Consider the following 70,994-nt stretch of genomic DNA (forward strand, 5'->3'; position numbering starts at 1 on the left):
GAAGCAGTTCTTCATCTTACGCCAAAAAAGAAAGGATGCCCAGTGAGCCTTGGTCCCTGGTCAGAACGCTCGCTATTGCTCCTGGCTCCGATGAATGGGAGACGCTTTATGTGCATGTGCTGTGAGGTGGCTCAGAGGACAGGTGCATTCATTTTTTTGTGTTACAACAATCTGAGCAAGAATTGACCTGAAGCTTTTTTTTCAGCCTACACTGTAGTGAAAAATGCAATTAATTAATAACAAAAGCAATAACTAGGGGAGAGGGAGAGTTACCCTTTTTGCAATACCCTTCATAGTACAACCAGTTAGGCAACTGTGCACCAGCTGGTAAAGAGACAGAGGACCACGCCTCTGTTAGCTCCGAACTCGGGTGGGATAAGAGAAGCTCACAGTGTGAACCTGTTGGAAACCAGTTCATTCTCCTTACTGGTACCACCTGGCTTTTCCTGTCAGGGAATCGGGATGATAAGAAGGTTTGGGTGGTGGCTAGTTCTCAGTGCCAAATTTTTTATGTACAAAATGATAATGAAATTGAAAAAAAAAGCTACTTTGGTCATTCCCCCCTTTTATTTTGTGTGAAAGCCCAAAGCTGCTCCTGATTAAGAGAGCCTATTTTGGCTGAACCTCTGGGACTTCCTTGGGAGGATGCTGGATTTATGCAGTTGGAACTTTGAGGCAGGAGCTGGCCCCAGATATCTCTGTAAGGCATTTTTGAAACTTACAGATTTGTAGGTAGCGACAAAGAGCTTTGGTCCTTGCTCTGAGCGCAAAACTCAACTCAGTTTTAGGTACAGCACCATACTGGTTACTTTCTTTAGATATGCGTACATTTATATATCTCTTATAATACAGCACTGCAGTATTCTGGAGCAATAGCCTTACACACTGATGTGAGTAACTCCAGTTACGGTAGAACAGCACGGTGTTGAAAGAAAATCCAGGTTGAGGTGTGTTTCTGAATGGAGATGTGTGTGTTATCAAACGAAGGAGCAATTTTGTACAATAATGGGGAGGGGCAGGTGAACGGTATAGAAAGAGACCCTGCGTCATCCTGTGTTTTTGCCCATGCAGGTTTTTCAAATGCTTTGCAATTAACGATACATTCACTAAAATCTGGAGGGAGGTGGTGATGGCTGGGGGGGGAACACGTTGCAGCCAGCCAGGAGAGCACGTTGAGCTGGCAAATCTGGGATGAAAAGAGCAGAGGAGGAGAAGGAAGGCAGACAGGGAGGCAGAGTGACAGAGGGGTGGGCGGAGGTGCACAGCAAATTTTAAAATAAAGTAGGTAGCTCTGGGATTCTTTGGAGTCAGAAGAGAGCTATTGGGGGAGGGGGATAATTTTGCCCATACCATCACAGGCTGGGCATTAAAGCTCCTGAATAATATTCAGATGTATCTGTTCTTTACATCTCTGTGGGTTTACTCCTGTGGTTTTGTATTCTGACATATTTAGAAATGCATGGCATGCAGGTATCTTGATCGCATATAGTCCTCTCTTCCCACTCTGTACGTTAATCCACTGCATGGTACACACCCCTTTGCGCGTGCATGTGCAGCACACGTCTCTGCTCTCCGGTCGCTCGCATCTGTACTACACATATATGCACAAGCACACATGCACTCGTTCGCACATGCTTTCTGATCCTTACGCAGCCATACAACCTGAATGTGCCTGCCCGTGCATATTCGGTGGATGTTCTTGGGCTCAGAGCCCAACTCCTGCTCCTATACTGAATACACACCACAACTGCCAAACTGGCAATATAGCAGTGCGCTCAGCAAAGCTGGTGATACACCAGAGGAAGCTTTAATTTGGAGAAGAAAAAGACCTCATTTTTTCAGCTTGTGCTCTTCCTCTGTCCCCACCCAGACCCTTCACAGAGAGAAAAAGATGGAATGGGTTCTTCAGCACAGGCAGGAGTTTCCTTCCTAAAATAAAGACAGCTCTCCTCAAATTATTTTTCAGGGGAAGCCCCTGGTGTCCCGCCTTTCTGGCAGCTAAAGAGCGAAATGTTGAAATTACAGGCTTGGGTGTGGAAGAAATCTCTTCACATTTGTGTCTAGGTGTGCCTGTATGTGTCTGCCCTCCCACCCCTCAAAGACAAATATGTTCACACACTCGTACCTTGCAGATTATTCTTTCTTGTGGGTGCGACGCCAATGTGAAGAGTGAAGTATCTGAGTGACTGTGCCCGCCCATGAGAGATGTAGATAGCTTGGTGTTGTCATTTCAGCCCACAGCTGATTGCATCTCTGAATCTGTGCCCACGAAATATTCAGCTAAAAGGTGGCATAACCGAAAAGCTGGGTCAAGCCATTTCTAAAAAACTGAACTTAACCTTTACTGCCAGAAAGAGATGCAGTCAGTAATGCGCAGAGCTGGATAGTTAGATAGGTGGCTAGAAATGCAAGTGTTGCATGCACCACATACTAGAACAGATGGACGTTATGGGGGTATGTGCTCAGTATTGGATTGCATGAGTGATTAAACAATAACCCGCAAGCAGGTTTCCCACTTGTGGGTGAGATGAGTCTCATTCATCACCAGCCGTATCCGATGGCTTCCCTCCCATTCTGTCCTCTCCTCCTCGCCCCAGTGCTGGAGAGCCAGCGGCTGCAAAGGTTTAAACCTGCCACACCCATCAAATCAAAGGAGGGAGGGGGGAAGAGGCAGTCTGCATTTCTTTCCCCTTCCACACGAGCAGCATGAATAAACAGGGCTGTACCTCTAAGGATGCAGTTTAATACAATTGGAGAAGGCGAAAGCATTAGGGAACTGTTCTAGCAATTACAGGCAGCCGGTGAGGTGTCTTGTCATTCCAGGAACTGCAGATGTGTGCAGGAAGGAGGAAATGGAGAAAAGAGAGAGAGGAAGATGCACCCAGAGTTACAGTTTTCTTGCCTCAGGATATTAAAACGTCTCGGACCTCATATAGAATAACTTAATTACGCCACACAATCCAGATGCTTCAAAACTCGCAAGGCATGGTCTTCCCTTTAAACACCAACGTGGAGAGAGGAAAAGGGGTATTTTAAAGGAAAGGTGTCCATCCACACCCCTCCTCCCTCCACTTGCCAGCGTGGTGTAAATCACCACAGACCATTGACTTCAGGGCAGAGGCACTTCATCTGCACCTGGGGAGAGTCTAGCCACTGCCTCTGCCTTTCTGAGAGACACCGAGCGGTTTCTGTGCTTCTTCCAGTAAACAATTGCTTCATGGAAGTTTAATTACTCCAGATCCTTGCTATTTCTCTTCCCGGGGCGATACCCCTGGGATTTCTCCTGAGAAGGGTGTCTCCAGAGAAACACCCTTCCCATCACCCTGTCCTCCTCCGCTGCCTTTGCTGACTATTAGAGACATTGATTTCTCCTAGATCACGTAATGTAACTGTTCTTAATGGCACAGACAAGTCCCCTCCCAGGGAACTAATTGCAGGCAGAGTTTCCAGGGGGAGAAGGACAGCGTTAAAGATTAGTGGGAAAGAAACCAGTCTGTTGATCCAAATTGCCTATTGCCACTTGCTCCTGAATGAGAGTCCCAGCAAAAAAACCAGTCAGGAGTCAGGCAGTACCCACCGGTACGTAGAGGCATCCCTGCAGAGAGGGGCGCATTGAATCTTCTATCTGCCTGTGCCAGGCTGGGTACACATGAGCAGCCCGAGGAACCAACAGCTATTGTCTGAGGGCTTGTCCTGGCCCAGTGCTGAGGGTGTCTGAATGATCTCAGAGCTGCTCCTGCCTCAGGATGGGAAAATGGGCTGTAGCTCCTGTCTCTGGCCATGCCATGCTGAGAGGGTAGGCATTGCTCGGGGATGAGGGGTGAGAGGGACCCCTCAACCAGTCTTGTGGCTTTGACTGATTAGAAGGAGAAAGTGCAAAGAGGTTTCACCTCAAGTCTGCTCTCATTTCAGGCCAGCTGTCACGGATTCTGTGATGCCATCCCAGGATCTAGTAGTCACCTTGCACAGCCATTATATTTCCCTCTCCCCATTTCCCCGAGAACAGGAATTCCCCACTGCTGGCAGCTGCCAAGTTGCAAGGCCTTCTTGTGCTAGTGGGAAGGTGAACTGGGGCCTTTGCCCATTGCAGGATGAAAGCAGGCTGATAGTCTTGCATCATGTCAATCAAGGATGTGTGTACCTGCTTGGGTTTGCTGGCCTCATGCTGGGAGGCATGTGCTCCCTCAATGACTCTTGTCTGCGCCACGTGCAGAGGACATGGGGCATAAGTGGGCTCTGCCTAGTCTGTACCGAGCAGGCATGTCTACGCTGAGTGATCGGTGTATTAACAGGTAAAACAGCAGGCATAGCCTGAAGATTGCCTCTGCTTTTGGCTGAGATAGTCCGAAGCGAAAGCACCAAGTACATATAACCTGAGACCTCTGCATGTTCCCAGTGGGCTGGTGGTGCATTACTGACTACCGTTTGCTCAGCCCATGCGTTGCTGGCTCGTGCATCCTTCCCTCTGTACACCTCTGCTGTTGTCCCCTCCTCCTGGACATAAATGACTTGCATCTCTTCTGTTGCTTTGGGCTTCCTCCCTACACAGGGAGGGCTTTATTTGGATTTGAGAATGAACGATAGCTCTGATGACAGTTCCAGGCTAAAGACACCTGAGGATAGGAAACCTTTTGATGGCAGCTCTCTGTGTTGATGCCCTTTGGAAGTAACTATGCCATTCCCCTGTTTGCTGTGAGTCTGACAAGCCTCAGGGATAGATTTGGCAGCAGTCCGTACCTGGCTGCATCTGAGTTTTGAAGGCCCAGTGTCCAGCTGTAAGGCAACAACCATAGCTCAATAGCTCTACTCAGGGGAATGCCGGGCTGGTAAGAGGAGGTCGGTCAACTGGAAATGCCCAGTGGAAGGTGCACATGCCTTACTGGTGGCAATACCAGAATACCTTGCTGTGGGAATGCCAGAGCAGGTATCCGAGTGAAACACTTTTCAACATCTGAAGTCCAAAGTCGAAGTCTGGAATCCATCTGCTTTCATTTAATCTATAATTCCAAGAGCCTCTTGAGCACACCGGGAGGTGACATGTAACCTCAGAGCTCTGATGGCCTCATGTGGAGAAGGTGTTTATATTTCCTTAGGGCTCTCTCTATCACCTGCTGAGTGTGTGTGTAAAACTCCATGGCTTTTCATGGTTGCAGGCACCACAGGCCAGTAGTTAGTATATAGGAATTGGTTTTGGGAGAGCTGGTTTCTCTTCCTAGCAGTGCTATTAACCTGCTTTCTGACTTGATCTAAGCACAGTTTCTCTGTCTGTCATGGCCGTCTCTGCAAGATGCTTCTTTAATTTGGAAACTAATTAGTTTGTGAAAAAAAAAAAAGGATTCACATGCCCTCAGGTGAGAGGTGCTTTAGACAGGCAAAGCATTGTTTTATCCATCCTCAGTCATTCCTGCAATGCTGAGATGTTTATTAGCCACTTGAGTTCCTTTAACACAAACCATTGATTTTCTTCCCAGACCCAGGCTTTATTACTATGGGCCAGAACCTGATAGTAGGGCTACAACTTAGTTTTCTCCCTGCTATTCACCAGTGTGCTAGCTCCTCCCCTGCCATCATAATGGTCCACCCTGTAGCAACCTACTATTTGTGTATGGGGTGGAGAAATAGTGTAATGAAAACAGTGATTTGTTTTTAATATAACAAAAGGAATTTGTGCTTTTGGAGCTACACTGATCCTGCTGTCTCTGCCTGTTATTCATTTTGTCTCCTCTCCCCATCTGTTCTGCTCCTCGCCTTCTTCCTGCTCCCTTGACCATGCAGTCCTGCTGCTGCTGCTTCTCTCCTCCAGCTGGGTACCAGTCCTCCATTAGGCTGTCCTTCTTGGGGACTCCTCCTGCAGTATCAGCCACTACCACCAGGGTCTTATTCCCTTCACCCTTCCTGGCACTGCTATCAGAAGGGACGCTGGTAGGAGAGAAAACTACATGGGTTCTTCCTTGGTGCTTCCAGTTGCTTTTGCAGCTTCCCCAGTTCTCCTCCGCTTGGGCAGCTGTCACAGCTGGTGCAAATGAGCACCTATAGACGGAGCCAGCCAAGTGGTGCATCTTCACCTATCACATTGCTGTTAGCATAGGTACAAAGTTGCCCACCCCACCGGCAGGCATCTGGGAAGGGGTATGGCTCCCATAGGAGCAATGCATGCAGGACAAACTAGTATCACCATTCCTGCTTTCTTGAGGGTTCATACTTCTTCTGGGCTTGTCCCTTGGCTACTAATGCCACTGTTGGGTGGCAGGCTGTGCTCCAGCCGTCTTGTTGGCCCAAGAGAGGATGTCCTGAGCCTGCCTTCCTCCCACCAGGGTTGGTTGGCTTTGATGCCTTGAAGGGGAAGCCAGGATGTACTTATCTTCTTTTAAATTATAACCAATAAATGTCAGCCCCGTTCATTACTCATCTTATTTCTGAAGTTTCTTGAATTAATTCCAGCCATAATCACAGTATATCTCTATTTATGGAAAGCTGGGACATCTCACAATATTTAAACATTCTCTCTGTAGGAGACACCTTTCTGTAAAGGCTGGTAATTAGGAAAGCTAATAGGCTCTAAAAGAATCCTTGTCACTTGGTTTGAATGCCCCTAAAATTTAGGGGTTCAGGGGAATGTGTTTGGATCTGAACCTAGCTCTGAAGCTAGTTTTATTCCACTCCTCTCATAATTGCCTAGGAGTGAATCTGTGGTCTCGGGAACTTCAGGTTTTTTATGAATTGTGATGATCTCTAATAATTGGTGATGTCCAGAATAATTTACGGTTTTGATTACTGTAATTGTTAAGACTATTATCAATTGGCATCCAGTTCATGAGGCTATTGAATGGAGTCTAATCCATTTGTTTTATTAACAGTATCCAATGACTTTATAAATCTGCAATGTTAAGTACTCAGGGGTGGGCATGTTGGGGCAGCATGGTACCTTGCTTTGCTCTTTTGCACAAGATGCCAGTCATTTCTATTAGTTCAAATTGAAACCAGCGGGATGTAAACCACAATGGTTTTGAACTGACCATTGTTCTGCTTGTATCATTCCTTCTTCTGTCTGCCCACAGCTTTAGGAGTAAGGTATTCAGTGGTGGATTTATAAAAGATTTAACAAAAATCATCTAGGTTTGGAAGGGTAGACATAAAGAAACAAGTATCGCTTGCTGATTTGCTGACAGTAAAATTTGCAGCCATTTAGTTTCATGTAAGAGTGAAGTCCACTGCTGGACATCACCTGCTGAGAAAATGCGAGGAGGGCATCACCTGCTTGACTATGCCTGAGAAGCGTGGTGCAGCTGGGAGGCGGTACTGGAACAACAGGGAACTGGAACGATGGGGAACTGAGGCAAAGGGGCTTTTAGAAGCGGGACCAAAAGTTTATCCTCAGCAGGGTCACTTCACTGTAGAGTGGAGAGCTGCACTGAAGTGGTGCTTGTGTTCCTCAGAACTGGGGCACCTTTCCTAGGGTCAAGATTTTAATTCTTGGCTTGTTAAGTTGGAGTAGTCAGGCTGGTAGCTTGCAAACACATGGATTGCACAGGCTGAGTTGGAATCTTTCAGAATGGAGACTTTGCCTGATCAAAGATGAAAAACAGTGGTTTTAACCCTTCCTGCTGTTTGCATTTCCAGTGGAAGACCCAGGGGAACTTCAAGGCCTACACAGAGTTTTGAGGACAGACACCCGCAACAGAAAATTGATGTTTAATCTTGACCATTAAAGTTGCAGTCAAAAGCATGATAAAGATGCAACCAGTCCCGCCTAAAGCCCAGGATCTGGCAAATGGCCTTTCCCTTGTCCCCTTAGGACTGGAATCCTAAATTCCAGTGAGAATACCAGCTAGAAGAGATTAAATCCTAAGGAAAGGACGAGTGGAGCGAGGAAAAAAGATGTCCCCCCAAAACAACTGAAGAACCGAAGCTAACTGAAACCTCCATGAAGTAAAGAGAAGTTAGATAACTTCCAGAGGATAGTTAGCAAAGTTAATATGTGAATCAATACCTGAAGCTCCCTTTTATATGGTAAAATTAGATATGCAGCGAAAAGAACCCTCCATTATGATGCCAGTGTACGAGACTCAGTGGAAGACAAAAGAATTGACAAATTAGTGAAAAATGAGCCCTAATGGCTTATAGGAACTTTTAGCAAATCTTGCTTTAAAGTTCAGTTTATTCTTTCTTATGTTCTCTGTTTTCTTCCTTTGAGTTATATGATTCCACAATTCAGGAAGAGACACCATAAGACAATGCCTTATCTTGTAGAATTTCATTACTTTTTAATTAGGGTGTGGCTGACAAGAGGAGTCTGAAATATATCACAGTATTTTACCATTGTTCTGAACTGAGAAATAAGGGATCATTGTAAGTTGGAACTACCTTCTTAGAGGTGTCTGTCATAGGCTGTAGAACTTTAGAGCTTCTTTGCTTTCTGACTGTGGAGGTCCCTAAAGTCCTAAGATAATTACATTTACACCTGTGAAGTCCCCTAAACATTTAAAGGCTGCTTACTGGCATGCCTGGATGATCCTTAGTTTTATAAGCAATTGTCAGCTCAATACTACTTAACAGCTAAGCTACCGTGGGATCTACAAAACAAGTATTCTTCCAGTTGCTTTCCCTGCACAGCCAAAACAGGTAAGTTTGTCAGAGCACACAGGTCAAGTGTCCGGACAGAATGCATCCAAGAGGAAGGGAATGTACTACCTTCCTTTTATCCAGAAACACTTTGATTAAGTATTTACCCAGAGATGTGGTTAATATACCATTTCTGCCTGAGTAGATTTGTATCCCCACCTCCCAGGAGAATGTGCTATTAGGCTATAGAATATATTTGGACCAGTGTTTCCTGGAGAAGCTGATCTATTTTTCACAGACAAATAAAATATTAATTGGCCCAGAGCAAGAGCGTGAAAGAATATCATCCTGACTCTCTGCCTTAGTGTTTGTGATACTCGTGGAGGGGAAGGAAGGGCTTTGGTTAACACTTTATGTCATACATTGTCAATAAGGCCAAAGCATTTTATGCCCATTTTGCATGCCTCCAGTAACATGGTCAACTGCAAGTTGATGGATAAAACAATTAATAGCAGCCACAAAGGAGGAAGATCAGGATCTAGGAAAAGGGCAGAACAAGTCAGGATGTACTGATGTAAGATGGTTGTTTCAAGTCATCCTAGCTTATTTACAAAGCTGATGGAAGTAATCTCTGAACCATGAGCTTTGAATGCTTTGAAGACTCATGAGGGCTGGATGAGGTGTCAGAAGGCTGAAAGAGAATGAGGAGAAGATAAGAAATTACAGACCACTCAGTTTAACTTCATTCCTGAAAAAAAAAAAAATATGGTGGAAATAATAAAATAAAGGAGATTATTAGAAGCCAGCACAGATCTGTCAAGAATAGATCATGTCAAACTAATTTAGCTTTCTGCTATAACAAGCCTTGTGGATACAGGGGAAGTAGTTGTCATGCCTTGTCGTTTGTAAGGATTTTGACATTATCTGACAGGCTTTTATCATAAGTGAAGCAAAGAAACATGGTCCAAAGGAAAATACTACAGCAGGGATGCAGAACTGGTGTAGCTAATCCTGCTCGATGAGCAATTGTCACTGATTTCCTGTCGAAACAGAAGACTATTGAGCGGGTTGCCACAAGCTTGAGCTGTGGCCTGTTAATGCTTCATGTTTTCATTAAATACATTGTACTTTATATTTTAATTTCAACCTGGATGAATGTCTAGAGGAAGTGTTTTTTAAAATCTGCAGATGCCACGAACCAGGTGTAGGCTGGTGGAAATTACAGGAATCCAAGACAAGCTTGTCAAACCACCGGCCTGGTTTGAACAGCATCGGAGCGAATGTAAAGTGCTTTCCCTGGGAACAATTAATAAATTGCAGCCAGCTGTCCACAGGAGCCAAGAGGCCAGCTAGCTATCCTTCAGGAGGGGAGACAGGGTCTCTAGAGGACCACAAGTTCAGTGTTAGTCTAGAACAGCATTCTGTTGTCATAAAGGAACACATTGTCTTACCAGGTTGTGCAAATGTGAGTATAGGCTGTAAGACACATCTAATAAGCCTTCAGCTCTGATGATCACATGTATATCTCAGCTGAAATGTCATGTCTTAGTCTTGTACTGCACTCTAAGAAAGCGTGGTCCAGTGAGAGAGAGTGCAGACTGGGATAGTGAGAGTTGCTGGAGGTCAAGGGAAATATAATTTGTGAGGAAAGACTGAAATAATTAGGGTTGCTTAACCTAAAAGGAATAAGGCTGAGAGGGGTTGGGATGCTAGTCTGGTGAGTGCGAGAAAATGGGAATAATCTCTTTTTCCTGTCCAGGGTGGATAAAACAAGGAGTAATGGTCTTTAATGGGCCATCAGAGTGATTCAGACTAGTCCTTAGGAAGAGTCCAAAAGGATTGTGATGCACTGGAATAGATTGTCTGAGAAAACTCTGGCAGCTCCAATCACTGAAGGGCTGTAGGAGTTACTTCTGGACCAGAGGATAGACTAAATGGTCTCTTGTGCTCTCTCAACACTATTTTGTATGATTAGTATCAAATATTCCCTGAAGCACGAACTGGACCCAGTCTGTCCTCTTGCAGAAGAGTGCTTAAGCAGTAGGCTATAAAGCTGTATTTACTTCTGTGCTCTCTCTGTCTCTGGCCTCATGCTTGTTTAATTCTTCCATAAAAAAAAGCCTGAGAGCTTAAGCAGGAAAAGCTAGGAGCAGCTTACTCTAAACAGTCTTCTGTAGGAGGAAGGCAAGACTTGAGATCTTTTCAGGTACAGTAGAGAGTTGAATCAACATCTCCCATAATTTAGGGAAGCTAGTCTCTCCATTGAGATACTAGATAAATACCTATCTACTGCACGCTGTCAGAGAGGAACTATAGTTGTTGTCTCTTTCTGGGCAGGGGTTCAGGGCTTGGAATCCAAAACAGAAGATGCCTCCCTGATATCCAGAGCAAGATGCCTAAACCCAGACAGTTTACATGTCGCTCTGTCTTCAGCATTTGCTGTCGGCAGGCTCAGAAGGCATTTATTTGGTCTATTGTGATACTGAGGTGCCTATTTCTCCCCATATTTTCTAGTGGACTTAAGACTATGGGTTCTGCAAGGCATCTCACCGTCTTCCTAGACTTAGCTTCAACATCTGTCTTCTGAACACTGGCATCTGCTGGAACTCCACACTGAGGTTCCTTTTTCATCATCCTCAGGAGACAATTATTACAAGGGATTTATCAGTTGGTGGCTTCTTCTACCTGCCTGACATGAATTGTCTCAAAGCATTTATATGGCAGTCACTCAGTAATTCCCAACTGGAGGGCTGTAGCCCTACTAGCACTCACCTTCAGTGCTTAATCCGTCTGCGCCCATTATTATGTGTCCCAGCGGTTGCTGGGAATACTGAATAAAACATGCTGAGATGTAATATTCACCTTCACTGGATATATTTTCATGCAGCAGAAGAGCTACTGCTGCATGAGAATATAGAACTAAAGATGACCTGTGGTATCTGCCATTATCACGTGCTGAGTCCATACACCCCTCAGGAGGATATCCTTTCTTCAGTTATCCCAGAGCCTTTACACAACACAAGACAGGGAACAAGACACCCTGCCTATAGTCAGGATTAGCCAACTTTTGGGGGATGAGATAAATTGTAGTAGTCAAAGACAATCTTTTCAACTACATCACATTTTGCTGAGCTTTCCCTGTTTGGATGAGAATTTTCTTGGTAGGGGTCTTCTTCAAATAGGCACTGTGGTTTTTTAATTTGTTATTTAGCTGTATCTGTTGAGATTAGAGGAATAAACCTTTGAAAGTGTAAAGAGTTTTGCAACCATTTAATAAGCAACAGTTGCACCTTTATAATATAAGGAAAGAGAATGCCATTATGATTTCAAATGATGAAATTTCCTATTTTCTTCCTTTTTAGTTTACGTTTTTAAAATAAGAGATTAAACACTTTTGTTAAGCATACATGGAGTTTTCAAAGTCAAACACTTATAATATAGAGAATTAATTAAAAGGGTTGCCTATCTATCTTTAATATGTCTTCTCTCACGTGTAGGCATAATGATGTGGCCCTTAATTATAAGATCAAATACTGGTATATATTTTTTCCAATAGGATCCCTGTCTCATTCAGTGCACAGAATATACTTAGGGACTGAATGAGTTTTGCCATAAATGAAGGTGTTTTCTATAGGTCTCCCATTTCATTTACTGCCAGTGATGAAGGTTATGTATTGAATTGGGCAGGGGGCTGTTCAAAAACAGAATAGTCTCATGTTTTGGCAATTGAATACTGCCCTGAAGAATTAGGCTTTTTCCTGCCTTTTGCCACGAGTTCCTATGTGATATGAAAAAGCCATATAAATGAGGTTTTCCATGGGTGGCCACTAATTGGTGTGTTCTCATTTTCTGGGTTCTCAGTCTGAGACACCTGGGGTCTGCTTTGCAGAAGTGCAGCGCCGGTATTGTACCGAGTTCTGCTCTCAACACGCACAGAGCTGGGGAAATGCTAATCCAAGGCATGGCAAATTAGAGACCCAAAATTAGTGGGTGCTCTGGCCATTTTGACCTTAGCCTCTTTGTGTCTGATTTCACTGTCTGTAAAATAGAGATAACAACCCCACCTACCTCCCTGGGAGAACATCCATTAAGGCTCGTGAAGCACTGAGATATTATGGCAAAATAGCACCACAGAAAAAGACCATGAGGAAATTAGTATTCTGCATTCAGTGATGGGTTTGAATGATGTGTGGCAAATAACACACTTTGCCATGCCTGAAATTAGGATATCAAGAAAATACTGAATCTCTACCGACTCCGTGAGCTCTGTCTATCCTTTGTAGTAGCTGGGGTGGGGGAGACTTGCAAGAAAAAAAAAGATATCATAAAGACTATTATAAAGCATATGCACAAGGGAGTCAAAGTGAGGTTTCAGAGGTAGTCTCCATTTTACATTTTCTGCTTCAGCCTTTACCATGTGCCCAAATAGATGCTTGTAAGACAGGCTTTTTATGTAATATATGAGTCACGCTGCTTTGTACTTGTGCCTGTGAATGATGGGTTGCAAAATAATTGGGCAAAAATGGGCCAAATGCGTTATCACTGGAACTAGTACTACGCTTTTCACTGGTGTCGGAAGATGTCAGCTTAGATCCTTAAGAAATCAAGCCTGGAACACTGTTGTTATAACTCCCTTCGTATGTGAGGAAACTGAGGCATCTAAGAAAGTGGAATTATCTGCTGAAGTCATTCTGCCTGTTTTCTCTATATACAACCAATAGCTTTTAAACTAGTATTCACATGCCGTGCATGAATTAATCTAGAAATTACAGAAAAAGTATGTGTTCCTCTCTTCTTCCCTGCCCTTCTCCTTACCTGGAAGAAAGAGCTTGAGTAATGCAAATCATTTGTTTACTTTATTTGCCAGTTGCTTTGTATTTGTGTCTGTGGGAGTGGGGCATGTATGTACCTACAGGACCCCATGGGAGGGTTACCTGAGGAAGGGCTGAGCTGGAGAGTTGAGGAAGCAAGCAGGTCCAGGGTATCACGGGTCCTGTGTCCCAACCTTGGTGCTGTTCTCACGAAGTTCAGGCTCTCAGTTGCTGCCCTGGAGGGTCTCCAGGTGGGGAGGTTGTGCTGGCACCAGGAGAGGCAGTCTGTCTGGAATGTAAGCTCCAGACCAGGATGGGCTTAAGAAGGAGGTCAGAGCCTTCAGAGTGGGCTTGACAGGGAGCCCGAGAAGAGGCAAGAACCTTGGTGATACACGGTCATACACGCTTCTTAATGAGAGCCTGCCTGGGGTTTCTCCCTAGTCTGAATACACTACTGTTGTTGTTGTGGAGTCTATGAATGTCTGTATTACCTTCCTCAAATCTCTGGTGCATAAGATGGGACACAATTTTCTGGCCAGGCACAGGTGGGGATTTTTCACACCATTGCTACATATGCTGGCTGCTGATGAACGGATACGTTGCCTCCTAGGCCTCTGTGTTTGTGAATTACCTCCAGAAGAAAGTTTACTTCTCCCAGGGGGGCACAAAGCAGCCTAACATGCTCAAGGGAGAGTTTTTCTTAGCAAAGACTGAAATGGAAATATAGAAATCCCAGTACAGAAATTCAGAAGTCTTGGAAAAAAAGCAAATCAGAAGAGTTGTGCCTATGTCTGTTGTCCTGAGACGTGCCAGCATGGCACGACACTGTAAACCCACCAAACCTAATCACTGGTTATGGCTTGAAGCCTATGCCTTATGAGGATACCCTGTCTCCTATTTTGAGGACCTTCTGCTGAGATTGCCCTCCATGGCAGCTTAAGAGTCCCTCCTCCTGCTCCTCTGGAGTTAAACCTCTGGCTGGCAGGACTGATGCAGAGTTGATGGTCAAGGCGGAGTGATCCAGAGACATACTTCATGGAAGCAGTGTAGGTGGCCAAAAGAGTCCTCTTGGCAGGTCTGGAGGAAGGACACTGTCCCTCTGCCAGTTACGAATGGAAGTGGAGAGGCTGTCAGTGTAGGGAAGAAAGAGACCTTGTGGCAAAATGAATGTGAATGTGTGGTTGTCTCTCCGGGCCAAACCTGATGCATGTTTGCCCAGAAGGTAGTGGAAATGTAAGTCTTGTGTTAGCATTTGTGAGGTGATGGGGATTTTGTAGTCCCTACCGCTCCCAAATCAGATGGGGTTGCAGCCTACCCCTGGGGCAACCCCTGCTTCTGGCTTTGTCACAGAAGAAGTGTACGCTGCCACAGCACAGAAATTAGGGGGGAGGCAGAAAAGGCACTGGACCAGGTCAGGAGATAATTTTGCTGGAAGCATCTACAATCATGTGGCTCGACTGGCTTCTTCTCCCCACAGAAGGAGAAGCGCTGACCAAAGCAGATAATACTGCCACTTGTAAGCACCCACTGCAGAACTGAAGGGGCCTTACCAAGCTGAGGTCAGCCTTCCCGCCTCGCAAAGTGCCGTAAGTGGCCCCACTGGCAGGGCTTGCTTTCTTCTCTTTCTCTTCTGTGGTTCTGACCTGTCCCTGCAGAGAGCAAAATGTGCTCCTCGTTGCTCTAACTCCTTATATCAAGCCCCATTCAGTTCCATTTTTCACATATGATTCATTGCATCTCAGCTTCATGCAGTATGGTATCATCGATGCTGATATCCCCAACCTGTAATTTTTCAACTTCTCTCTTGGGTACTTGCTTCTAAGCTTTTCCTGCTGTCAGGCGCAGCAGACAACAGAGCATGCCGAGTACCTCTGAGGGGTACCATACAGAGTGATTCTGCTGTTTGGAAGTGTGTTTGTGAAAACTCTGAGCAGCACAGAAATGCCTGGAGAAGCTAATCAGAATTGGAGATGGGCACAGTTTTTAAAAAAACCACAAGTTTCAAGTACTGTGGTGTAAACAGGGGGTCACTTTGCTGCCAGTGGCAGTGAAATAGCACTCAGTTATACAGAACACGGGAAAATGCTGAACAGGATTTCTGTCATTCCTTTGCTCCACTTTTATCAACGCCTTGTGCTTCTGCCCTGCAGCACCCCTGCTATTCCAGCTCTGATGTTGCAGGGTAGCCGATGAGTTGCTGAAAACTAGGCAAGGATGTAAGTGATCCTTTGAACAAAGTAATTTTCTGTTCAGTAGCTTTATATACATATTAAATGATTAAATCTTTAGGGGGGTTTTCCCTGATGCAGTAATTGTGCACTCATTAAATTGCCAGAGAAGACTTACTTTCTATTAATTTCTTTTTTGCTAAGAAAAATGTTTCGTTTTCCACTGATAAACCTGCCTCACCTAATTCAAGGATGGCCAGCTTGTGGCTTTTAAGCCACAGGCAGATACTGAGCGATTGAAGTATGACTCCCACAATGGAGATACGTCATGTTACTGACAGCACGCTACTGCTGATGTTGGGACTACTTTTTTATCAGTATCTCCATGTGGGAGGAGGCTTTCAGAGGCTTCTGAGGCCAACAGCTCCCTACAAGCTCTGGGACTCAGCCGGGCACCCAGCCTCACCCCATCCCACACTGGGTGCTGGGACCCTGGGGAGCCATCGCTGTTTTCTGCCTGGGAGCTACTTGTTGAAAAATCCCTCACCTTGCCTAAGGTATTGGGTAGGGGTTTCACACCTCTTGGACATTGGAAGTGTTGGGTTTTTTTAAGATGATCATGAGACCAAGAGGTTTGGATACCTATGATTTAGTTAATTGCATTTTACAAAGTGAAATCTGGGTAAAAGTTGAATTATCCTGCATTACTAGGCGTGAAAATAGATTTAGGCTTCAGCTGCAACATGAACTAGGATATGTGTGAAAAAGACCACAGAGAAACTATGTTGGAAGAGAGTTATTAAGGCTGCTAAGTCAGGCATTAAAAAGTTAGCCAATATTGGAAATGCAGTTGCCTGTGCAACCTCAGCACGGTCTCCTCTTGTGAATGTATCTCAGTACACTTCTAATAACAGGAACACATCTTATTTTTCTTTCCAGGGATTCTTACCGCATTCAGGTCACTGAATGGACAGTGCTCACTTAATGAGCAGTTATTCAATATTTTGTTCTCTCATAATAAGTCAGCGTGTGACCCCACAGCTTTGCTCAATAAATACTATTCAAACTCTGCTCTGAAGTCAGAAATACTAATTTTCTCCTGGGCTGTCTTGTGATTCTGAGCTCATCCACAGAATCACAGAATCACTACGGTTGGAAAAGACCTGTAAGATCATCAAGTCCAACCTGGGGGGAAAAAAAAAAAAAAAAAAAAAAACAAACACAAAAAAAACCCAAAAACCCACCACACAACAACAACAAGCCACAACCCACCCAACACCACACAGCACCATGTCCATCAAGCTACATCCCACAATGCCACATCCACACGCTCTTTGAATATCTCCAGGGAGGGTGACTCTACCACCTCCCTGGGCAGCCTATTCCAATGTTTCACTACTCTCTCAGTAAAGAACTTTTTCCTAATATCTAGCCTGAACCTCCCCTGGCGCAACTTGAGGCCATTTCCTCTAGTCCTGTCACTAGTCACTTGGGAGAAGAGACCAACACCCACCTCTCTGCAACCCCCTTTCAGGTAGTTGTAGAGAGCGATAAGGTCTCCCCTCAGCCTCCTCTTCTCCAGGCTAAACAACCCCAGTTCCCTCAGCCACTCCTCATAACGCTTGTGTTCCAGACCCCTCACCAGCTTCGTCGCCCTTCTCTGGACACGCTCCAGCACCTCAATGTCTTTCTTGTAGTGAGGGGCCCAAAACTGAACACAGTATTCGAGGTGCGGCCTCACCAGCGCCGAGTACAGGGGTACGATCACCTCCCTGCTCCTGCTGGCCACACCATTTCTGATACAAGCCAGGATGCCGTTGGCCTTCTTGGCCACCTGGGCACACTGCTGGCTCATATTCAGCCGGCTGTCGATCAACACCCCCAGGTCCTTTTCTGCGGGGGAGCTTTCCAGCCACTCATCCCCAAGCCTGTAGCGTTGCATGGGGTTGTTGTGGCCGAAGTGTAGAACCCGGCACTTGGCCTTATTGAACTTCATCCGGTTGGCCTCAGCCCATCGATCCAGCCTGTCCAGATCCCTCTGCAGAGCCTTCCTACCCTCAAGCAGATCAACACTCCCTCCCAACTTGGTGTCGTCTGCAAACTTGCTGAGGGAGCACTCTATCCCCTCATCCAGATCATCAATAAAGACATTAAACAAGACCAGTCCCAAAACTGAGCCCTGGGGGACTCCGCTTGTGACCGGCCGCCAGCTGGATTTCACCCCATTCACTACAACTCTCTGGGCTCGGCCATCCAGCCAGTTTTTTACCCAGCGAAGAGTGTACCTGTCTAAACCACGGGCCTCCAGCTTCTCCAGGAGAATACTGTGGGGAACAGTGTCAAAGGCTTTGCTGAAGTCCAGGTAGACAACATCAACAGCCTTCCCCTCATCCACTAGGCGGGTCACCTGGTCATAGAAGGAGATCAGGTTGGTCAAGCAGGACCTGCCTTTCATGAACCCGTGCTGGCTTGGCCTGATCCCTTGAGTATCCTGCACGTGTCCCGTGAGCGCCCTCAAGATGAGCCTCTCCATAACCTTCCCCGGCACCGAGGTCAGGCTGACAGGCCTGTAGTTCCCCGGATCCTCCTTCCGACCCTTCTTGTAGATGGGCGTCACGTTGGCAAGCCTCCAGTCATCTGGGACCTCCCCCGTTGACCAGGACTGTTGATAAATGATGGAGAGCGGCTTGGCAAGCTCCTCCGCCAGCTCCCTCAGCACCCTTGGGTGGATGCCATCAGGCCCCATAGACTTATGAGTGTCCAGGTGGCATAGCAGGTCGTTAACTGCTTCCTCCTGGATCATGGGGAGCCTATTTTGCTCTCCATCCCTGTCATCCAGCTCAGGGAGACGGATACCCTGAGGATACCTGGTGTGGCTGTTAAAGACTGAGGCAAAGAAGGCATTAAGTACCTCAGCCTTTTCCTCATCCTTCGTGACAATGTTCCCCGCCGCATCCAGTAGAGGATGGAGATCCTCCTTGGCTCTCTTTTTGTTGTTAATGTATTTATAGAAGCTTTTTTTGTTGTCCCTCACGACCGTGGCCAGGTTGAGCTCTAGCTGGGCTTTCGCCTTCCTAATTCCCTCCCTGCATGACCTAACGAGGTCCTTGTATTCTTCTTCACTTGCCTGCCCCTTTTTCCAGAGGTGGCAAGTTCTCTTTTTTTCCCCGAGCCTCAGCATAAGCTCCTTGTTCAGCCAGGCCGGCCGTCTTCCCCGCCGGCTCTTCTTACGGCACATGGGCACTGCCTGCTCCTGCGCCTTCAAGATTTTCTTCTTGAAGAAGGTCCAGCCTTCCTGGGCCCCTTTGCCCTTCAGGACCGTCTCCCAAGGGACCCTCCCGACCAGTGTCCTGAACAAGGCAAAGTCTGCCCTCCGGAAGTCCATGGTAGCGGTATTGCTCACCCGCCTCCTTACTTGGCTAAAAATTGAAAACTCTATCATTTCATGGTCGCTAAGCCCAAGACGGCCTCCGACCTTCACTTCTCCCACCAGACCCTCTCTGTTCGTAAACAGCAGGTCAAGCAGGGCACCTTCCCTTGTAGGCTCACTTACCAGCTGCGTCAGGAAGTTATCTTCCACACACTCGAGGAACCTCCGGGACTGTTTCCTCTTAGCTGTGTTGTACTTCCAGCAGACATCCGGTAAGTTGAAGTCCCCCACAAGAGCAAGGGCTTGCGACTGTGAGACTTCTGCCAGTCGCTTGTAGAACGCTTCATCAGCTTCTACGCCCTGGTCGGGTGGTCTATAACAGACCCCCAGCAGGATATCCGGCTTGTTGGCCTTCCCCCTCATCCTTGCCCATAAGCATTCAACCCCGTCGTGACAATCATCCAGCTCTATACAATCAAAGCACTCCTTGACGTACAGAGCTACCCCACCGCCTCTCCTTCCTTGCCTATCCCTCCTGAAGAGCTTATAGCCCTCCATCGCAGCACTCCAGCCATGCGAGTCGTCCCACCATGTTTCTGTGATGGCGACCACGTCATAGCTGCCCTGCCGCACGATGGCTTCCAGCTCCTCCTGTTTGCCGCCCATGCTGCGTGCATTGGAGTAGATGCACTTGAGCTGGGCTATCGGTCTTGCCCCCAACAATGGCATGTCACCCCTAGGCTCACCTCTGGGTGGCCTGGCTTCATCCCCTTCCCCCTTCGAGTCTAGTTTAAAGCCCTCCTGATGAGGTTTGCCAACTTACGGGCAAGGATTCTTTTCCCCCTTGGGGACAGCTGGACACCGTCTGCACTCAGCAGGCCCGGTGCCATGGAGACCACCCCATGGTCAAAGAATCCAAAATTCCTCTGGTGGCACCAGTCTCTGAGCCACGCGTTGACCATGTTTGCTTTCTTATTCCTTTCAGTGTTCCTCCCCTCCACTGAAGGGATTGCAGAAAACACCACCTGTGCACCCGATCCGTCAATCAGTCTCCCCAGCGCCTTAAAGTCCTTCTTCATCCCTTTCACGCTTCTTTGCTCTATCTCCTCGCTGCCAACCTGCAAAACTACCAGCGGGTAGTAATCGGTGGGCTGTACCAGACTGGGGAGTTTCCTCGTGACCTCTCTCACCCGGGCCCCAGGGAGGCAGCAGACTTCCCTGTGGGTCGGGTCAGGCCGGCATATCCCTAACATTACTTAGTAAATCTTTGCAAACCCATGTGAGATAACTGAGTATTTTACTCCACTTTTGCAGATGGACAATTGAGGCACAAAGGGAGAGTTTGGTTAGCAGGAGTACCTAATTTTATGTGCTAAATTTGAGAATCAGAGCACCTGATTGTATTTTCAATTGCACATATCTGAAAGCATCTCCCATTGCTGTCAGCTGCAGCTTTGAGTGCTCAGCACTGCTCTAAATCAGACTCAAGGTGTCTGAAGCCAGCTACTCGGAGACACAGAACATGCCACTAGGAATCACCCTGTGAAAAGTGTGGGCCAGGGTAACAGAGGAATTCGGCAGCAAGCAGTGCTGTAGGGCAGCTGTCTATCGCCTGCCCTAACCCTGAGATCCTCTGTTCTCCTTTGCCAAGCCTCTGCCTCCTGCATTTTAACTTTCCAACTTCCAACTGCAAAAAAAATAGGAACAAGATTTTAGTGTAATCCCTTTATACTCCTGAGTTTCATAAACTTCAAATATCCAGATTTCCTACTAATGCTTTAAGTCTTCTTTAAGCTCCTTTGTTTTACTTTGCAATCTTTCAGCAGATATTTGCAAGCCTAGTTCCAAACAGTGGCGGGGTTGTATCTGGTAATTTACAGAACTGTCCTAGCAAATACGATTTATATAGGCAGGAGCCTAGCAGGATTTTCAAAGAGCCTTGGTGCCTAATTCGCAGTGGTTTCAATAGGATTAAGGCAAGTAGGTATTTGTCAAGATCCCACCATTTGTTCCTTAAAACCCGTCCCTTTAATTCTTCTTTCAATCAAGTTTATGTTGACCAACTAGAGCTAAAGCATAGGTATGTATACTAAAATGTTAATAATTCATGAATGTTTGTAAAGTGCTGTGAGAGTACAATCTGGAAAGCAGGCATTTTGGGGGGCTGTGTTATATTTTCACCAGGCTTCAAAATAATTGCTTCTGCAACCAAAGCAAAATACAGGTGGAAACTTCTTTTCCTCTGCTTTGGACTGAGATCAAAATGTTGGTTATCTGAAAGCCTCAATAGGTGCTCCAATTCTACACTGAGTCCTCTCAGATATTCCTAAGGATTAGGCAGATCCCAACACCTTGAGTTAGTGACTGGTTTGAAAGAGTACAGAAAGTGTTTGTGCGTTTGTAACTCATTCTTTCTGGAAGGGATCAAATGACTCTTGTTGAATTTAATCTGTTTGAAAATATTCTGTATCAAGTTGCCCAGGGAGGTGGTGGAGTCACCATCCCTGGAGGTGTTCAAGGAACATGTGGACGTGGCACTGCGGGACATGGTTTAGTGGGCATGGTGTTGTTGGGTTGATGGTTGGACTCGATGATCTTACAGGTCTTTTCCAACCTTAGTGATTCTGTCATTCTGTGTGTGTGTGATCTAGGCTTCATTTCTGATTTCATTTCAGCAGGATTTAGTGAATTGGTTATGCAAACTGACTTCAGGTGGTGGATTTCTTTCAAATTACTCACTCCACTATGTTTATGTTATGTATGTTATATAGATGTGTGTGTGTGTGACAAACAGTTTGTGATAGTTATACAATATGATTTCTTGTCTCTGACTGGGAAGGAGAAAAAAGAAAGAGTTACTGGAAAAAAAGAAAAAAAAAAGCCACACTCCTGGGCTAAAATTTTAGATAGGTAATCATTCACTATAATGGAATTTGCATGATTTGTGTCTATTTTCATGGCTGAGGGACCAGTTCATCTGAAAAGGAGAGTACAACTAATGGCATAACCTGGCCACATAATGTAGACATTTGCATACCAAAATCTTTGCTTTATTTGAGCAGGCCTACAATTTGCTTAACTCCGATGATGTGTCTTATGAAGGACTTACTTAGTATTGTTATTGTTAACGGGTCAATAAATTGGACTGGCAAGAACCAGCCTTGTCCTATGACGTCCTGAAGAAGCAGGAATTACGTCTTTCTACCAAGAAATGGCTCTGCATTTTAGATGGTGCTAGGAGAAAGCAAACTGGTTCCTATAGTACCTGAATTGTTTTTCCTCCGTAAACCAGTGTGCTGCCTGTGCTGTTTCTTGTGTTCAGCACACTCCCAGTGTCTTGACTCCTGTTGCTTGTTTCATTGCTTCCTTTCCCAGCACCACAAGGGAGATAGATCCCAAGGACGTAGAAATAATAATGGTTGTCATCATCCTAAATCCTCATGTATTTGGCTCTTCTCACAGTGGGCACCTCTTCCTTCATCTGGAAGCTCACCATTAGGACAATAGGAGTCTGGATGGAAACTCTTGGAGAACCTCTGAGAAGTGTTTGACATCCTTCCCCTCCATCCTACTTGTCCTAGCCTGCTCCAGCTACCCAACTTCTTGACATCCTCAGAAAACTGCTAAATGTGCTGAATAGCATTTGGGGGAGGCTGGCAGGAAACGGAGCAGTCGGACTCAGGACTGTGTTTAACAGTCTGCGTGGATCGCTGTCTATCTATAGGACACTCGGCCATTCATAAGTTCCCCTAAGCTTTTTTTTTCTTCTTTTTTTTCCTTAAGTGCTTAGCTATTTTCAGCACCATCTATGTTCATGGCTGCAGCTTTTCCTACTGCCTTTGGGAGTCTGATCCACACATTGATTTATTTTTAGCTGTATTGCTAATTATTATTTTGGTGAGTATAGTATTTCATTATTCATTAAAGCTGGGGAGACATTTTAGGCATTTCTCAGTAAAACAAATGTGAATTCAGTAACCAAAGTAAGATCTCTGAGTAGGGCTTAAGAGGGCTAGGAAGAGTGATCTGGCGAAGAAGGATGGTGTGACAGGTGAGAGCTATTGATATACGAAGGAGTGTTACTAAGAAAGCAGAAACAAGATATGCTCAACATGGACAAGATGCAGGGGGCTGGTCGAAACTCTAGGAGGAACTCTTTAGTTCAGCAGAGGAATAAACTGCCAGAGAAACCCAGAGAATCATCTTTGGGAGAAATGGCCACTGGTCTTGCGGGGCGGGTTAAAGAGGAAGAAAATCAGCCCTGCTGCAGTGCACAGGGAGGGTCTAGAGGCCCCTGGAGATTTCTAATTATTGGCTCTTCAGTGTGTGACAAAGCCTTGCGGTGTGAACTGGCCCTTACTAACAGAAGAGGAAACACCACACATTTTCTGGTGTTAGATCGCCTGCGCAGACTTTCCAGTGCTTTCTGTCTGGCTTTGCATGGGATCCTGAGGGAGGAAGGTTCTTTATTCCAGAAACTTGCAAGTCCTTCTCAGGATGAAAACTCTCCTTCCATATCACATCTGCAGCAGAGCAGAAAGAAGTGGAAGGAGCTCTGTGCACCCTGCCTGCCCAGCCATCCTCTCGTCCTCACCAGGGGTCCCTTTTCAGAATCACAGAATCATTAAGGTTGGAAAAGACCTGTAAGATCATCAAGTCCAACCATCAACTAACACCGCCATGCCCATTAAACCATGTCCCACAACGCCTCGTCCACATGTTTTCCCTCCACTTCTCTGCGGGGGGGGGCCGCTGAGTAAGGCCTTCTGCAGGGAGGGCTCCAGGGGTGCCGGGGTGTACGGTATGGTTGTGCTACAGATGCACCAGATAGGGAGCGATCTAAACTGTGTGCCTGGGGAAGACAGATTACAATGCACAGTGCTTTGAGGCTACTGCCATGCTTCCTGACTGAAGAATGGAAAAAAGCCAGAAGACTTTAGGACCAAGATGTTTAAAGCTTATTGAAGTCCTTTTTTAATAACAACTTAAAGATGGGAAGCCCAAGGAGTGAAAAAATGGAAAGAACGAACAGCTCTCCTACAGCAGGAAGCTTAGGAGAAGCTCTGGGTGACTGCTTAAATGTGGCTGTGATATACTAGCCCTGATAACTGGCGAGTCCGAACACTTGCGGCTTTTTTTCCCTAGCACATCTATTCAACATGTTCTTTTTGGCTGGAGGTCTTTATAGCACTAACTTAACAGTGTCCACAAAGAGTCTATCGCAGCATGCACTGCAGGCTTGCCTCCTCCGTCCCCCTTTTTCAATAGGGCTGTATACAGTAGAGGAGGAACGTAGGAAACAAAATGGCTCGAAGCCACACGTGCATTTCCCATAGCTCAGTGCCAGTCTCTAGAACAAGTGATTAAGCCCTGAGGCTACTGGGTCTCATGTTCAGCTGCCTGTGTCCCCAAAGGATCTTTCCAGTCAAATCCATGTCTGTGCTCTGGTGACAACCCTACCTGAAGGATGGGAGAGGGGTATGGCACAACATTATGCCTTCGGCGCTGTGCCACTCAGGAGTGACAGCCGCAATCACAGGCCCGATTCATCAGTTTTACAGACCTTGGAAAGCACTGGAGTTATACAAACTGGGCATGGTCTCAGGCAGTCAAGGCCAGGTCCTTGGGTGGAAGAAGCTGTGTCATACAGGTCCCCTCTGGAGACCTTTTCAGGTTCTGACAGACACTTATGCCTCCTTTCAGCGTGTTCCCATCCTGCACTGGCGGGAGGGCATAGATAAGAGCACAGCTTAAATATTGCACAATGTTTTACCTTGCCACAACACCATGCGTTTGAGGCTCTTGCAACACTACAGATACAAATTCAATTAGGTTCAGAGTCCTTCTGGAACATAACAATGTTTCCTCTCACAAGTTGTTTGGAGCAGCAGACCACAGAGATCTTGTAAAAATTACCCCTGGTGAAAACGTCGTTGAAATCAATGAAATTACACTCCACTTTCACCATCCAACATTGCATTTGGCACTGAACTTTCAATAAGATCTCCATACAACTGTTTGTTAATAAGCTGTACAAACTTCAGGATAGGAGGAATAGAAAAGGATGGTCTAGGTCTTCTCACACTTTGCTGTAAGTCAGCAATATCTAAGAGCTCATAGTGGGACCAGTGACCTGTCTCCTATATTTGATATTTTAAGAGTAGGTTTAACTCCTCCTGTTCTCACCTGAACTAATGACTAAGGAGGGAGGAGATACGGGATCTCTCTTCTCCTTTCTCTGCTTGTACTTTAAACACATAAAAGGAACTAGAAAAAAAGGTAGGCCAAGACTGATTTCACAGAAGGTTTTCTATAAGGTCTCTGACGTCCAAGACATGCTGTTGCTGTGTAGAATTCAGATCCGTAAGAGGGGTCCATGTCTTACCCATTGCTTGTAGTGAGTTCATGCATGTTCTGTCGTGAGAGCCCTATCAGCCACCTTGCAGAAGACCTGCGGAGCAAACATCAGCACCAGTGATACCACTGAAGTAAAGGTGGGGGGAGAGAATGGCTGGGGCAAGCCAGAGGAAGAAGTACCTGTGGATGCAAGAGGACAATCTCTGGGTCAGTCAAGCCCAAATGGTCATGAAGCTCCACAAGACAAATCAATAAACTGAGCTTCTCTGAAGATCAGAGCCAGCACTAAACATCACCATTCTCTGCCTCCAGCAGCAAGGTTGATGTCCTGTCCTAGCGGAGCTGGGGCTGGTGTTAGCGGGGTCAGGCGATCCCACAGAACAAGAAGCAGAGCCAGCAGAGCCAGTCCTGGCTGGTAAGGAGAGGCCATGCCACAGAGACCCCTTGAACCCATCAGGACCAGAAGCTGAGAAAAAGCCAGTTGCCCCAGTGAGGAGTCTATACCAATAGGTATATAGCCTTTGCTGCGGATTCCTCCTCTTTGGGGCTACAAGATCCTGGTACACACACAGTTCAGCTCTGCAGTGGGGATGTGGGATTGGTCTATCTGGAACAAGAGCTGAAGAGGTTATGAGAGAAGATATCTTAGGTGGTGCTGGTTTAGAGCCAGTTTATCAAATTACATAGACGTGCAACTCTGGTTACTTGGGTTTTGCTGGGGCAGCTCTGGTGATTTGAAAGATTGTACTCTGCTCCTTGGGGAATGGGGAAGCTGGTGGTTAAAGGTGGTGCGGTGGGTTAGGCTCTCTTTCAGGAGATCAGAAAAACAAAAGACAAAGGCATGACCATGAGGATAATGATCAAGTCCTGATCAAGAATCCTGGTTGCTACCTTCTTCAGGTCACACCATCATTTCAGGTGGAATACACACCCCTGTCCCCCCCAAAGTTCAAGTGCTGTATGTGGCTGTGGGCACAGGTAGCAGCTACAGGGTTTCACCACAGCAGTAGCTGCAGTTCAGGACGAGAGAGACCTTTTCTTCTTTGGGCAGGTGCTAGGTGTAATGCAGTGGGTGGTGAAAGGTCCTGTAGAAACATCACTGTCCAGATGCTCTGTGGAGTGGAAGTTCATTGTAGATCAGTGTGGGAAGACAGAGGAGGCTGGTGCACAGCCAAAGCATTTTCCTCATTGGAGCCTTAGTTGACATGAACATGGCTGATGGGATGGTCTGTGATAATTGAATAGGATATTCATGAGAGCACCTTGCCTCCCCTGCAGCACCACAGCAAAGCTTCAGGTTTCAAGGGCAGAGTAAGCATCGCCCTTTATGTTTTACAAGTAGGGTGACACAGAGCTACAAGCGAAGGACTGAACAACCTTCATTCCCCACGTGGATTTCCTCTCTCATATCTTCCCGCTGCCTTGGAGAAGCTGCTCCCTCTCGCTTCCCCCCTCCACTGTCCAGGAGGGGGAAGGAGCAGGAAAGGCTCAGCCCAGAGCTGTCACACATTAACTCACCCACATCCAAATCAGCCTGCTTACTGACAGGGCCAGGTCCCCAGCAGGGCACTGTCGAGAGGCTGATGCAGGGTCCTCGGGACCACTGCTAGCCCAGCGCTCATGGAAATGACAGCCAGGGTTGCGCAGCGAGGTGGCATGGGCCAGAGAGAGCACCGCCAACACCTCTTTCAGCTGTGGCACAGGCAGTCATGCAGATCTGCTCCAGGAGACCCTGCTCGGCTATTTAGCTGCCTGTTTTTCCTTGGTTTTTCCCACTGTCACGCCCTTCGGACGTGGATCAGTGATTTTCTCTCTCTCTCCCTTGCACTCTCCCTTCCTCTGTATCACATCTCTGTCATTGTGCCTCTTATTTATTTGCCTTTCTTCCTTTCAGTGCCTTGGCTTTGGACAGCTTTTACCTCTCTCCCCGCCTTTCCTTTTCTCCTCTCCATTTGGTTCCTTTGTTCTTCCCTCTCCTCTACTCTCATTCCTTTCCTTCTCTGCCTTGAGCTCTGTCCTCTCCCTCCCCTAGCCTTCCGCCTTACCAGACCAGCTCCTCGCAGTGCCCCTTCTACCCACCCTGGGTTTCAGCCCCACACCTCCCCTTCCCTACCCACCCCTGCCTGCTGCGATAGCAGAGCCCACCCTCTAAGCAGCTTCCCAAGCCACTGGGAATTCGTCCGTGCCTTGCTTTTCCTAATTCCTGGGGATGTTTGCTTGACTTTAATGAACTTGCAGATGCTTTCTCAGAAGATAATTGCCCCCATTTCCAGTGACATAAACTAAAATAATAATAATAATAATAGAACAAATACAGCCCCGAGCTTACCATCAAGCAGGGAGGGAGCTACTTGATGCTTAGCTCTCTCTCATCACTAGGCTGAGAGATTTCATGGTGTTGGCAGTCACTGCCAGAAGGAGGTACCAGAGGAGATTCAAGGTTAACAGGCAGGTTAAAAAGAAGGTTCAGAGTCTGAATGGGCTTGGGGCTTGAGCCTTCCATTGTGATTCTGCTGGCTGGAAAAACCCTGCGCAAACCAGCAAGGAGCACAAGCGAGTGCTGAGCTAGTGACAGGGCCTCAGTCTAGCTGCGCTTGGACAGATGGTCCTAGCACAAAATTCCTCACAATTTCTAGGTGCAACCAGGAAAGGTTAAGGTAACCTCAGAGACAGCAGTGGAAGGGCTTGTAGTATCCCTGCCTGCAGTTTACTCAGGTTGGGGACAAGTAGGGATACTTCCCATCACCAGAGGTGGGTGCAGCCCTGTGTTCCCATGGAGGGAATGGGGTAGGAGCTGCAGGACACAAGCTGCGGCTTCTTGTGGAAATGGCTCTAGAGACCTTGCATAACCCTGGAGTCTGGGGAGGCTCAGCAGCTGCCTGCACCAGATCTCAGGGAAGCAAGTCAGAGCTGTAAATTAGCCTCTGGCTCTTGGCTGCAGCTGGAGCAGAAGCAAACATGTCCAGCCTTCATGGGGACAGACACTCTGAGCCACCAGAAGTTAATAACAATTGCCTGAAAATTTTTGTGGAGTCCAAAAATAAGCAAAAAAAAAGAGTGAGAGAGAAAAGTTGAGGAGGGAGAGAGATCGATAATTGAGGGTTTCATTACCTGCTCATGCTCAGCAGACCATGGGATTCAGAGTCTGAAGGTGTTACTTTAAAATAATTCACATAGCAGCAACCATCCTTGTCCAAACTGCCCTGGAACAGGACCACACAAACCACATTTGTCTTTAGTCCATTGACTAAAGTCCTTGTTGACTTCAGCAAGGCTTTCGACACCGTCTCCCACATCATCCTCATAGGCAAGCTTAGGAAGCGTGGGTTAGATGAATGGACGGTGGGGTGGATTGAAAACTGGCGGATAGATAGATCTCAGAGGGTTGTGATTAGTGGCACAGAGTCTAGTTGGAGGTCTGTAACAAGTGGTGTTCCCCAGGGGTCAGTACTGGGTCCAGTCCTGTTCAATACATTCATCAATGACTTGGATGAAGGGATAGAGTGTGCCCCCAGCAAGTTTGCTGATGACACAAAACTGAGAGGAGTGCCTGACACACCAGAAGGCTGCGCTGCCATTTGGCATGACCTGGACAGGCTGGAGAGTTGGGCGGAGAGGAACCTTATGACATTCAACAAAGGCATGTGTAGAGTACTGCACCTGGGGCGGAATAACCCCATGCATCAGTACGGGTTAGGGGCTGACCTGCTGGAGAGCAGCTCTGTGGAAAGGGACCTGGGAGTCCTGGCGGACAATAGGGTGGCCATGAGCCAGCAATGTGCCCTTGGGGCCAAGAAGGCCAACAGCATCCTGGGGTGCATTAAGAAGAGTGTGGCAAGCAGGTCGAGGAAGGTTATCCTCCCCCTCTACTCTGCTCTGGTGAGGCCACATCTGGAGTGCTGTGTCCAGTTCTGGGCTCCCCGCTTCAAGAAGGACAGGGAGCTGCTGGAGAGGGTACAGCAAAGGGCTATGAAGATGATTAGGGGACTGGAACATCCTTCTTATGAGGAAAGGCTGAGGGACTTGGGTCTTTTTAGTCTGGAGAAGAGAAGACTGAGGGGGTATCTTATCAATGCTTATAAATGCTTCAGGGGTGGGTGCCAGGAGGAGGGGGCCAGTCCTTTTTCAGTGGGGCCCAGTGACAGGACGAGAGGGAACGGGCACAAACTTGGTCATAGCAAGTTCCATCGAAACATGAGGAGGAACTTCTTTCCTTTGAGGGTGGCAGAGCACTGGAACAAGCTGCCCAGAGAGGTTGTGGAGTCTCCTTCTCTGGAGATATTCAAAACTCGCTTGGACGCATTCCTGTGCAACCAGCTCTAGGTGACCCTGCTCTGGTGGGGGTGTTGGACTAGATGATCTCCAGAAGTCCCTTCCAACCCCTATCATTCTGTGATTCTGTGACATCCAAGCTTGTGTTTCTGTCTAAGGCCATCTGCAGCAGAAATCACACATTCTTTGAATGGACTTTTCTAATCAAAGCATAGTTCAAGAGAAATTTTTCATCTGGTCCTTTTGCTGAATTTCTTCAACATGGTCTATTTTGGGAGTGGATTTACACTGTCATCTTGGATACCTTCCTGCTTCATTTCCAGGCTTTGGTCCCTTGTTCCGAATGCCTGCTCGCTGGCTCCTTCTGGAGCGACACAAGTATTTCCCTCCAAAAAGGAGACTAGGCACAACTGATAGCACAGTATGTGCCAGGATCCAACCTGAAGCAAGAGCATAGGTGTTGATCGTGCCAAACACCCAAGGCCTTCAACACAGTCCACACAGACCTTGTGCCCACAAGTGCCCTCACACGCTTAGGTTATACCCCGGGACATACACATGCCCATGACAATAACTATAAAAGCACCACCTTGGCAAGCTGCAACCCAGCCCTGTCTCTGAGACTTTGGGTGCTTTGAATTGAAAGATGAATGAATGCATACTGTGCCCCACAACTACTGAAGTGCTCCGCAGAGCTCAGATCAGACCCAAGGCAAGTGTTTTTCTGCAATGACATCCACAAGCCACTCTGCTCCAGAAAGCATGAGTCCTGGTCATCAGCCATTTTGCATCAGCTTCAGGGGCAAGGCTCTTCTTTCTTTCACTCGGCCTGCAAAGGCAGTACTGAATGGCTTTCTCCATTTAACCACTGGAGCTATAGGAGCTTCAGGGTGGTAGATGACACCATGCTTGACCGCCAGCTTAACAGAAACAGGGTGACAGACAGAAGGGAGAGTCACAAAACAGGTGAGGACAGTGTAATGGATTTATTGAGAAGGCACACTGAAAATATCTAAATAGGTCTAGCTTAGATTATTTTCTACCTCTTTTCTCAGTCAGTGTACACAAGTGAGTAACATCCATCCATCTGCCTGACCATCATTAGCTTATTCCATTCCAGGCACCATAAAGTAGAGGGGAAATTTCCTACATGTGAGAGGATCTTGTAGAGGACGAAAACTCCATTGTTAAAGGATTTGAAACTGGAGAGCTGAAACCCTGCTAGTTATACCCCTGGGAACCATCCTGCATAAGCTGTCAGAGAGAGGAATTAACCTTTTCTCTCTCAAGGGTGTTTTACCCACTATCACCGTAGTCATCCTGGGAAAAAACAGGATCTCCGTTTGTTTCCTCGCCTTGCAGACAGGTTGTGCTGAGAGGTGCCATCCTCTAGCCAGGTGTCTTCACACCATTTAACTGGGTTAAAAAAAGCTGTTCTCTGTGCTAAATTGCTTCCTCACTTCACAAGGCATGAAAGTCTTTTCTCTTTCTCATGTGTCCATGCTTCACTCCTCCTGGGGAGAGAGCTGGTCTTTTTTTTTTTAATGCATTCTGCTCCTTAAATGCTGTCTCTGAGACAAATCAGGTCATGTAGAGCCAGGCTCACAAAAGCATTGAGGTGACTCAATCTTGTGAAATCAATGGGAGTCAGGTGCCTAAATTTCTCTGTGAGTCTGGGCCCAAGTGACCTTGAATAACATCAGTAGGAACATATATTGTGCTCTAGTCAAGATTAGAGCATGGACTGAGATGCACCTTAACCCTGCAAGTACCACAGGTGGTTAGTTGATTCAGCACTTCTTCACCTAGCTAACTGAAGGAAAGATTTCCATACAAGCCTTAGCGCAGGTGTGATGAGAAAGGAATGACTTGGGGTCCCTGTATCTTTGCATGGAGAACACGGGTTGGGTTTTTTCTTAATCATCGAGTATCGTATTTCCCTTGGGTTGTGAAGTGGGTTATTGATAACTGTCACTGGTCCTACGGATGTCCCGGCTCTGGCCAGTATTGACGCCTTCTCTGGTAAAAGCTGTGTAAGTTCTAAATCTTGACTCGTGGCACATGGGTTTCAGGATACCGGAAGACGGCAATGTGAATCAAGGGCTCTGGGATTTGGTGTGATGTTAAAGAGGAGCTCCTATCTAATGACAGAAAGGATTGGGATGCCAGGGTGATGACTGAGTGTATAGCAGCCTGATCCTAGGTTGAACATTAAGGAAGCTGACACATGCTGTATATCGGTGGGCAAAGAAACACCAGGAAAGGGAGAGCTATAGAGAGGGGCAGAGGAGATCGTATAATATTGAAAGACCTTTTAATGGAACAGTAAGTTCTTTCTTGATCTCTCTATCCCAGCATCCGAAATACAAAACTATGTGATTATTTTTCCAAGGCCAGGCAATAAGGTACACCACAAGAGACAAGTGGACAAACAGCAAGCAAGGACCAAAGCACTCAATCCCCTCCTTTCTTGCTCTTTGCCTATGTGTGGCTGCAAACACATGGAACATCTGGAAAACATGAGGTTTCTCCATTTTTCCTTTCCTGACGTACCAGCATGGGGACATTTAGAAGGGCCTAGAGGTTATAGTAACACTTTCTTCATTTTTTTGCCATATTTTGACCCCTCTGTAAGCTGTGGGTTTGGAGATGGAAGGTGGAAAGGTGGCCAGAGATTAGAAATCTTCTTGGGGTCATGACTCCATGCAATTTCCACATTCCTGGTACCAAAGAACTAATCTCTGACCTACCTGTGACAGCAAGGAAAGTGTCACTTACAGGAACAGTCTGCCTGGGAAGGGATGTCCTAGAAACCTGGAGGTGTGGCAGACAAGCAGATGGAGATGGTGAGAGGATCTTCCCTCTAGTACTGGAGAGCTGTTGTGGGCTGTGTAGATAGAGACATAAAAGCTTAACGGTGTGTTTCATAAAGGCAAAGCTTTGCACACTGGCTTCAGTGGGTATGTGGGGATGGTCTGAATAAAAAAATGGACACGTTTGACTGTGTATGTCCTTTTATAAATCCATGTAGCTATGTATCCACTAGCCTCAGTGATTTCAAGTCCTTCTGCCATTGAAGGATCTATGATTTGTTTCACACTAAATGAAACAGAGGGCATTCGCTCTGTGTAAAATGACAATACATTGCATGCATGCTTAAATATCATGAATATGTCAATATTAAGTACTAGTATGAGATTACTTTACACAAAAATATCTAAATAAAGGGGGGGTGTGGTGGAATACTAATATATGAAACCTATCCTTACCAGACCTGATTCCTGGCTGGGAGCTCTAGATTCTGTACAAACACTAGTAATAATAGTCACTTTAATCCAGCCACAATACTACAACCAAGATGTCATACATGCATGGCAGATAGATAAGACAGACAGATTTCTTGTTTTCCACTGAGTTGCTTTTGAATACATCCTGGCAGGGCTGACTCACCCTTTTAGCTTTCCAAGGAAGATAAATTGCTTTCCAGGAGCTTCATTGTATACAGGTTATTTTTGAACAGCTTCCTTAATTAAGGTTTATCAGCTGTGTGCGTAATCCCCAGATGAAGAGCCCTTGTCTTTTTTTGTGTGAACAGAAGTTTCCCTCTGAACAATCTGTTTCTCACCCAACCCATTGTTATACAACATGACACACATACTACATGGATACCGTGTCCTACCCCAGAGGTAGCTGCAGGCCAGTAGCCTGAAAATAAGTCATTTCAAATGCCTGGGATGGTTCAGTGGGGAAGGACTGAATAGAAATGGGATTCCTGAGGGCCACAGTTGGCACAGACAAACTATTAGTACATTTCTTTCATCCATGACCTTAAACTCCACCTCTGCCCCAGCCTCATGTTTCTTATCTTTTATATCTGAAATTATGCTGAAAGCACCCTGTTGGAAATATATTTTGCAGTTGCAAACCTTGTGATCTGGCAAGGACGCAAACTGATGTCATCCCAACCCGGGTAAGAGGACAATGATGTCATCGGAATAGCAAAGGAGCCTTTTAGTTCTGTAATGTGGTAGGTGCGGGTGGGAGGTTTCAGTCTGACCTCCCTGGAGAGAAAAAGTGCTCTCCCATTCCCTGCCAGGTAAAGGAAATAAGCCTTCGCAGGGCTGCATAGCCCAGGTAACAGGGTAACCCCTCTGGAGTCAGAGAGGCATGCACGCAGCCGGCCACACTTCATAATAGCTGTCCTGGTTGGTGCAGGAGGTACGTGGGATGCGAGAGCAGCAAGGCCAGTGGCAAGAGAGATCTCCCTTCAGTCAATGGTTTTCATCCTTGTCTGGGGAGTAACAATTTTGTCACACGCACTAATGGTTTTGCAGGAATCGGGCATATGGGACTGGACCTTTAGGGTCTCGTAGTTATGTCTAAATTGTCTTTCCAGTCTCCCAATCCTGCTGCTGTTTGAAATTGGCCACAGTCCTTAGGGTGAGAGAGTCAAAGCTAGGGCATCTAAGTGTTACAGGAGTACCTAGTCTGTCTTCACGTTGCTGTGGCTACAGTGTAATGCCGGTATGCTTAAACCAGCTAGTCCAGGTATTAGTAGTTATGTTGCCACAGCAACACAGGACTTAATGCAAGCTGCAAAACCTGCCTAAGGAGCAGGATGGATGAGCCTGTGCAGAGCTCTGCACTACACTGGCTGGATCACAGCAGTTCTGTGAACATGCTAGTTTAAAGGTACTTCTGATTTGTTTCCATCCCCTCATGCTGAAATAGGCTGAAAAGCTTACTCCAGGTGCTGAACATCAGTGCAGAGTTAGCTATGCAAGCAAAAGACATACATGAATGGTTACAGCATGCTAACGTCTGCGTTGTCTTTACATATAACCATCACCTGCTCTCTGACAAGCTGAGACGAACATGAAAGCCCACTTTTTGTACCACATCGCTTAATGCTCTTGGGGAAGCGTAGACTTAACTGCTCAGCTACGCCCCTGTGATAGGCACAACCACTGTTTTGTCCCTGGGCGTGGTCAGGAGCACGAAAACTCCTTGTGCTGAATTCTGTGTATTAATACCAGTTGCATATTCATTCACAGGCTTGTTCACTCCCCCCCTACATAAGCATCCTGGTGCCTAGTTTCACTCCCAGACTTATTCCCTGCTGTATACAGACCCATCCTCACTCCTGCACAGCTGTGTGGAGCGGCTCTTTTCCTTGATGATTTGGGGCTGCTCGTTTCTTGGCCACCATACCCACTCACACTCACCCCTGTTTACCTGGGGAACGATCCCAGGTGGGCACCAGTGCTGAGGTGGGGGATCCTGTGCTCACTGGGGACCCAGGGGAAGAGTGTGGGTCCCACCTCTGGCATGCCAGTGGCCAAGCGTTCGGTTCACTGGTACAGCTTCACTCATACATGTGTGCCTGACCCTGTCTCACGCTGTGGAAATGATCACTTCCAGTCTGTTTCCCAGTGATCGCTGCCAGCCCGGCCAGTCCTCTCTCCCCCTCTTCAGGCATGGTGTTTCCAGTGCCATGTGTGCATGCTGCGGTGGCTTCTTCCCCCTTATTCCTGCTGCACGCTTTCTGAATGTATTTATAGGCTCTCTGCTTTTCTGGTCCTGGGCCTTTCCCCAGATGGCACCTCTCAGTTGCAGTGGCCTAAGGAGTGGTTTCCTCTTCCCACTCAGGAATACACGCTTGCTATCTTTCCCAGCCAGCTCGTTTTCTTTCTTTTGTGACCTGAGCCAGTGTTGGAAACCAGGTGCAGACAGCAAAGAGGCTGGTGGCTCTGCTTCCGAGTAGCTCTTTTTGAGTGCTTTCCAATGGGAGTATTAATAGAACAGTGTCCTTTCATCAATATGCAGCTGAGCTGTTACTTGCAGCAAGGGCTGCAAAATTATTGGGGTGAAGCATGGTATGTCCTGTAGATTCAGTGGGGGTCTACAAGCTGAGCATTATCTGTCTGCAGCAGACCAGGCACAGGCTCTGTTTTGGTCCCATTTAAGACTAATGCATGGCTTAAGTCTAAAAACATGGTGAATGACTGTTTTTTGTTGCAAGGCTGAATTCCCCCCAATAGTCAGAGAAATAATCTGCTGAAATTGGAAAGACTGATATCTATCTATCTGGCTTGTATTTCTTCCCTGAAACCATGAGTGGGGAGCAGAGGCAAAGCGCTTGAAGGATTGCAGGCAGGGCATTTGTGAGGAGTATATTCTGCAAATATCTGTATATGTCTGACAGCATGCATCTGCGGTGGGGCGGGCAGCAACACTATTCTCTGTTGGCCATCCTGAGCCAAAAAGCTATAAAGGACAAACACTTGGTGTCATTAGAGTCACACACCTGTGAAACAAGATGTCATTAAAAAGAAACAAAGACTTGAAGGCAAAGGTGGATTTGGAAGGACTGTGAAAATCCCCCTCGGGAGAGTGTTTTGGAAACGAGTAGGGGAAAAATTGGTGTATTTCAAAATGGATGGGAAAATAAATCATGGGAATAGAGACAACCCAGCTGGTGCAAGCCTTTCCACACAGCCAAGGTGCTCTCAGCATTGCTGATGGAGATGATGAGGTGCTTTAAATTCCTTTTACAGCCCCCCCATGTCTGTCCAGCCCTAGGATGAAATTAGAGCCACCTGGCTTCAAACCCATACCAAATGGAAAGGCTGCTTTGAAACTTGTCAGTGGTTAGCAGGAGGGGGAGGTGGGACATTCCCACTAAAACCAGAGCCTGGGCTGCGCCTGGAGAAATCTTAACTTATGTCCTTGTTTTCTCCTCTGCCCTCCTCCCTTGTTCTTCTTCAAAGGTTGAAAAAAATGAGGACGGGGACCAAAAGATTGAGCAAGATGGCATCAAACCAGAAGATAAAGCTCATAAGGCAGCCACCAAAATCCAGGCCAGCTTCCGCGGACACATAACAAGGAAAAAGCTCAAGGGGGAGAAGAAGGGAGATGCCCCGGCATCTGAGACTGATGCCGCCGACAAGAAGGAAGAAGGCCCTGCTGGCGGAGCGGCCGAGAACAAAGAGAGCGAGGCTCCCACTGCCACAGAAGCGGCCGCCGCTGACAGTGCCCAGCTGGAGGAGGGCAGCAAAGACAGCAGCGTGCCAGTGGAGGAGAAAAAAGGGGATGGAGCCGCCGACACGGGCTCAGAGCAGCCAGCCCCGCAGGCTGCCACTCCTGCTGCCCCCTTGGAGGAAAAGCCCGCCGCTGCCGCTGAAACGGAAAGTGCCACTAAAGCTTCCACTGATAACTCGCCGTCCTTGAAGGCTGACGAAGCCCAAGACAAAGAGGAGCCTAAACAAGCCGATGTGCCTGCTGCTGACACCACTGCCACCACCACCCCTGCTGCAGAGGATGCTACTGCCAAGGCAACAGCGCAACCCCAAATGGAGACAGTGGAGAGCAGTCAAACCGAAGAGAAGACAGGTGAGTGAATGCCTCGCTGGGGACTGGGCCTCTCCAGAAATGGATACTTCCCCTGGTCTCTTGGGAACGCATCTGAGGTTGGCCAGCAGGAGCTGGTGCAGGGGTTAGACGGAGGGTTAACACAGGAATCCCCTTGCTGGGTTTTAGGGGAGGGGGGAGCTGCATGTTCTTGCTTAACGCCCTCTTCCCTGCTTGCCGGCAGCTTTTGGAAATACTGCACCTCCTCTCGAGGCTCCTGTTTCTCTAGGTGGAGGTGCCATCCAGCCCTTTTTTCCATGGTGGCGGGAGAGTGTCAGCCAGCTGGGAGGCTTCAAAGAGCCTGCGAGAGCTCCCCAAGCTCTGCATAGGCTAAAGAGGGCGATGAACCTTCCCAGTCACACTAGCACAGGCAGCTGCAGTGGGGCAACCAAACAGCCTGAGCTGATACCAGCTCACTGGAGGCTGCTGACTTGAGCTGAAAAGCTGACAAGACAAAAGCGCTCTCGTACTGCAGGAGGCCATTTAGCCTTGCTGGTGGGATGGTCAAGAAGGAGCCAAAAGGGTCTTTTTTCCATCTGCTTGTGAATGAATGAGTTTCCTGGTACAGCCACATCCTAGTCAGGAACATCGTGTTATCAGCATTGCTTATAGTTTCATCCACACCAATACTTCTAGCCTCTGTACTTGGAGTAGCCCATGACAGCCATACTTGCATGAAGCTTTTAGACATGTCAGCTGGGTCAGCCCCACAGGGTAAGAGGATCAGGGAGGGAAAGGGCAGGTTAAAGACCCTGACAGCTCAGTGAGTGAGGACAGAAGAGAGGGTTGAATGCAAACAGTCGCTCTAGGAGGTGTTTTCAATTCTTTCCTCTTGACAGAGTGCAACTCTGCTTAACTAGTTCCCCCGGGAAGAGGTGAAAAGTTTTGAGAGGGAAATGTGAGCATTTTTGACAGAGGCATAGTGTTTACAAACCATAAAGAAGAGCTGGTTTTGAATTGTGATACTGTAGAAAATGCATCAAAGACCTGAGGTTACTTTTGCTCTTGTTCTTTACCTTCCTTACATTATCAAAGAAAGAGAACATAAACAAAAAAAAGAGGTGACATCAGGAGTAGGCACTGCATGAAAATCAATCAAGAGGCAGTGCCAAACATAACTGGCCTCCACGTTCATGAGACATTCAGTTGTACAGGGCATTCTGCATTCATTAGCTTGTTGGGGCAAAAATGTGGCATATCACCTTGATACTCATAAACAGCCTGATGTAAATGTTACAGAGCCTCAGCATCTAGTCTTGCACTTCCTGATGTTTCTCCATCATTTCCTTTGGTCCACTACTTCTCTTCCACAAATTACAATTCCCACTCTCTAATTAGACTTCCAAGCTTCGTAGCTAACTCAGGGCTTCAGGTGACTCTGTTCCTGCTCAACGAAGTGGACAGATAGGAAAGAACAGATATCCAAAAGTATAGATAAGTACAGGGAGAGGAGCTCATGCAGAACATTTATGATTTAAGGTATGAACAAGGGGAGCGGTCTTCAAAAACATGAGTCTAAACTGGATGTACGCAACAACAAAGGGTTGCTGGTTTTACCTCCTTTCATTTAAACATTTCTAGAGATAAGCCTTGAAATTGCATCATCCAAGTTGGCTTTTTGTTGTCCAGGTCTCCAGCCCTTTGTTCTTACTTTGTGTGATGAGTTGAGTGGCAAAATAAATGTCATGTGATTTGTGAAATCTAATTTGGTATGTTGCGTGCTGTACTTGCGTTGGTTTGGTACTTGGGCAAAGGTATAAACATCAATGGCAAAAACAGGACAGAGTGAATCAGTGTTTTGGTGTCCTCTGTACACAGGATAACGAGTGCTAATTAACTCTTATTTAAGACTTGGGATTCCTTATTCCTAAACAGGACTAGTGATTCTGCTTTGAATTAACATTCTATTTTTATTCAGGTTAATCTGCTCTAATGGATAGAGGTAGGAAATTCATAGTAGCAGGCTATTTCGTCTGCTTAATTGTACTAGTTTGAGTCATCAGTCATCAAAGAATGGTTTATTTCTATGCAGTATTCTAAATTATTTGTAGTTAACTTCCCCATGCACTTCTTGACTTTAACATCATTTGAAGTGGCCAACCATTCATGGCCACATCATTCGAAGTGGCCATTTAAACACATGATTTAATATGCATTTGCACATGATACTGTTACTTATGTAAATATCTAGCTAACAGAGTAAGTTGGAAAATCTACAATCAAATATATATTTAAAAATGAGTTTTCAGTGATTGTTTGAGTGTTCAAGACCAGTATATGCATATATTCATACTTATTCAATATGCATGCAGTAATACTCAAGCTTACCAATGTTTGCAGAAAGCAAACATGGAAGGTGTGTGGCCACAGTCAAACTGATAGTCTCTTTAAAATGTTAATGAATATAGATTTTTTTTTCTAAATCCCTATTTCAGTATGATATCAGTCACAAACTCAAACAGCTGGGTAACTGCCCCCAGAGCCATCCAAGAAAGAAATGCAAAAAAGATTAAATAGGCCTTCTTGTCCATCTCTCTGAGGATGCTGGGTTGTGTTCTGCAAAGCAGTCTATAGCATGATGTCCAGAATAGTAAGAAGCTGCTTTCTCCTTAAAGAATATTCCACAAAAGAGCATCATCACAGTGTAAAAGTTCCCACAGACAGGAAGTATTTCCTGACAGAAAGCCTATGTTTTCTTTTTCCTTTCTTCATCCTGTTACTCCCTCTCATCTCTTTAAACCTCTGTTTCTCTCTCGGGACTTACTTTTTCCATAGACTTAAAGACATTTGCCATGCCTCGACCTTTCTCCCAGTCATCCCCCAGCAAATGCAGCACTGGTGGTTGCTGGCACGGCTGTGATGGTCATTCACGAAAGAGGGAGGGCTACCAAACATCTGCCACTCCAGTACTCCTCCAGCCTGGGGACAGATCCTCTTTCAACTTCATCAGTCCCCTTCTCCCAGAAGTCATCCCCTTGGCTTTCAAAGGTCATCTCATATCGTTTCTGTGATCGAAGGCTAGAACAGTAGTATGCGGTGTCAGGCTGCCAAAAATAAATCAAATTGGCTTCTAGCCAGTGTCATCGGTTGGCTGGTTGCCACGGCATGCTTGGCTGCTACTGCCGTGAGGTGTGCCGACCATGCTACTTTTGTGCAGTGATGTTCATCTGCCTTGAATTTTACTACAATGGCTGTATCGTGTTATCTGTGGATATCTTCCCTGGTGCAAACACAAGGAAAAGGCCAGGGCATTTCATTTATATCCAGAAGAGATTTTTGTCTTCGTCTAAGGGCAGGACAAAAAAGACAGGAAGAGGGAAAGGAATAACTAACTAGAAAAAGAGAAGTGCACAATTTTTAATGCTTAATATTTAATGTTTCTGGAGTGGGGGAGAGGCTGGGTGATTCTTCATACCAGTCACAAATTCCCCTGACAGCCCTCAGCTCTCCTTGTTATTCAGTTCCACATACTCTACCTGGTAATGGCTTAGGAAACGGCTTCAGTTCGCTGTCCTGTATCCAGTATTAGTTGATCTGGAACCCCAGGCATTCCCAGTTGTACAGTATGACAGTTTCTAAGCAATCCTCAATGTATCAAAAAGTAAATGGAAAAAGTAGATGGATTCCAACCTGGGTAAGGGATGAGATGAGTCAGTGGGCTTTGTTCAGCAGCAATGAGGGATTGATGTAAGAAGGACAATCTCTTAGTTCTCTTCACGTCTTTTGGTGGGTGGCTTGCATGCCGAGAAAGTGTTCTTTTATCTGAGCATCCTTGCCAAGACTTATGTTTATAGGCTTTCTTGTTATGATCCAAATTTTGCCTCTTTGGTGTTGGTATTGTGCTTAGAGAGGCTGCCTTAGATGCCAACCTACTCAACAGGACAAAATTCTAAAGTGGTAGGAGGGAATTTATACATTACATATGGATGAGGAGGTGAGACTTATTCTAATCTAGGTTGCATTGGCTTAAATCTGGAGAGTCTCCATCAAAGTTACTGAAAGAGTCTATGTTAGCACAGCTTTGAAGTGAGATCAGCATCCAGCACAGCAGACTATGGAAGAAGATGGGCTACTGTGTGCCTTACAGGGAGGAGAGGAGGCGAGTGTCACACAATGTTAGATTCTCTTTGTACTTTCCCAGGTTTTCGAGTCTCACCTCCAAATTTGGTTAGCTCTCACATCAAAAGCACTCTCAGACTGTCAGGTAAGAATACAACAAAGCCCAGAAATGTGAAAGAGTAAATTGTGCCTAAGGAAACAAATGGATCTTCTTTTGTTGGGAAATGAAGAATGCTTTCTCCCGCTTGATGAAATAGCTTTACAATGGAGCTGTTTCACAGCTGAAATGAAAAATCAGCCAGATGACAATTGCTTTGCATGTAAGCGGGCCAGCAGTTCCCCAAGGGCCCTGTATCCTGCAAAGCAAGGAGCACTGGGAGGCACCATCTTCTCTTCACTTCCTCAGAGGGAGCAAGTTCCTATGGATCCTTTTTCATGGTTTAGAGTTGAATCAGTTCTTTGTTTTCAGTTCAATCAGCGTATTGATGGAAGGACAATACTTGCTGCACCTAGGGAGCACTGGCTATATAAAGATTTGGAATGGGAGACTGTCTATTGTCATGTACCAGCTAGAAGGTAGAGCCCGCGCTACGCAAGAGGATTGCAGTTGTATAACTGGAATTTTAGTCTTGGCCCATGGGTAGCTGGCATGAGGCAGAACACCCTCACTGCCGTTCCTGTTTCACGGGAGCTTATCTCTGCTGCTACACCTGGCAGGCGAGGAAAGCAATGCAAATACAGTAGTCTTCCCATGACTGCCCCAGAGGGAACAACTCTAAGCAAGCGTGCCAGCGTTTTCTTGTCTGTAGTACTACTCCAGCAACAAAGTAAGAATATAAATGGAATTTAGGTTACCTGCAACATGCTGAAAGGTGTCAAAGTATGTGCCTAGTCCTCAGTTGCTCTGAAATTTTTAATCTTTGCATTGTGTCTACACGGGTATAAGTGTTGCATATGTGTTTCACAGCCTCCTTTTCATTGGTGCAAATAGCCATGTGAGGGGCAGGGTGAGGCAAGTGGGATGTCACAATTTTCCAGAGAACAGGAAACCTACACAGTACCTCCTACAGGTGCAGGATTTCCTCCTCTGTTGCAGTGGAATACTGTCTCTGGGCCCATGTGTGCCTCAGGTCTGCTATTTTCTAACGAGATGCAGCTTGCCCCATATAGGTGGGAACCGTGCTAGTGGGCTAGCGGTGAAGCAGGACCTGACCTCTTGTAATGACATCTTAGGTGACACTAAGCGTATTTACTAATGACAAGGTGTGGGCTGACTCTGGAAAAGACCTCTTGAGGAGAGGAGGTATCAGTTCTTTTGGGACCTCAGTAAGAAATGCATGAATGCTCAAGGGTGGTTAACTGGTTTATTTTGTGGAGGACGGCAATTACAGGAAGGGTGACAGCAATCTTTCATCCCTTCTGATGTTGGGAACCACGGCTGTTGCAGTATCATCCGAGCCCCTCCTCGTTGATCATAGCACGCTGCACAGAGTTCCTGTTCATGGGGAGGTTGGCCAGCCTCACTCTTCTTCACGCCTTTATAGTATTCTTCCAACTGAACAAAGCCATCGGTCTTGAACCTGTACAATACTGAACTTTCTAGATGGTATACCAAGGTTTGCTGAGAGCTTTACACTCTTGCACATCTTCCATAGGAAGGAGCTTTTACAAGCAGTACATACAGGTGATGTTGTTCAAGGCAGTGCATACTGATGTCATGGTATGTGCTCATGTTGTATAGTGGTCACTCTCGCTAACACATGGCTCTCTACAGCCAAGGCCGATGGTTAAACTCCACCTAGATTTTGCTCAAAATCACTGTCTTCTCATTACAACGTTTTCCACAGTGGCCCACTACAGCTGCACTCAGATCATGTTCAGAAAATGCTCCGAAATTCCCACATGGGAGAAAGGCTTTCTGCCATAAATGATACCCAAATTTTCTGCTGAGGAGGGCTCAAATATCAGACCAGTGGACCGAATAGACAGACAGACAAAGATATTTAAGTGGCAGCTGTTTGCTGTAGCTGCCAGCAGTGCTCTGCACCACCACCACTGTCATCTCTTTACACTAGGATCAAGTAGGCTGAACTTTTCAGATAGATATAAGTTTGCAGAGTATCAGCTGGGATTTACAGCTCCAAGAAGCAGTACTTTAAAGGTAGCAGTACTGACTCTGTGGTACAGATGTCTGCCATGTGCAGAGGCAAGAGATTGGAAAAGTTCACCAGGTCAGTGCGATCAGATTAGTTCCACATTCCTTGAGAGCTGTATAATAAGTGCATTAATACTGGATTATCAGTGGCAGTGCAGTGATCACTTCCAATCTCTGTGGCAACTCCATGGACTCTGGCAAGGTGAAGCTGTTCTCCCACGGGTCCATGCAAATAACTGGGAAAGGAACATAGAAATTGCCATGGCAAGTCAGAGCTAACATCCATTTATTGTACTTCTCGCGGTGGCTAGCACCAAATACTGCTATGGGCAGATTTGGGCTAAACTGCCTCTCTACTACTAGAACTCATCCCTGTCCTCTGTTGCCTAGGATTTGGTTTAACAGTTAAAGCATAAAGTATTATATCTTTTGATATTAATTATAACTGTGGCTTTATATGGCATATATAGAAATGCACAATATCCCATTGACTAAGTGTCAACAGCTTCCCCAGCTCCAACCAACTGTACAGTGGCTGGAAAGTTCAGCAATGGATTGGCCACCATTGCCTTAAATATCTTTCTGTACTTGTGTTATGTCATAGAAAGAGCAAAAGCTTCTGATAGCCCTACTTTATGCCATTGATTATTGTATATAGCATCATATAGTATGCACATATGCACAGAGGGCATAGTACCATAGCCCTTGCTGTTCATCTCTTTCCTGAAGAAAACACAAGCAAGGCTTTCAATTGCTTTTTGTATGAAATTATTCCCATGCTTTTTAGCATCTTTGTTGCTTTTGTCTGCACTCCCTTTAAATCTGCAAATGTCCTTTATGAGATGGGGTGACAAACACTGTGCACATTAGTCCAGAAAAGGCTATACTTGTATACATGTCTTTCCAGAAGGGTAATATTTCTTTGGTTTTGCTCCTCATCCCAGTTCTTATGCACACCAACGTCTTTGCTTTTCGAAGACAGCTACCCAATGAGCAGTGATGACTGCAATGACATCCAGGCCCGTTGTGGACTTGGGAGTTCTCCTCTTGGTAAAGGCACTGCACAAATGATTTATTCAGCATATGATGGTCTGTGAGATTGGGCAGTGGCCACGAGAACCAAAAAAATGTAAGCAGTGATAGGAGGCTTACAAGTCAAGCCGCTGGCATCAGATCTGTGGAACAGGTTCCACCTCCAATTCTGGACCTCCAATAGATCTGTGAAAGACCAGCTTACACAAGCTCAATTTGAACAGGTCTCTAGCCACAATATATTTCTCAAGACTACATTCATGCTGCAAGCTTGACTTAAAGGAGGGCTTCCTCATTCCCTAGTTTTCCTCTCTGTTGGTGTTGAGTGTCTTTCAGGCAGAAAATAAAGGAGACATTTAACGATAATGTATGGGGGAAAACTGAATGATGGAGAGTGCTGCTATTGTGCACTCAGCTGTTCTCTGAAGGGGACTCTGGTCTGGTTTTGCAGGTTACTAGAACTGTGACTTTCTTCCTCATTTTATATACGCTGCTAAAGGCTCCCATTCCATATCCTTTAGCTCTAATGGCCTGTGCCATATAAAGAGCCTTGGCTTTACCACCACCAAATGTGAATGTGATATGTGGAAATGTTTCTTTTTTCTTTCTGTGTCCTTAGCTACATCACTGTCAGCATGGGACACTGGAACAGAGCTGAAAATCTCAGCTGAGGTCCTGGCAGCCAGGAGCCCATGTTGGACACCTGCCCTTTGCAGGGCTGCAGAGTAGTCAGGAAAAGAGCTATGGAAACCTGGACAGGACCCAGAGATGTAAAGGAAAATGCTCTTCTATGACAGGAAAAGTGAGACTCAAGGCTTCATGTAAATAAGTCTTAGATAAAGGTTATAAGGTCCCAATTATCCAGTGTTCAAAGGACCACACACTTTCCAGCTGTACCTTGAGGCAAAAGCAAATGAGTTCTCTTTTCATTATGAAAGAAAGCAGAAGGTGGAAGACACTATTCAACGTCTCCATCTTCCTTCAGCAAAACACGGTAATTGGGAACGCTAGTAATGATAACCGGACATTACCTGTAACCTACAGGGCTTAATGAAGAAGAAAATCTCTCTGACATTTGGAAGAGCATCCAAATCCCAGTGCTAAAGGGGTGCAGTGCTGCAGAACCATAGCTGACAATGCATTACACATACAGGGAAAGGGATGGGAGGGCAGGAGCAAAAGCTGTGACCAGTCTGCAGGTGCATTTCCCAGTGCTGCTGACTTTGGCAGAACCTTCTTAGCAGCTGTGAAAAATGTTTCGAAGACCTTACTGGATAACCCTTTAAAGAGATGGAAGGTGGAATGAAGTAAATGTAATTTAAAGTTGGAGTGGTGGAAAAAAAATCCCCTTGCTGTTCTTAAAGCCTTTGGTCAGCCATTGATTTGGAAATGACACAAGCCTCTAAGAGGGAGGTGTGAATGCAAGCTCGTGTGGACTAAGTCCATAACTGCCTAGTTTTCAGATGAGTATAGGACTCCATCCCCTCACTGGGTGTGGGTTTAGAAATGAAAGAGTATGTATTCTAGCATAGACACCCTGTGTTACCCGTCCCAAAATTTCTCTTCCAAGCTCCCCTTCTTCCTCTCTTCTTCCTCCCATCTTCTACAGCCTGTTTGGAGGTAATGCTCACCAGCTGTAGCTGCAGCTACAGGGCTGAAATCTAAGCCTCACTAACTTAGATAAGGCTAGGATTTCACCTGTGATTTCAGTATCAATGTCATAAGCAATTCACAGTAATCTTCAGTCATCAGGGCTGAAACAAGGGATATACCTCAGGAGACCAAGCCCTGGGCTGGACCCTGCCCTGCCGCACTTCAAAAAGATGTGCGAGTTGAAGGAGTCTGTGGTCTTAATCTTAGATCTGCTCAAAAATGGTCTGTATGTTTCTTCCTTTGGGAGGGACTCAGTGCAATATTGTAATCACAGAATCACTACGGTTGGAAAAGACCTGTAAGATCATCAAGTCCAACCATCAACCCAACACCACCATGCCCACTAAACCATGTCCCGAAGTGCCACGTCCACACGTTCCTTGCAAACCTCCAGTGATACTGGTCTTCTCCTTTCCCTGGTGGTCAGAAGGGATGGAAATCCCCCGCATTCACAGGGTCTGATCAGAGAGCTGCTGTGAGGTTATCTTCAGTAGGGCTGCTACAATTTATATGAGCCGCAATTCTGTCTAGCCCTTTGTCTGCATTCACACTCCGTTATTCAACTGGTACAGCAAGGATCCAGACGGTGAAAGCACAGTGAAAGGAGGTAACTTCTTTATTGCCAAACAATGAGTGGGCATGACTGTCACCTGGATCTCCTAACCCTGTACCACACCTGCTCAGTCCTCCACGTGTCCCACGGTACAGCTTCCAGTGTTTGGCTTGGACATTCAGGGAGCTGCAGGTTTGCAAGTCAGTGGGACTGGTGGGTGTTTGAGAGATCTTTCAGCAGTGTAAACAGGTTTGGCACATGCCTTTAAGCTTATCTTTGGGGTGAAGGTACTCTTTGCACAAACCCGTCCCAGCACTACTGCCAAATATTTGTTGGGAGACTTATCGGTGTGGCCAAACATAGTGCCAGGCACAGGGACTGAACTTGACCCCTTGTCCATGACACGACGTCTCCCAAACACAGCTGAGGCCCAGCAGGAAGGCAGGGGGCCAAAATGCACAGCACTGCTGCTGAGCAGCACCCCTTCTCTGGATGAACAGCAGACTTCGGTCTCAAGAGATACTAACCCAGCACCATTCACTGCACTCAATAAAGAGACACAAAATGAGAAAGAAAATGTTTCTTTGTGTCTCAAGCTAGAAACCATCTTCATGGCTGAAGCCAAATGTCTGTGAGAAAGATGGATGTAGTCACTGATTTTTACGTCAGGGAACAAAGAGAAAATTCCAGCCATTCCTAACTGATGTGGCATGCAACTACTTCTTGTCCTTGTTTCTAGCAAAACACATGTTTCTATCAAACAGAGGAGTCAAGCCTAGTTGCAGTTCGAACCACCTCCATGCAGGGTTTGTGAGTCCTGCTGGGCTGGAATTTTTCTGTGAAACTCTTTTTTTCATCAAAGAACCCTTTAATTTGTCAAAACCAAACATAATGTACCAGTACCAGGAATGATGGGATTTGTAGATTAAAGTAGTAAGAGAAACCTTTGCCTGATTTCAGAGTAGCTAGCACATGAGGGTCAGGTAGTCCCTGAATGGGCCAGAAGACAAGATGAGCCCATGCCTTGCCCTAGGAAGCTGAAATCCAGTGAGCTTTTCAAGCAAGCCACTGGCCTGCTGGATGAAGTTTCCCCTGATCCCTCCTGCTGGAGCTGCTCCACTTTGTATAAATTATTTATTATTTGCTGGAGCTGGGATGTGGAGTTTCGTCTCCCCTATTCCAGATGAGTGCCCTTACCACCAGTCTACAGTCAATGTTTTCCTCTGGCCCAATGAATATTTAATGATTTATAGAAGTGGAACAGCTCCAGCAGGAGAGGAAGAGTAAGACAGATGTGTTCATTCACGTGGATATCTCACGACATCGCTCTGTGACCAGCAGGCAAGACCCGAGCCAAGGACCTTCACAGCAAATAAAATCAGCTGGAGGACCAGGGTAGACAACATGAGCACGAAACGGTGGGGTGCCACTTCCTATGCCTCCATGCAATTTCAGAGCAATTTCAGAGCAGCTCAGGCTTGGTGGGTTCATGCCTCAGATAAGGCCCTCTTCTGTGACAGCCATTGTCAAAATGATGGTGTCCAAGCCAAAAGTATGGGCTGCTCCACCTCATCCAAAAGCTTAGAAACTCTGCAAGTGGGAGCTGTGGTAACTCACAGCCTCTGTGGACCTGTGCAGAGCTGGGCGGACTTTGCAGACAAGCAGACTTCAGCTACACATGCAATAGTGGAGGAGCGGCTACTGCTTGGCCCCACCGCGGAGGCAGAGCCACCTTGGTCTGGCAGTGTTAGCAAGGGGACGGCCACGGCAGTGCTGAAATGTCCTTTGATGAGGGAGAGAAGCCTTGTCACTGTAGGCTAGCTCAGCAAAGGGCTGGCTTAGCACCTCATAAGGGTACTTTTTTCCACCATAGTGGACAGTACTGAGGAGCTTTGACTTTGCCACTGACAACCTGGACATAGCTGCTGCTCCGGCGTTTTAGGTGATGCAGACTGGCTTCTTGATGCCATGGCATGGCCAGCTGTGCACAGGGCATGGGGCTGCCTCGCTGTGCCCCTACAAGGCACTTGCAGCTGCTCTGCCAGGCGCCCTCGTGTCAAGGCTGAATTCATTACCCGCCTGATTGAATTGTTATTGTGAAAAGCCGATTAAACTGAGATGGCTACTGCAGGCTAGCTGCCCTGATTCACTTGACGCAGCACTCGGAAAGTTAAGAGGCTGGAAAGTCTTTCCCAAACTGGGAAAAGGTCAGGGTTTTTAAAAAAAAAAAATTAAAAAAAAAATCCCAGATTTGAATTAAAGTCAGAATTACTGATGCTAGCTGCTGCCACCTTCACGGGGAAGACTGCTGTTGGTAATGAGAGAGCTCATGAAAGGTGCAGCTCGGCTGTGAAAATGGCAGCTCCAGGCGCAGAGCTGCCCAACGCCGTCCTTTCCCCTAGGGCTGCGCACTGGCTGGGCAAGCATCACCCTGGACACAGAGATTTCTTGGGACAGAAGAGGCGATTACGCAGTCTGACCTCCCACCTTAGGACAAGCTGTGGCTTTTCACCTCCCAACCCTTAGGCTTTCTTACAGGCACCCAAGGGATGAGGCGACAGAGTGGGGAGGATCTGGCCTTTGCAGTATGAGCTGGGGAAAGTGTCCAGCTGCCCACCCAGTTTTGCGGGATGGGTGCTATGACTCCTGGTCTTTCCAGCCCTGGAGGGCTGTGATTAAGCTGTCCCAGCCAGGGGATTTTGGGCAGAAGGGAGGGTTGCTCTGCACCAGTAATGCCACTCCGTGTTGTCTCGAAGTGAGGATTTCCCCACAAATGCTCATAGTTCAAAAATGCCTCTTCCTGTGTCCGGGCTGTCATAACGCGTGTGATGACCTCCTCCTGTTGCAAGGAAAAGCAAAGGCACCCAGGAACTTCAGTGGTAAGAGTATTAAGCCTGAACTGCCTCCTAGAGAGCAGCGGCTGTGTTTGAGTGCCCATTGTGCACAAAACACATTGGGATCCTACGTGTGTGCACACCAGCTGTGCGTATGGGAGATACCACTAATATCTTTGATGCAAAGAGCTGGTGTTGTGGATGTGGCAACTGCTGGGGACAGTTATCAACAAGATGGCTGTGGAAGGCCTGACAACAGGCACTTAATTCATTTTAGCATCCAATTTGCAGAGCCTTGGTGTATGATGATGGACAGAAACAAACTAATGACCTCTAAATGAAATTTCTCCTTCATTTAAACACAAAATGGGAGGATGGCAAAGGGAAGAAAAAGAGACATTTTATATCCTCTCCTTGATTGTAATTCCCTGCCTTCAGCTAGATCAATATCATTTCTGCTGGAGATGGAGGCTGCCTCTGGTTTCCATGGCAATCTGGTTGTTGGAGGCTTGCAGGCTCCATGAATCCCCAATTTATCAGCCTTCTAGGCTTTAATAATGGAGACCAGCAGTCAGGCAGCTTATGAATGGCACATGTCTTTTGGGCTGGGGGAAGGGAGGCGGGGACGTGGTTTGTAGTAAGGGCTGAAGCCATTTGTTTTCCTGCCACCGACAGCTGAAGGGGGAGGAGTATGAGGGGAGGAGTAGTGCATTAATTCTGGATGCACTGAAGGAATTTCTAGACTTTTTTGCTGCAAATACGGAAGGTTTCCTCCTCTAGCCTCTTTTCCCTGGCCGACTTTGCCAGGGCAGAGGAGGAGAGCAGCCTCACAGCCGGTCCTGTGTGATGAGGTGGGAGCTGTAGATGGAGAACCTGAAGGCTCTAGCACTCTGCATGTTTCCTTCCTCTCCTTAACCCTCTTCATTTCAGGATCAGCAGTGTGTAAATGCCAGCACTCTGCCACAGTTTTGGGTTCGTGTTTATCCCCCTACTGAGCCTACCACAATTGCCAGGAGCTGTAAGATGGGCAGACCTCTGAGACTGGGACTGCTCTGTCTGTCAAACTTCTGTCACTTTGCTGTGCTTGCTACTCTCTGTGCATCTGCCAGGCCTCTCCAAACCCAAACCTCCATCCCCAAAGTAGTGTAAGCCTCACTCCCTGAATTAATTACTTTGTTAGGAATGTCCTGGCTGTACAGGAATCACTATCATGAAGGCTGCATTTTGCTCACTTGGCCATGATCTGCTCAGGGTATTTCCGTTCCTTCTTATCTTTCCTCTGATTTCCCCCCTGTGATCCCACAGGGCAGCCACCCTAGAGAGGCTAAAGAATAAAAAGACAGGTCTTATCAAGACCTTGTTCTTCTGTCCCCTCGCATGCCCTCTGTTTCTAAACCATCCTCCAGAACTTAACCCAGCAAGGGGGAAAAGATGGGTGACACAAAAGAATACTGTTGCGTGAGATTGGGACATCCTGTTTTCCAACGCGTATGCCAAGAGCAGCTGCCAACTGTTACATTCCACAGCTGGAAGCAAGTAAAACCCTCTATATCCAAGCTGTTCGAGTCACAAGGTATTTAAGGCATTACAAAAAGTAGCCTTTCCGGTCTGCAGGACCTATGTGAAATCAAGAGGGGCAAGGGGAGAAGAAGAGCAAAGAACAACTTGTGGGTTGTTCCTTCTCAGGTTTTCCTCAGGTGAAGTAGTGAATGCCTTTTTCTACCTTCCTTCCTGGGATGGTTGGCAGGGTGAGGGTATTGCCAAGATTGCTGCACCTCCAGTTTTGGCCTGAAATTAGGACTTTGTGGAATTGCAGAAATCACAGGACCAAGGCATCACCCCTGTGAAAGTGCTACTTGTGCAGTGTGGCTGGTTGAGATGCTGGAATGAAGAGGCAAGGCGACCCAGCCTCCTGGGTACACCACAGGGTTCTGTGTGACCACAGCCCAGTTCTTCATACTTTGCTCACTCTAAAACGCAGATAAAAGCCTTTGCTTTCTTCACTGGGATGCCACAAGGATAAAATACCTCCATGGTTGTGAGTTAGGCCATTGTTGTGGTGAGGAAGACCAAATAAATACTTACATTGCAGTCTGCCTGTAGCAATTTGGGAAGGTCACAGGGGAGACAGCTCTTGATGTTCACAAAGGTCTGGGTTCATCATAAATGTATGACCTGGGTATTATATCCTGGTTTATCTTATATATCCGGAACAATCTGGATATTGTATCTAAAAGACCAGTACACTACCTTGCTGGAAAGTCAAGCAGTGGGTAATGAAGAACTGTAGTCTGAGTGTCTGCAGAGGCATCTTTGACTCTGGCTCACCCTTTTTGGGGAGATGGAGGGGCTGGTAGCCTGGGAGCTCTGCTGAAGGAAGCCTTTCTGCTCCATCGGGGCAGCTGAGGAACTGTCTGGGAATCAGATCGGCTCCTAGCTCCAGCTGATGGCTGGGGAGACCCTGCGCAAGTCACTTCCCATTTCTCCACTTCAGGCTGTAAAGACCACGGATCCTTGGTAGGAGTCTGTTGAGGTCAGCAGCTTTGACGCTGTTTGGCAGGAGGCCACTCAAGACCAGTGCAAAACATCTGCCTCCGCGGCACCCTTATCCTAAAAGGGCTCTTTTACCTCCCCGTCGGCCACTGTACCACACCGCCTCCCACTTGCCCACTGCTTTCTGGTGCGACGAAGCATCCCCAAAGAAGCACTGTGACAGATCACGCTGCTGCTGGGTTGGGAGCACCGTGTCCTCCCTGGGGCTGCATTTGCTTGTAGCAGCGACAGTGGCCAAGAGAGAGGCATTGTTAAAAGATATGTCACTGTCTGAAAACCTAACCGCTCTCGTGGGCTTCTTCCAATCCTAGTTGGATTGTGATTGCTCAGTTATAGGTACTGTACATAGGAAGTTTGGGCCAAAAGTGCTGGTAATAGGCAGGAATAAACAACCAGCCAGGACATCGTTTGTCTCAGCCTTCGGGCCTGGCTGTGTCCACGTGTGTGGGGAGGAAACAGAAGAGGAAGAAAGGAAAGCCACTTCTTTCCCATTTTCCGGGAAGCAAAAATATTTGCCAATGTAACTGTAACAGGGTTAACACCTCACATTCACAAGGAACATCCTCTCTTTTCGCTCTCCACCCTCTTCCTCCACCACTCCCATTTCTCTGGAGACCTCCCGGCTCCCTCCCCTCAGCCAAAGTTGGGGAGTTTCCATGGCAACCCGGCAGCTGGTGTCTAGACACTGTGAAAGATGCTTTGCAACGGAGCTGCGAGCCTGACTCCCCTCAGCACCCCCTCCCCACCGCCGCACACCCCGAGCATCTCTCCCACCACTCCCTCCCTTTCCATCTACCGCACGCACGGATGCCAACGCAGGGTGGGATTTCCATCGTGGTGCTGGGGAAAGAAAGGCGCCAGGTGGGAGGAGAGGGAGAGGAAAACCCTAAGCCGCTGGGTCTTCAGCCTGACAAAGCGCAAAGGCAGCCGGGGCGACAGAACTGGGGCTGGCTGGCCTCTGAGGATTTAACAGGACCAGAAAAAGAGGCAGCCATCCAAGATTGGAGAAGAGTCATCAGCCATGGGACTGGCAGAAGTTGGGTTTTTTTTCTCTCTGCTGGAGCAACTGAGGTTGGCATACGTGGCACTGAAACAAAGATGAGGCGGTCCAGGAATAGAAGGCCCAAACCACCATGTATTGTGGCCGTATTCACCTTTTTGTTTTAACCTTAACACGCTGCTTTGCCTGCTTCTTTCCAGTGGTTACTGGGCCACTTCCCTGGACCTCCTGCCTGCTGCTTGCAGTGGGGACATCCCTCCCAACCACCTTGTTGCAGGGTTTGCCAAGGGGATGCAGATCTCCCAGGCGCTGTGTGCCCACCAGGACCTCCCCCCAGGGCTTGCAGAAACCGGGTGGTACCCTGGGTCCATCTGAGGGATTCACCAGGGGTTTGGGAGAAACCATCCAAGTCAGTCCCCTGGACCAGACACAGCCACTCACCTGAAATACCCAATTCCTTCATTTCTCAGTGCTTTGCTGGGCCAGCATAAGTCTGCCAGTTTTCAGAAGCAGCGAGTGGGGAGGGCGTAGGATTTTAGCACTGCATATGACGCATCGTAGGGCTGACTGCAATGGGCTAACTTGGATCAGGAAGAGAACTGTGTAAGCAACAGCTCTGAACCTGAACTGCGTCTCATTTCAGCAGTCTCAGACCTACCGTCGTCTGCCTGGAATTGGCTTCTGGCTGGCTAGAAGGACAGATGGATCAGGACAGATGAATCAAGCTGTGAAGCCTGGATCCAAATCTGGATCCAAATGTCATTAAAACTAGGAGAGGCTCAGGTCAGGGATTTTAAATGGGAACTTCCAATGCTCCTTACCCTCCAAAAAATATCTCTAAACAGTGTCATCTCTGGGGCAGACAAGGTCTGCTTATAACAGGGCAGCAAAACCCAGATTAATATTTTGGGAGCAAAGAGGAGACCAGACGAGGCACAGACCAAGCTGTAGTTGGCAGAGGACAGAGGGAGAAAGGAGTGAGCATGACAAATGCTAGAGAAAGAGCAACGGCTGAGTAGATCTGGTCAATACTTAAGCACGAAGGCATGGGAGAGTTCTAGCTGCACAATCAATATCAGCAATAATTACGCAGTGAGAAAGCGGCAAAAGCAAAATCCCTGCATCTGTAGTAGAATCCCAGAGTGTTTGTGCAATTTCTCTTCTCTTGGCATCAGCTGTGGTAATTTAAAGATCTGCAGTGGAACAGAGACAAAAAGGAAAACAAAACCCAAGCCACCAGCCACAAAAGAAATGATCAGCAGAGAGGTTGCTGCTACTATGGTCATAAGCTGATGTCTGCTCTGATTTAATTAATCTTGGCAAGTCAGACGGGAGCTGGGCAGGTCCCAAGAGACAGTGTTTTACCCAGAAATCCACTCAACCTAATTTCACTAATGTAGGGCAGTGGAGAGACTTGGAGAGGAGCCTGCACGCTCAGCCATTAGAGCACAGCGTAAGGAAAAGGCGGCTGGAAGTACCACCGCCCAGCAAAACTGCTGCTTGCGTGCCTGCTTCAGCTTTACAGCAACCAGAGCTGCATATGTTCGAGGCGTTTGCTCCTCAGCAGGGCTCACAGGCATGAATCTCACCCTTTCCAGGAAATAAATGGAGTGCTGAGGGGCAGGAGCTCTCTCAGACCCTATTTCAGCAAGGAGCTGTAGTTTCATTTCCATATTGTTTCTCTTCCGTGAGCAAGGCAGTACCCTCGCAGGTACCAGTTGGAGCTGTAGGTATGAAGCATGTCTCTGACACAGGCTCTTCAGCTTGGAAGCAAATGCACTTCAGCCTCTCCTACCACGCAGCTCTATCGCTTAAGCAATTCTGCAGTCACAGTTTAAGGTTTGTCTGAGGCAGCCCAAAAGGTTTCTCAACTTGGCTGCCCCATCCAGGGTGCTCAACTGAAGTGAGATTGGTGGCAGCTCAGCTCACAGATGCCTGTCTCTGGGGCAAAAGTATCTCATTCTATAGGATGATTTGGACTGCAGCATAGATTTCAAAATACTGAAACAAAAGGCAAAGCTGCAAAGCAAACTAAAATCTGAAAGCTGTGTCTGAGGTGGGAACACAGGGCTGGAATAACCAGGAACAGTGCAAGTGATGACTGACATGCATTAAAACAACTGTGAGGGTGATGATTGCAAGCAAAAACTAGGTGGGTTTTGTTGTTGGTCTTGTTTTGAGTGGGTTTTTTTTCTTTTAGCTTTTTGACCTAGCCATTCCTACTTTATCCTTCAGGACAGATTTTATTTTTGGCCCCTCCTTAAGCTTCTTTTGCTTCATATTACAGCTCAGCCTCCCCTCCTGTTCTGCTTCCTCCACACATACACGTTGTGTTCTCATTTGTGAGTTTGGGCCCTCCTTTTTGCTCTGTGGCTGGACTGCTCTGTAACAAATGTGGATGTCTCCACTTTGGCTTGCTAAAGATGTAGGTGTTCCCAGGCTGCAACTCCTCTCGTCCTAAAGTAGGCATCTAAATAGGTCGTGTTAATAGAGTCCTAGAAATGTCATGTTTATTTCCGCTAATCAGAAAGGGAGCGGAGGGTGAGAAGATCAGCTGGAGATGTCTCTGTGTAGATGTCTGGAGTTCGGTGAGATGTCCATCCACTCCCACTTCAACTTCCCCATTTCATGATCTCTTCACGTGCATCTCGGTGCTGCCCCAGTTCAGGTCCAGCTTAAGAAGTAACTCACTGCCTCCTGCTTATTCTCTCCCTTGCAAGTGGATGCAGGGGACTCTGATCTTGCAGGAGGAGATCTCACAGAGCTGGCGTGTTCAGAAGGGAGGCAGCTTTAGACAGGTGGAAATTTGGCCACTCAGTATGAAATGCTTTTGTTCCTCAAGCAGGGGATGGAACATTTTGCCTAAATGCCCTGAATTCTCACCTGCTTTTTCATCACTTTTTACACCTATTCCAACAAAGTGCAAAGTGAATGTAAAATGCCAAGGCTGTGCAGTTGTGTCTGTGTAACTGTATCCATCCACTACAAGCCAACACGTGCAACAGCCCAGAGTTCGAGGAAGTGGGAAATCAAGACTAGTATTGGGTAAAAAGCAATGTAAGAAATATCTTCTCTGATGTATGGAATCCCCAGGCTAGCTATCTACTAATCTCCCCAGGGATACCTTGCCCTCCTTTGCTGGGACACTGAAAACTAGGCTGGAGAAAACCCCAGAGAACATACTGCAGAAATAGCCTGCATCAAACAAACTGGTGAATGGTGAGTCAGGGAAACTGTCTCATGAATCAGAAACTGCTATTAACTGGCCCTGATGTCAGTAGGGTTGTGCTGCATTGCTCCTATTGCACAGGGAGAATCCTCTTCATTTCACTGCTGTGGTTTAGCAGTGCCACAGCTTGAACTTTATTTTTTGTGTTGAATATTTTATCCTTTGTGATATTACTTCTCGCTAAAGTTCATTACTGTGTAATAACACTGGGTTGCTTCTTTTCCCTCATCCCAAAGATGAATGAAATGCTGCTGAAGCTGCTAGGAAATAAGACATAGCTTAGCAGGGTGTAGCAGTGCGTAGGGTATTTCCCCTTATTGCTTCAAAACCATACAAGGAAAAAGAGGGAGAGTGGCTGGCTGAATTTTCTGTGATAATTCCTATACAAAAAGGTAGACCTCTTGTTTATATTTGGGACATCCACAGTCATGAAAATTTGCTCTAGTTTGCCACGTGTCCAGCATTTGGTTTGTGTGATTTCTCTCTGGTGATTTGAATATGTGATGAAGTGACTTTAAATCCTTTCTGCTGCTCCATGACCTCAGAGCCAGTCCAGGCTATTTCAACCGTGGCAGAAATCAGTGCAGTCTCTGGGCTGCTTCAGCGGAGAGTCATCTGCCTACCACCAACTGCTCTCCAGAGAAGGGCAATGGGGGCAGCGAGGCACCCCCATGCAATTCCTTTGCCAGCCAGGGATCTCTGGGCGCCACGGGCACTCCCTGGAAATTAGATTTGTCGCTGTGGTGAGCCAACAGGGAACAAAACATGGCAGGAAACTGTTTTTCAACCTGCCTACTTATCCTAAGAGCAAGAACGGCATGGGAAACATTGCGAGCTACCCCCTGTCACCGAGGTTGCCAGCTCCCCCACTTTGAGTGCAACCAGATTTCCTGCCCATCTCGCTAGGACAATTGTCAAGAGCCTACCACTGTAGGAGCTGGACCCCACTTTCAGCTGCTGATGTAACGGGGGCATCTGTGTGACTTAGCGGTTTGTATGTCTTGGCCAAGGCACTCAGTATCACAGCAGATACGCGGGACCTCCCAGTGTCTATCCCTGTGCTTGCTGCATTACGGGCCCTTCTGTTGCGCTGTCCTGAGGAAGCTGTGGGCACCGCCAGCTAAAATCTCTGCATATTTTCAGTAGGAAGACACAGAAAGTTTTAAACATAATGAAATATAGTGTCAGGGCTTGTGTTCCTGAAGCGACATTGCCTATCCTTTGTTGCTCTTTCATTCATTTTGCATTTCTGTGCGGAAAAACCAGAAATTCTGCCTTACTAGGATCTATCAGAGCCTTTTAGCAAAGCATGCTTTGCTGTTGGCTAACGATAGTCTTTTGGTTCAAATTTAAGGGTTGATAGTCACGCATTGGGATTCTACTCTAGGCTCCATAATTCAGTGTGCCTCCTGCTGTGAACGCCTTGGAGAAGAGCAGGATTAAAAGGACTCCCCTCCCTCCCCATTGGAGTGTGATCAAGTAATTCAGGAAAATTAACAAAACTAGGGCAAGTTGGCCTGCTTTGCCTTCCAACGATACTTGCATCCTATTTTAATCAGTAGCCTATTTTGTCTTTGGTTAATGGTTGTGGCTGTCCCGTATATAGAAGGAGTCCTTGAGTAGCACTCTGTTTAGCTGTTCAGTATCAAGGGAAAGCAAGTCCCCAGATGTTTTTGCTGACAGGGGGTTTGCAGGTGCAGGGGCTCAGGACATGGTACTGGGCCATGGGGTTGTTCCCACAGACTTCTTTTGGAAAATCAACAGTCAGAGTTTATAAGACAAAAAGCATTTGAAGGTCCAGAAGCAGAGCCTTTAATGAAGATGATTCAGGATGGGAAGTCGCACACAACTTAAAGGTGATCCATATGGAAATGGTGGATAGAAAGGAATTTAAAAGAGAGGCTAAATAGCTGAGGGGGAGAGGGAAGGGAGAATGCAGCACCTACTGCCAGTGTTGGAAGCAAATACAAGTCTGCCATCTGATGGCATCGAATAGACCAGGCCAAAATGCATAAATGGTGTCAGTAAGGAAAGGTTCACACCCCAATTAGCATTCTTACTAATGCTAAACATGGGTGTGAGGATGCTAATCCTCACAAACTAAACATTGGCATGTGAACATCCGCATTGTTAAGCTGACGGCATGGGCCACGGTGTGATTTTTGAATACGCCAACTAGCTTTGCCTCAGACAGCTCCCAGACACAAGCCACACCGTTCTGGAGGGTAAGAGTTTAGCCATATGGACATGAGCTGTGTGGCGCCAGCTGGCCTCGGGGCCAGAGAGCAGTCCCTGGCCCATTTTATTTGCTGGTGTAATGTAATCCAATAGCCCGTCAGAGAAGCCAGGAACTGTCTGGTTCAAAGGGACCCCACAGTCCTCTGTGGATGACCACTGGAGATACAGTGATGCTACGGATGTGTGTTGAGTGCCAGCACTGAGGTATGTGACATACCAATCTTGTGGTCTGCCCCACACCACCCAGCCCTTCAGCACTTGTTTCTTTTCCCTGTTCTTTATTCCAGTTCTGGAGTGATGCTGCTTGCTTGGCCTCTCCATGGTCTGTGTGTATGGTGGGGGGGGCAGTCAGTGAGGAATGGGGAGAGATGGGGATGGAGCAGACCAGCCGCTAGAGTGCACTAAGCCCCTTGTGCATTATTCTGCCTTACAGCCCTGCAGCCCTGGGTGAAACATCACCTTCACCTGTAAAATGCAATCCACACGGTGCATAGACCTCAGTGGGCTTCTGAAAGAGGGCCAGGGAAGTGTTAGCATACCCTGATCTAAAGATGATGAGAGCTGGTCAGCAGGAACTCGGAGACAGTTAAATTCGTCCTGCTGCAGTGAGCAGGGCATGGTGTCTTGGGCTGGATGAAGCCTGCAGCAAGGTCACTCCAGCTTGAGGGGAGCTCCCTTTGTTCACCTTGTCCCTCCCGGCTGCCTCTGCCTTCCCCTGGGTTCTGATCCCCTGTCTAGTTCATCGTTGTGGGACTGCTCCTAGCATTCATTTTAACTTCTCGTGTGAATGGTGTGCCAGAAGAAGGTATCTCATTGACAGGCAGACCCAGCCTCTGGTTACACACATTGCTTCCCCCTGGGGCAGCTCTGCCTTCAAAAGGAGAGCCCAGAATACTGGAGAGATGTGGTAACCTCCCAGTTGAAGGCTCACATTCTTGAAGGCTTAGAGGCATTTCTCTAGATCTCTGCTAAGCGTAAGAGAAGTCTGAGTTACAGGTTATAAAATTTTTCCCTCTGGGTCTTGCAAGCTTCAAGTGCGTGTAGAATTTTCTCTTCATGACCTCTTTAAGTCTCATCTGGAAGGATCTGTAGGACTAATTAGGGGGGCAACAGTTCAACAGTGGTTGGCACAGACACTGGGTTCAGTAAAAGGGTAATACAGGTGTCCGATCTAGCTGGTAAGCCAAGAGCCTGATCAGTGCACCTGATTAAAGGAATGACGGTTGCCTGCCACATCAGCAGTGAGCTAGGCAGCTCCTTCCAGTTGCACATGCTTTCTGGCGGGGCTGGAGGTGTTTCATGAGAGCTACACGCTTGTCTGCTGGGCTGAACCCTGGCACATTCTTTCCATGCCGCAGAAGTGCCAGGGACTTTGAGACCTGGGTCACTTTGGGGAGAGAGAAGCCTGAAGCTATGCAGTCCATCATGTGATGGCTGTGTGCACGTGCAGGATGCTCTAGATCATGGCTGACTAACCCTGGACCATCTCTTTCCCCACTAGATGCTGTAGAAGAAACCAAACCTACTGAAAGTGCCCAGCAGGAAGAGGTGAAAGAAGAAGAGAGCAAGGCGGACCAAGAAAATGCCTGAACATTAAGAAATGACTCCCCATTGCCCCTCCCTCCCTCCCCCTATCCTCTATCCTTCCTTCCCACCCCAATCTCGATCTCCCCCCTTCCTGCTCACATCTGTGAGCCTGTCCGTCCCTCTCCCATTCCCACTTAAACCCTTTTTCTCTCTGTGTGGCAAACATTTAAAGAAAAAAAAAAAAAAAAGCAGGAAAAATCCCAGTCAAACAGTGTGGCTTAAACATTTCTTTGTTTCTTGGTGTTGTTATGGCGAGTTTTTTGGTAATGATGATCCAATCATTTTGGGAAAATTCTTGCACTGTATCAGAGTTCTTTGACCTGGCGCGTGCGTGTGTCTGTCTGCCCACCGCGAGCACGCTCTCTCTCTCTCTCTCTCCTCTCTCTCTTCTCCAAATGTGTGTGTGTGCAATGTTACGTTCATCCGAGGAGTCCAGACTTACCGAGTGAGTTAAAACAAAAGAGGAAAAAAAAAAAATCCTTTTCTTCCTTTTTCAATGTGATGGAATGAACGAAAGAAAAAAAAAAAGAGCAAACCCAACAAACAAATGAATGAAAAATCATACTAAACCCCAGTTTGTTTTCAGAACTAAAACAACAAAAAAAATGTGCCAATTAGCATAATGCTTGGCTCCAGGCTCCTTTTTCAAACTGAACAATAATTATAATAAATGAGAATAATGATCATTAATATCACCGTGTCGCATTTCTATGCTGCTGTACATCCTGTTGGCCTGCGGTCTTTTGTGGGCCACTTCTTGCGTAGCCCCACTGTGCTCCTCGGCCACCGGTCAGTGACCGACCACACTCCCTGGCACTGCTGAGGGGATTTTTAAGGGAAGCAAGCTTGGATTTTGAGTGAGGTGTTAGCACCGACTAACATAAATAATGAAAGCAGCAAAATCAGTTTTAGGAAAGAACAAAATAAGCAGCCTTCTAGGAAACCTCTAGGCCCTGATTTGGAGAAGCATGGTGACCTTGGAGGGGTGAGCCCGGGCAGCCCCATGGGTCCCAGCAGAGGGACCAGCTTCGGTCCATGCCGAAGGTCTGACCCCTGCCAAGGGCTGCACTGAGGGCTGTGAGCGGACAGGGTCCCAGGGCCTGAGCTAGCCCCGGCAGCAGGGTGATGCTCGTCCCAGCGGGCTGGGGTTGGAGAAGTTGTTGAGTAACGTAGCGTGTGTGGCCCTCCAAAGATGTTCTGTCTGGCAAAATCGATTGGGCCAATGCATTGAGTAAATAGGCACGTGGGCAGGACAAGGTCTGGTAGCGTAAGAGCCAGTCGAGAGCACTCTGAGAACTCTCTCATTCCTGCTCCCTGGCAAAACCTGGGTTGGTCCACCCGGCTCTAACGAGGGCCAAGGCTTTTAGCTGTCATTTATGGCCTACCCCCGCAGCCAGCTAAAAGTGTGGCGCAGGCTTGGCACCGCGGGCAGAGCACCACCTCGTCAGTCTCCACGACCGCTTTCCACAGGGTCTGGGATCTTCCCTGGTGTGCGCCAACCGCACACCCACCAGATGCAGCCTGTCCTGGTGGAGGACTGACAGACGCCCGGCCCGGAGGCTGAATGGCCGTCGGGGTCTGCTGCCCTGTTTATGAGTTGTGAGAGTGACCAGTTAAAATGTATTAAGTACTGCTCTTGCACTGCCGTGATTATTATCATGTCCTTTTCCACCAGCTTCTGCATGGTTTCCTGGCTGCATTGGGAATGACAGCCAGTGTACCCTGCAGGATTGCCATACAATGCTGCAGGGCCACGCTTAAATTGGCCTCACAGCAGTAACACCAAAAAGATGGGTCTGCTGACAGCCTCCATGTCCCTTGGTGGCTGATGCTTGGAGTGGCAGCCCCACGGGCTTCAGAGGGCTGGCTGGCCCTCCCTGCCCTAATCCTTTGTTCTCCTCCATCTCTTTTTGGAAATAGGGAGAAAAGATGAACGGTGTCTCCTCAGAGATGATCGGTTTGAACGTAGACCGCTCACTGGAAGTGCCATCAAAACGTGTCAGGACTCCTTTCCATGCGCTTCCTGGTGTTGTATAGAAATAAGAGAGAGAGAGAGTGGGAGGATTTTTTAAAAGAGAGGGAAAGAGAGAGTGGGAGAGAGATTGGACAGAGATTTTTAAAAGCAGGGATTAGAGAGATGAGGGGGGGAAAGATTTTCGAGTGGATAGATGGATGATAGGGAGAGAGAGGGGAGTATAGCTAGAGTAAGAAAGATTAGAGTGAAAAAGATGAGAGAGAGACAGGAAGAAATTAGATAATATGGAGCAATAGATGATTGATAGAGATAGTGAAACGTAGCTAGCTAAAGTAGATTAGACAGACTAAATAGGTAGAAAGATGGGCTGACTGACAGATAGGTATTGTGTCATACTTCATAAACGATATATATGCTAATATTCCCATGTCATGGTGGGTGGTAAACCCTGAGACACCTTCCAGCCTGACCTCAATTCAGCAGATGTAGCGCAGACATCAGGCATTGCTTGGACCGTATGCCAGGTCTCACCACCCTGCCCGTTTCTGCTGTGGTAGCGGCAGGGGGTTGGATGGTGTTTGGGGAGGGAGAGCGCTCTGATGGACACGGGGGGCTGAGGCGTAGGGAGGAGAGGCATAGAGTATGTTTGCTGTTCGTAGCACACGAGGTGCCCAGCCCAGCTTGGACGTTGCAGACGCCCCGTGTCTCTAGCACTGAGTCGAGAGAACTGAGGTTCAGCTCTCTGGATTTGTGGGAGAGGTGTTCGGGAGGAGGCAGGAAGGAGAGAGCACGGTTTTTGTTTAGCCTCATCTCCTGTCATGACCATTTACAAGAGTTTTCTTAAGGACTTCTTGCCTGTTTCTGCAAAGACCGTGCGGTCTTCCTGCTCTTCTGACTTCAGACCCCCCAAACTTTTCATCTTGCCTCCACTTTACTATTACTATTTTTAACTTTATAAGGAAAGCTGCCTCTCATGTCTTCCTGGACATAGGCCTTCCTCCCTCCTCAAGAAACAGAAACATTTTTCTCTCCCCAGGGATGTTTTATCTTTGTATTTCGCATGTTGCCTCCCCCTTGGCTGATGGTAGGGGCATCGCGCGTGTTTTGTCACCGTTCGTAAGAACATACTTTGCCATGTTGCTTAGAGAACAAAGGGTTGGGTTTTGTGTTTTGGTTTTTTCCCCCACAAAGAGAACGGGGTATATGGTTACCAACTGCAAACCTAAATAATTTAAATACTAATTCCTCTCCCTTGGTTCCAGTTTAAAATTACTAGCTGTAACCAAGCACCCCCCCTATTTTTCTTATTGTACCGTGTCCTGATCCTGCCAGAGAGTCAGGGCAAAGAGAGCGTGAGAGAGAGCACACAGACAAACCCTGCCTTGAGCAGGCAGTGGTTTAATGTGTAATACACAAGATTTGTATAGGAAGCTGGGCTGTCTTCAGAGTACAGGAAGAGAGCAGAGAAAAGCATTTGGATTTCCTTCAGTTGTCTCTTCAGCCAGATTTTAAAAGGCTAAAAGGAAATAGTATAAAGGATGTAGCATGGGACGGAAACTGGAAGGAGAACAGGGGTATTTGAGGAACAATTTTTCTAGCAGGATATCAAGTGAGCTGAGAGCAGCACAAGAGGCAGGAGGTCCCAGAAGTAAAGAGTGGAGCAAAGAGTATCCAGGAGAGTAGTTGGAGCTCTTCTACTACTCCTGATGCAACAACCCACACGAATTCCCCAGGGACTATATATCTAATCCTCTCTCCCCGAAGAGGATATAGCTTTGCCTGGAGGTGTTTGTGGTTGTTACTTCATGTATGGAGAGGGAAGGGCATGTCAGAAGGACTCACACTAGGAATATGGTGCCTGACCTCGTGTACAGTGCTGTGGAAATTCAGAGTCCAAGCGGGGCTTTTTCCATGCCTCTGTAGTAAGATATGCTAGTGATCCACATCTATACTGAATGCTCGTACCAGCTGTAGGCCAGCTCTTGACATTTCACCTCATCCAGACTAAGCCCTGGAAAAGTATAAAAAATCCCAACCTAACACCCGCCCCGTCAACGCAGTGGACCATTTGCATGAATTTGGTCTGCTTCGCAATGCTTGTGGCATCCAGAGACTGTCTGCACTGACAGCATGTAAAAACCCACAACCCTTGCAATAGTTGCATCAGCCAAGAAGCTCCACCGTGAGCCACATTCCAAAGGGAGGGGAAGGGCATCCTGCTGAGATCCCTTCAGACCCAGTGTTTTCCAACCCCAAACCCTAATGCAGCCCCGTGAGAGGCCTTAGCTAGAAGGAACTCGCCTATGGTGACAACGTAAACACCATTGCTTGGGGAACAAGTTACTCTAAATGAAAGAAATGGCCATGACCGGAGGAGAGGGCTTTAGGAAGAAAGGAAAGAAGAATAAAAGAAAGAGGGAGGTCATAGCACACTCCCCACGGGAGTTATTTCTTTTTTTCTGTGGTCTCCGAATGGCAAACTAGCATGTGAGGCTTTTTATACTGAAGGTCTGGTGTTTCTCATAGGTGTCTTAGGAAGGAAACAGTGCAGCTGTGGTTTGCAGAGGTGGAGGGAAGGGTCTGAATGAGTGTTTTTGTGGCCCCTCTTGGCTAAGAAGTCCCTTCGGTGGTCACCCGCAGCTCAGCGACGTGGGGGGTGTTGGGGGGGGGGTCCTCTTCCAGGCCTGTGCTCAAATTCCCTGCTTTTCCGCATTGCCACATTAGCACTTTCACTGGATATTTAGAGCACCTCAGGACTGGTTCTCCTCTCGCTCACACCGGGGTAACTCAGGAGTCGCTCCACTGGAACCAGTGGTGTGAATCTGGTGTGAAAATAATGCGAGAGGAGGATTCAACTCCTCGGGGGGGGATTTTCCAGGTCCCCGAGGGGGAAAAAAAATCAATGGGAGTTACATGTCTAACTGCCACTTGTGCCTGTGAAAGTCTGCCCCTTATCTACCCGTATGTATATAGGGTACAGTTTTCAGAATAACCTAAGTGACGTGAGCGCTTGAGAGCACTCTTTGCACCAGCTTTCAAAGAGACGTAAGCTCCTAAGGCCCAGATGCTGAAGGATGTCCAAACTCCTCTCTGAGGCAAATTTGGGGTCTCAGGCCTAAAAACCTCCAGTCATGTTCCAAAATGGAACTGAAGATCATGAGTCATTTAGGTGGTCCTGAAAGCGCTACCCTCTATCCATTTTTCAGGGTGTTGATCTCAGGTCATGTGCGAGCCTGCATTCTTACCTACAATGCTTTATTACTACATTCCTCTGTTGAGCAATACTTGGAAGAAGAGGTGAAGGCTGAGATTTGCAGAACAGGCTAGTGACGCCAGTGGCTCACATCTGGACTGCCCAACTTGAGAGACACCTCGCTGGGGCCCAATCCACAGGTCCCCTGTATACTCCGAACATCGAGATTCATGTATTACATACCCAGACCCACTGGTCACTTCCAAAAAAAAATCCCAGCCTGAGACCTAGACTACTCTCACAAAAGAAAATCCTAGGTGAACCGTTCATCCAATAGCTTGGTTTTTCTGCTCATGCCTGTTCCCAATGAATGAAACACATCCCTGTGCATCACCTAAGCCCTATTTTGAGGAGTTACAACTGGCATACAGCTGAAGTAACACAGTAGTAAATTGGGGCCTGAAGGCAGCGGCTACAGCCTAGAAAGTATCAAGAACTGTGACGTGTCTGGAAGCTAATAAGAGCAGAACTTGACGATTAGAGCGGCCCATTTCCGATGCTCTTGTGTGAGGATCTGGAAAGAGTCTCTCACTCATTGTACTTGTGCATTATGAATGTGTCCATCTGCAGAGATCTAATGTACACATATGTCCTGAATATTGTCCTAAGGTTGCAAGCTTCAAAAATGAGCAGAAAACATTCCCGAGAAGTGAGAATAATACAGATGTCTGTATTTGAAAAATTGGTTCAAATAAAGCCTCTCACTTATAGATACGTGTAGTTGTGTGTAATTATTTGCTCCTGGAATAGAAGTTTGTCCCTTGTGTAGTATTTCAATGCTTTTACGAAAAATCTCATTTCATTCTCCCTTGACCTTCTCAGTCAAGTCCTATTACTGTAGAAAGAAATACTTTCAACTTATTCTGTCTGGGTAAAAAGCTAAGTTAAAGTGAAAGGGTGAAGTAAAAGGCCTGGTATGTCTTTACTGTTGCTAAATATCCATTGAGGTAGAAGATACAGGCCTGATGCAAGTTGTGGTCTCCCCATGCAAAAGTACTAGGTACTTATATAATAAGAAACAGGCATCGCTGCAGACACTCTTGACCCAGGAAAGGCTAGCGTGTGGCTGTCCAGACACTGCCTGAAACCGGGCTGAACCGAGGAAAGCTGTGCTTCGGCACCACGTATCCGCAAAATGTCCACGGCAAAGTGCTGGGCCTCGGATCTTCCCAGTAAGGGAATCTGCTTGGGTGTGGAAATGGTGATGTGGGTCACCATTCGGTAAAGCACTCAGAATGTTTAAGGAAAAGTGAGTACAAAATGGAATAATTTTTTGCAGACACATAGGCAACCTTTTGCAAGTGTATCTAAAGATATCAAATTCCTCATTGGATTTAAAGCTTCAGTAGTTCACTGGGAAACTCCAGAAGTTTTTGAGATAGGAATATATATTTCAGCACCTAGGAAGTCCCACCAAGTTCTTTCCCTCAGTATCACCTTTGTGCCAAGTGCAATGAAATATGAACAGAGCAGCAATTGCTGCCCATGCTGTGCTAGGTTGCTGACTTAATGCTGTGCTGTATCTGTCAGCAGCTCAAGAGCAGAGCTGAAATCAAGCATTTTTATCACATCTGTTCATCCCAGGAAGCTTTGCAACCACTATTTAGAAATCACTTGCAACTCATCTCTGAAATACAGCAGCTGGCTTAGTAAGGGCCGAGGAAAATTCCTGATGAGGCTCTAAGGAGCTGCCTGGGAAACAGAGCAGACCTCGGCACCTCACATGGGTTCTGGACAAAGTGCCAATTTACAAATGAAAATGACACAATTAGATGTCTGTATTCTTGCATGTAATCATCAGTTGCCCCATGGCGTCTCCAAAAAGGGCGTGGACTCCAGCTTGTGTGCAAACAAATATTTAGCATTCAAAATCAAGTGGTTTCAATTAGCCACATCGCTAGATTGCAGGGCTCAACCCTGGCAGATTGGCTTTGGGTAAAACACCTGTGAAGGGGCAGCCAAGGACCTCCCTCCAAGTAAATGGTTGTCGTGGGGTAGCAAGGCTGCCTTGTGCTCTTTTATCTTCTACACAGTGGGGCGGGGGGGGCAGGAGGCTGAACAGTTGTCCCATGGCGCGTGTGTCAGTTGAAACACTCAGCCTAACGTAAATCTCCACCAGAGACTTTCTAGCCGGGCACACAAAGCTCGTTGTGCATGATTTCCAGTGTCACGCTCTTGCCACTGCGAGCTGGAAATAAACTTTCTGCCTGAATTGTACAAAATGACCCGTGACTCACCTTGGGTGTTCGCCCACCCCCTTCATTGCCTCTCTGCCCAGGTGAACTCCCTTTGGATTGCTGCTTACGTTCATGGACCGCACCCGCAGCCTCTCCCTAACTTCCGTGAGACGTGAGGGAGCGATGTGTTTCCGATTCCCACAGTGGTCCCCCCGCTTAGCCCACGCTGGGCTGGAGGAGACCTCCTCTCCTTGGGGAAACCACAACAGGAGCAGTTTCCTGGTTTTTGACAATGCCAAGAGCTTCATGGCAGACTTGCCACCTTCATTGCTCTACGGTCACTGGTGAAAGAGCAGTGTTTCTCATACTATCACTCAAATTTCTAAGAAGTCTGCTATCCTTTACCCAGCAGGCAGCATGAAGCACCCTGTAATAGACATTTACAGTCTCCTAATCTGCTACACTTTGCCCTGTTTTACCATTGTATGTGGAGCTGGCGTCCAGACTGACAGGGGCTGCTGACTTCTGAAGATGAGCAGAACAAGCCAGGCAAAAGAAATTACACACTTCTGTATCACAGAATCACAGAATCACTACGGTTGGAAAAGACCTGTAAGATCATCAAGTCCAACCATCAACCAACACCACCATGCCCACTAAACCATGTCCTGCAATACCACGTCCACACGTTCCTTGAACACCTAAAGTAAAAGCCCATTTCTCTCCAAGGAGCACGGCTGACTCCGTAGCTGAGAGGCAGGGTCTGCAGGGAGGTGGTAGCTTGTACAAGACAGGCTGCCATAGCTGCAGAAACATGCTTGGGGTACTTCAGCCTCTGTAAATGCACCAGCCTACAACCCAAACTACAAGCTGGGTACAGGCAGAAAGGCACTGCTTCGTGCTTAATTTAATTATGGTAGTTCATTAAGTAAAATCATGTATTTTGTAAATGATGCATTATGTAAGATTATGAGTAAAATGTAATTAGCACTTCAGGAGCAATGGGTAGGTGCTAAGCCAAGAGAGAGAAAAGACTCATTATCTGCGGTGGGAGAGAGGAAGGGTGGTTCAGGTCATCACTGGCAGGATCACAAGGAAGGGTTAATTGGGGTGAACTGAAAACTGCTGGTGAGGGCTCTGTCTACTGAGCCCATGGTTATGCTTTTTTTTGTCTCGAGAGAGTCATCTTCTGAAGAGTTTTGTGGCCATCCTCAGGACCCTGACCCAGAGAGGGAAAAACAGTTTCTCTACTGGAGGAGAGGTCTAATGGAGAAGGTTCAGTTTTCCCCCTCTACACCAGGTGTGCCCGTCTTTGTCCATTTATCTACGCACAGTCAGTCAGTCTGTGGTTTAAGTTTTGACAAGCTTCATTCAACTCCTGCCTGTGCAGCAGCTCACGTTTAAGTGCAGGGACAATTTCACTGTGGGTGCTGCGGGGCAGAGTCTTCTTCCTTGTGTTTGCCCAGGGCCTGAGGCTTTCCTTCTTGGGTCTCTTTCATTTTGAGTCAGACCTGAGTGATTTAGGGACAACACAGCAAAAGCTAAGAAACTGGTGGTCTAACAGGGGAGACACTGGTGGCTTTGGATATGGAGGACCAATGTTCCTGGAAGCCATGGAGAAGTCCATGAGGAGCAGCCCTGTGAGTGATGATGGGCCACCTTCATCAGCCACTTAAAGACCAAAAGACAATTCCTGGTTGAACGCCAGCACCCAGCAAAGGGGTGAGCAGTTTCTGAGCGCTGGCACTTCGGCTTCCTGACCCCACCGCTTCTCAGAAGGAAAGACAGAGGAGACCTACAGACAAGGGTTGCCACCCCCAGGCTCCTCTCCACTCATGACAGCCAAGCCTGGTGCCAGACACCCCCCAGGGCATGTTTGGGAGTTGGGGCTGGAAGAGCAGAGTGCGAGGCAGGGAGCATAGACTTAAAAGACCTTGCACGCTCACTGGTCCCTAGGAAAAAGCCGAAGACCCCGGGGGCATCGCCGCCCCGTCTCATGTCTGAGGAGAGGAGGAGAGGGCGAGGAAGGCTCGCTCGCCACCATGGAGCACGGTTGCGTGGGCTGCAGCGGGAGGCTGGTGGCTGGGGAGGGCTGGCTCTGCCTCGCCACGGCGGGACAGCCGTGCTGCCGGGCTGTTGGCACTCTCTGCCTCCCAGCCCCTCGCCGGCGGAGAGCCCATTAATAAGGCTTTCCAGCCTGTCACTTCCACGCTGAATCCTTTGAAAGCCGCGCTCCTCTGGGCCCATTAGAGGGAGGAACTGTCTCTGCCGAAACATATGGGGCTGTCAGGTTCTGTCTGGCTGTTCCTCTGAAAGCTGCTGCCGCTCTAGCTGTTTGCTGACAGGGGTGGGGGTAAAAGCCATCTCGAGGAGGCTATGATGAGGACAGGGGCTTGCTAAAGGGCTGGGGAAGATGGCAGGTGAGCTGGGAGGGATGCTGGTAAACAGCGTGCTGGTAGGTGATGGGCTGCTGTAGGAGGACATGGGGTTAAAAGCCAGCCAAAGGGCTGCTGGGCAGCTCAGGGGGAGCCTGCAATGCTGTGAGTGTGACAGTGGGAAGAGGTACCTCTGAGGACAACTGGGGTAAGCTGGGCAGTGAATATTGGGCAGGTATGTAGGGGCAGGCTGCGGCAGCAGGAGACACAACTGATGGCAGAGTTGTTTGGGCTTGTCTGGGGAGGGAGAGGATGGCAGCAATGTCGGGTGGCTCTATGGGGACGGTGCAAGAGGGAGGCTTTGGAAAGCACCATGTGGTCACACCGGCCTGGAAGTTGCTAGGTACATTCCTGACATAGCCTGAATGCCGCTGGAGTTTCTCATTAACCAGCACACCCACCCCCCTGCTCCATTTGCGCAGACTGAAGAGGCTTTAATGGAGTCCCTTGACTTTTTCCTCTGAAATATTCATAGGCTTTAGCAGTCCATTTCATGCTCACCTCCTCCTCCATTAGAAAGCATCGAAGAGGGACTGGGTGGAAAGTACACTGTCATGGAGCCAGGAAGACAGATAACGGGACCTGTGGCTCTGACCAGAGGCTGCTGGGAAGTGATCCACTCCCAGGCTGCTCCCTGTTCCTCTCACCAGGCCCACAAAATGACTCGAAATGAGCCCTGGGCAGCATGCACAGGGAGGCGATTAATACAGAGGGAAAGGAAGGAAACCAATTAAGCAGAGCGCACTACCTGCAGTTGCTGTCCCCCACCCCTTGTCACACGCGTACACCCCATGTCTGTCTCCCTGCCCATCCTCATAATCTGCAAGGCCAGGCGCTCTGTAAGAACTGCACAGGCTGATGAAAAATGCCTGGAGGCAATCAGTTTCCTCCTCACCTCAGCACTAACGCTGTGCTAGGATACAGGGAAAGTCCAGAGCTTCGATGAGACAGTGCAGAAGCGTGTTGGATTTTGGGTGCCCTGTCTGTCAGTATCTGACGCAGCAAGGAGCCTGCTGGGAAGCGTGGAGAAAGGGTGTAATAAATAGTGCCATTGCACTCTGCTGTATGAAATGTCCCAAAAGATCAGGGCCAGGTGGGGTCTCAGAGCATCATCTGCATCATCCCCACCTTGCACTAAACAAGAGCAACCGGACTTGTGGCACATCCTGCTGTAATATAAAATAGATCCTTCTCAGGTATACTCATTTCCATTTTCTTGTTTTCTGTCTCTCCTGTTTGACACTTTCCAAACCTGTTAGGTACTAAACCAGCGCTCTAATAGTCTAACTAACTGATATGTCCCCACCAAAG

General features: G+C 47.3%; 1 protein-coding gene across 1 annotated transcript; it reads left to right on the forward strand.

Moving 5' to 3' along the window:
• The first annotated feature begins 30,445 nt into the window (after positions 1–30,445).
• Positions 30,446–59,846, forward strand: GAP43 (growth associated protein 43). The gene is made up of 3 exons (XM_009812229.2): positions 30,446–30,506; positions 36,252–36,932; positions 59,758–59,846. Exons 1-3 carry the CDS (start codon positions 30,446–30,448, stop codon positions 59,844–59,846), a joined length of 831 nt encoding a protein of 276 aa, XP_009810531.2.
• The last annotated feature ends 11,148 nt before the right edge of the window (positions 59,847–70,994 follow it).

This window comes from Gavia stellata, chromosome 1 (genome assembly GCF_030936135.1).
Source record: "Gavia stellata isolate bGavSte3 chromosome 1, bGavSte3.hap2, whole genome shotgun sequence".
Taxonomy (NCBI): domain Eukaryota; kingdom Metazoa; phylum Chordata; class Aves; order Gaviiformes; family Gaviidae; genus Gavia; species Gavia stellata.

What these genes read in the sequence shown, in the direction of transcription:
- GAP43 (XM_009812229.2), top strand. Translation starts at nt 30,446, where the DNA reads ATGCTTGACCGCCAGCTTAACAGAAACAGGGTGACAGACAGAAGGGAG. An exon ending in AAGGGAGAGTCACAAAACAG is followed by an intron (nt 30,507 to 36,251) that starts GTGAGGACAGTG and finishes CTGCGCCTGGAG; the next exon opens with AAATCTTAACTTATGTCCTT. An exon ending in TCAAACCGAAGAGAAGACAG is followed by an intron (nt 36,933 to 59,757) that starts GTGAGTGAATGC and finishes TTTCCCCACTAG; the next exon opens with ATGCTGTAGAAGAAACCAAA.